Here is a 70,834-nt window from a genome sequence, read left to right as displayed (position 1 = left end):
TGCATGTAGGTTCATCAGTCATTATTAAAAGACTTCTTTATGTAGTGTCTGGAGTGGTGGCTGGTGAGGGGGTGGAAGACGAGGCTCCGCTTGGGAGCTGTCTGCTTAAACTCCTGGAAAATAAGAACATCCTGCAATGAACAAAGTAAACTTCGGGAGAGAACTGCAGTTCTTGATACTTTCTGCAGGATGTCCTGAGTGATGTTTCTCTTGGCAACGGGACTAGCCTGGCATCTGGACATGAAGGAGGTCCTCTCCTTACTGCAGCCTGGGGACCACCCTCATTGCAGTAGGCTGCCAACACCAGCTCCCTTTTCAAAGCCACACTTAAGTACCCTTCTTCCGAGACTCTCCAGATCTCTTCTCCCTCCTGAGAACCAGTATAATTTCCCACCATTCCTGCCTATCCCAAGCTATTAGATAGGAGAGAGATATTGTGTGGGTGCAGGTCATTATGAATATGCAGAAGGATAATGTTTATATTCAGATGAGAAATGAGACAGTATTTGAAACACAGGCAAGCCAGATTTCAGTTTTGAATGCTTAATCAGTAACTTGAGAGAGCCACAGTGCTATCAATTATTGCTGATACCTTTCCACGGGCAGCATCTCATATAATTGCTATTGTCTTCTTGCAAAGCTCCAAGGTTTTGCAGCCTGTTTCATGGCTTCCCCACAGAAAAGGGTAGGCGAAGTAAGGGAGAGTCAACACCATTCATTAAGGACTATTAATGAGTTACAGAACTCTTTTGCAAGATTTACTCAGAAAAAAACATATCTTGCAGGTGAGAGGTTGCTGTGCAGCACCAGCTGGGGAGCCCAGTCTGGCACTTTGTGATGGCCTTGGAGAGGGGGAGGGGAGGGGGAGAGGGGAATGTGTGTATAATGATGGCTGCTTTGCATTGTTGTATGGCAGAAACTGACACAACATTGTAAAAAAATTTAAAAACATATATTTAAATTAAAAAATAGAAAAAAACCATGTCTTAAGTCCTCAGAACTGGCATGTTTGCATCATGATTGCTTTGGCTCATTTTGTAACACTGTAAGAGTCTGAAACATGGGTGACTTACATCCTTTTGAACAAAAGGTAGGAAACAGGATTCCTGATGCAGATTTTTCCATTAGTTGACCAGGTCTCACTGCTTAAAGAGACATCTCTGGGCTTCTGGTTCAAAAGGACAGAGCAGGTAGAGTTTGCTTCTCTTGTTCCTTGTTCCTCTAAAATTAAGATATTGAAGTTTAAAAAAAGGAAGTTCAGAAAAAAAATAAAAAGGAGGGGGAGTCGGGGAAGGAATCGTAAAAGGGAGAGAAATCCACAAATGAGAGATTTCCACACACTTTTGGAAGATGGAAAGCTGATGGTAGAGAGCTGCCAGATGAAACAGGAAGAGAAGTGACAACCTAAGATATGCTGTCGGGGGCTGGCGGGGAAACGGGGGTCGGCCTTCTGACAGATGAGGCTTGGGACTCTTCCTGTGGACAGTGCATCACCCCCAAACCCCTTCGTGTGTGAGGAAAAGGGACCGGGTGGCCGGCGTGGCTCACTCTGCTTTTGTGTGAGGAAGACTCTTTTCCTGCTGAGCTTTTACCTAGAGTGTGGAGCTGTGGGGGGGTGGGGGGGGTGTTTGCTGGTCACTCTAGAGTGGGGCTCCCTCGGGTTCAGGTGCCCACACCTGCCCACTGAACCGTGGTGATGGCTCCTGCGGGAGGACTGTCCTTCCCCGGGGCGGTGGACAGGGCAGGCCCCCTGACTACGTACTTCAGTATCTGCTGGCCTCAGTGTGGCCCGGTCCCCTCTCCTGGCAGAGCCGCCGCCCAGAGGCCACAGGCTGACTCTCCTTTCCATGAACTCATAGTTTTGAGTTGGAGATTTGGAGGCCACTCAAAGCACACTCAGATTCCAGGCTTTGGTAGGGTTATTTATCACCCTGACTCATTGGAAAAGACCCTGATGCTGGGAAAGATTGAAGGCGGGAGGAGAAGGGGACAGCAGAGGATAAGATGGTTAGATGGCATCACTGACTCGATGGACATGAGTCTGAGCAAACTCCTGGTGTTGGTGAGGGATAGGGAGGCCTGGCGTGCTGCAGTCCATGGGGTTGCAAACAGTCAGACACGACTGAGCGACTGAACTGAACTGATCACCCTGAGGAAATTGTGTAGCAGGAAGGGAGGTGGGGAGGGGGCAAGTAAGCCTATGCAAATGTGGTCATTAACATACTCTGCTTATCACAGAAGTCAACCTTTGCAGTACCACTGGCTAAAAGGAGGGTGTAACACGGGACTTCCCTGGTAGTCCAGTGGTTAAGAATTGCCTTGCAATGCAGTGGATGTGGGTTCCATCCCTGCTCGGGGACCTAAGATCCCACATGTGCAGGGCAACCATCTTGTGCTACAACTACTGAGCCCATGCGCCCAACGCAAGACCCCGCATGACACAATGAAGACCCAGTGTGTTGTCACTAGACCTGATGCAGCCAGTAAATCAACACACTTTTTTAAAGGAGTAACATATTTGAAATGTCCCACTTTAAGCTCAAACATTGTCACAAAGAATGGCAATTCCGCAATGTGGAAGTTGTCCTATTTGGATGGTCCATTCTGCACAGAAACAGCCTATGGTCCCAGAGAGGTGGAAAAACATACAGTTCCCCACTTCCCACTGGAGACCTGAGAATGAACTAGTGAGTTAATGAGCTGAAGGGACAGAGGTCTCTGCTTAAAGCTCAGGTTAAACATTAAATCTCTTGACTTTTTTGTTCACAGCTCTTTAACTTGTCAAGTGGAGCTGAAGTCCTAGCCTGCTCATAACTGTTCCTGAGGAACGCTGGTGAGCTGTTTGCACAAGTCCTCCTGCTGGGAAGGCTCTCAGGAACACAACTTCCTCCTCTAGGCCATTGACCGCCTCTTCCTAAGAGGCTGCCCCAGTGCCCTTCCAGGCTGTAACTCACTGAAGGAGCCTCTCAACAGCCTTCTGAGGTCCTCCGTTTTATGGATGCAAAGGTGAGGCTTAGAAGAGTGGGATGCCTAAGTTCTCAAAGCTAGTAAATAGCAGAGCTGGGACTTGAACCCAGGTCTGTCTAGTCCACAAGGTCTTTTCATCATGCTGCTGCTGCTAAGTCACTTCAGTCGTGTCCGACTCTGTGCGACCCCATAGACGGCAGCCCACCAGGCTCCACCGTCCCTGGGATTCTTTCATCATGCTACTATGCCCAAATAAATGAGAAACCTAGCCGAATAGACAAGTTGACCTCTGAGTAGAAGGAACTACTACTCTGGTACCCAGGGCTACCGTGCAGGGAGGGTGACCAACCATTCCTGCTTGCCTGGGTCTGGGGGTATTTCCGGGTCATGGAATTTTCAAGCATATGAATACATCACCCTCCATGTAGGGTTGCACAGGTTGCTCATGGAACAAAAATACCAGACCAAGCAGCAAGTCGAGGCTGCAATCCAGCCATGTTCCATTTGCCAGGCTGTCCCCTGGGAAGCAGAGCTGCATCCCCCTAGACAAGGGCAGCATGGGCTCTACCAAGGCTCCACCAGTTAGTTCTTCTGACACTGTTGACCCAGTAGTGATGAAGGTAAAGACTTCATTTTAAACTAAGCTTTTACCCTATCTTGCCAAAGAATTTCTCCCAATCCCTGTACACACAGGCACACAGCATCAAAACACAAAGTCCCAGTCATGTTCTTACAAACTAGTCCAGTCACGGATGGGAAAGGAAGCTGGAGAAATATAGATCTAGAATGCAGTGTCTGGTGGTCCCCAGTACTGCTCTGCAAACGCTTCCTCCTGGATGTAGGAGTGGGATGACTTCCCCTCATGGGACCGGATGGTCCTGGGACAATCTTGTGTGAAAAAAAGTGAGTGTGTCATTTATGGACTGGAGCAGTCAATTCTGCTGAAATAGCCCCTCAAATTCTCTTTTTCCACCGTGGAGATGGACCATGTTCAAGCTGGTGGCAGCTGTCAGTGAGCGTTCTGGAGCATCCCGCTCATGATGGATGAGCTAAAGAACTCATCTTGAGTTCTAAGAACTAAATCTTGGCTCTCCCGAGCCAGTTCCACTGGGGCTGTTTATTCCTGTGACATAATCCAGGCTACTGACAATGATACTCTAAAGTAAAGACATTGACACTGGGGCTTCCATGGTGGTCCAGTGGCTAAGACTCTGAGCTGCCAGTGCTGAGGGCAGGGGGTTCATTCCCTGATAAGGGACCTAGATCTCACATGCCCCAACTTAAAAGTCCTGCATGCTGCAACAAGATTGAAGATCCCATGTGCCACAACTAAGACCCAGTGCAGCCAAAAAATAAATATATAATTTTAAAATTAAAGAAAAAATTCCCCCAGATATAAAAAGATATTGACACTCAATTCTGTGAATGAGGCAGGCTCCTAGAAAGTAAAAAAGTCAGGCTTGTAGTGGTCACAGACCACTATTTCCTTGGGGACTTAAAACATGAGTATGTTTAATAGTCAAGTTAGTCATATATATATATATATATATATATATATATATATTTAGTAAAAGTTACTTTAATGGTAGTTGTGATGGTTAATCTTATGTGCCAACTTGACAGATCTAAGGGATGCCCAGATAGCTGGCAAAACATTATTTCTGGTTGTGTCTGGGAGGGTGTTTCAAGAAGAGTCAGTGGACTCAATGTAGCCGAGGCCTTCACCAATGCAGCTGAGGGCCCGCAGGGAACAGAAAGTGGGGGAAGGGAAGATTCTCGCTCTCTGCCTGAGCTGGGGCATTGTCTTCTCCTGCTCGTGGACACCAGCTGTCCTCATCCTCAGGCCTTCAGAGTCAGACTCACTGACATCACTGACTTCTCTGGGTCTCTCCAGCTTGCAGACGGCAGGTTGTGGGGCTTCTCATCCTCTATAACCCTGTGAGCCAATTCCTGTACTGTGTCCTCTTATATACATCTCTTTATGTATTCTTTTGGGCTTCCCAGGTGGCTCAGTGGTAAAGAACCTGCCTGGCAATGCAGGAGACACAGGAGACATGGGTTCAGTCTCTGGGTAGGGAAGATCCCCTGGAAGAGAAAATGGCAACCCACTCCAGCATTCTTGCCTGAAAAATTCCACGGACAGAGAAGCCTGGGGGACTACAGTCCATGGGGCCTCAGAGAGTGGGACGTGACTGAGCACAAGTATCCTGATGGTTCTGTTACTCTGAGAGGCCTGACTAATACAGTAAGTCACATAAAATCCCTGAGTAATAAAAGAGGCAGATCTCCTTTCCTGCATGTTCCCCCTCACTTTTTAACATAGCTTTTTATTTTATTAACTAGTGTTTTAAACTACAAAGCATGCATGCTCATGGCAGAGGAAAAAAGGTACAATGAGTGCAGAAAGATAAATGTATAAATAAAGCATGCTCTATACCACAGGCCATCCAGGTCTCCCAAGGTAATCATTGTTAATGGTTTATTGTGTTGGCAACCCACTCCAGTATTCTTGCCTGGAGAATTTTATGGACAGAGGAGCGTGGCAGGCTATACACAGTCCATGGGGTCACAAACAGTTGGACACAATTGAAGTGACTTAGCATGCATGCACATGTATCGTTTTAGTGATTCCTTTCCTGCATTCCTCCCTGGAGGAGGGCATGGCAATCCACTCCAGTATTCTTGCCTAGAAAATTCCATGGACAGAGGAGCCTGGCGGGTTACAGTCGATGCGGTCGCAAAGAGTCGGACACGACTGAGCGGCTAACACTTCCTACGTTTGTCAAAAGGTTAACACCTCTAGTGTATGAAGGTTTGCTTCAAAGACCATTTGTCAAAAAAAAAAAAAAAAAAAAAAGGAGTTCCCTGGTGGGCCAGTGGTTAGGACTCTGTTTTCACTGCAGAGGGCACAGGTTCAAGACTTGTAGATCATTTGTCTAATGAAGCCTGAAATATGTCCATCTGGCCCTTTATACAAACTGCATGAAGCCCTGGTTTAGTTGAAAGCGCTCTGAGTTTCGTCCCAGATTATAGGGTTTATTCATGAAAGAAAAGGAAGTTAATATTAACCACCTACAGTTTTTAGTAACTTATTTCTGCCTTCATACCTAACTCAGCATGCTCACTTGGGGCCCCAGGTGAGATTGTTGAGTTATGAAACCCAAGGGAAAAGGTTCTTGTAGACAAATAAGCCCTCTTAATATTTAAATTCCTTCTTGTGTGTGAACCAGAAACGAGATCTGAAAGTCACCTCTCTTTTTATACTTCTAGATTTTATTTTTTCTCTACAGATAAAATGTTATCAGCATTTCCTTCCTGTCCTTTCTCTTATTTAGATACAAATAAAAAGTCTTTCTGAGTTTTTGCAAGTATCAACCCTAGGAATATATTAAGAGTTATTTTTAATCTACTCAGGAATACTTATCCAAATATGTTTTGATTATTTAAACTGAAAGCAAACTTACACCAAAATGAAATCACCAGAAAAGAAACTCAATCTGTTTCTAGTATATATCTCACAGAAATGCAGTTTGACTCAACTCTATAAGCACTTGTAAAGCTTTTACCATGTGATAAACTTGGGGAATATATAAATAAATGGCTTCAGGAACTCAGAGACCAGTGAGGGAGACAGCCGTGTTCACAAATTAAAATAGATTGTGACATAACAGGTATAAATACTGAGGAAAGACAAGGTAAATGAGTTAATAAGTCTAGGAGAGGTCAATAAAGCATCATGGAGCAAACACTAGAGCTGGGTGTTAAAAGGAGGAGAGTTTCCAAAATGCAGAAGAGAAAGGATCAAGATGTGGAAGGACATATGGATGCTCCCTATGCTGGAGGGTGAGGAGGGAAATGAGAGTTGGTGCCCTCCGGTCCAATGCCCTCCTGGTCCTTAGCTTACTGCTATAGTGGGGAAGGCAGCACCCTAATTTTTTAAAAAGAATCCTGCGTTTGGTACAAAATGAAATCCTAAATGAAATGATGGCTTCTCCAGCCCCAGACCGTCACCCTTTCCCGGGACAGACAGATGTCATTCTGCCACTTGGAGCACGCGGTCCTCCACGTGTGGCAGCCACGGCGAGGAGGAGCACACAGCAAAGGCTGGGGTGTGGGGTCGGCCCTGAGAGAGCCTCGGGTAGGGCTTGCTCAGAACAGAGTCCTGAAGAAGGAAAAGTGGCTCCTGCGGGGTCCCCCGGCAAATATTTCAGAGCTATTGTTTACTGAGAGCTAAGATGCCCTGGGCACTCTGTGAGCTTCTGATGGTTTGACCCTTGGGAGCATCACGGGGTAGATTCTGTGGTCCTCCATTTGATGGATGGGGCACTGAGGCTCAGAAAGCCCAAGACACTTGCCCACAGTCACACAGTCAATCAGTGCTGGAGCCTCCGGTGGTCTTGCTGCAAATCCCTACTGGCCCCCAACACCTGTCCTAACACTGAGCCCAGGTACCTGGGCCCTGGCTGTCCCTCCGTTACCAACAAGCCACCCTAACTAGCAGAGCAGCAGATGGTGACATAAATGGCTTTGGTGACAGTTTTAAAGCATGTGCTCCTGTCCTCTGAGGAGCCTCTTTCCTAGACCAGGGAGAATCAGCATCTTCCAGACCCTGGGGAGATCCCAGTCCATCTTTCAGCTTCGACCTGGCACCTTCATACCCTCTCCAGCGCTGCCCCACCCCCAGGAAAGCTTAATCTGACTGTGCCTGGAGCCGCCACGACCACCACTGTGACATCATGCCTCTCTAGGTCCAAGCAAGAGCTGAACACCAGCTGCTCTGAAAGCAAACTTTGGTTGCCATGGTAACTGGGCCATCAGCCTCTTCCTGACTTCAACAGTGCCAGCAACACCACTGTGTCTCAGCTCCAAAAGGCGCCCGCAGCAGCTCACTGTCTGGCTGGGCACAGTGGGGGCGGTACTCCCGTGGTCAGGGTGAGATGAGGTGAGGGGAGTGAGGAGGGTGGGGACCAAGGGGGAGGTGCAGAAGGGCCTCTCCTTACTGGCTGCCATGTTCTTCAGCCCCAGGGAAAATTTGAGTCAGTGCTTTGATCCTGACCGAGGGGCCCTCCCTTTCCTTAACCATCTGTGTTTTGTTGGTGAAACACAAGGGGTAGGGGGATGTTTCTCTGCCTCTTAGAACCAGCTCTGTGGATCGGAAGTGGCCGTGGTGACCAGGGGGTTTGGTGGTCCTCGGGTGTGAGGTGGGGACCAGGGTGGTGGCCCGGGGAAGGGAGACACCAAGCTTGGGTTGCTCCTCTTTTGGTGGGGGGTGGGCTCCCTGGGTGGTTGACCAGAGCTCCACCCAGGCCCCAGACTCCTGCCCAGACCTGGGGCCCAAGGAGAAAGAACAGAGGTGCCAGGCAACTGCCAAGGAGACAGAGAAAACATCTCGAGTTGAAGGAGAGTAAGGAGATGTGACAGAGAACTCAGGGAGGGACCCTGTATCATCAAAGTGGCAGTACAGTAGGGCACAGGGAACTCTGCTCAGTGTTATGTGGCAGCCTGGGGGGAAAGGGAGTGTGAGGGAGAAGGGATACATGTGTTAGGTTGGTAGAATGGGAAGAAGGAGTACAGAATAGCGGTGGCTAAAAGACAAAGAGAGGGAAAAGCCCCCAAAAATAGAAAAAGGAAGGTCTGAGGACCCAAGTGAGAACCTCAGGTGAAACACACAGCCCTCCTGGCTAGCCCAGTTTACATAGGGCAGGCTCAGGGGAAGGAGAAAAAAACATATAAAAAGAGGAACCAAAATTGAACTGCTCTCTTCTTTGGGGTCGGCCTGCCCTCACGCCTCAAGGACGTATTTTCCTTTGCTTGCCAAATAAAACTGAGCTGTAACGAGCTGTAACACTGGTCTGCCACTTCAAACTTCTGCTGTGGCGAGACAGAACCAAGGAAATTACACACTCCCCTGACACGTGTATATGTACGGCTGAATCCTTTTGCTGTCCGCCTGAAACGATTACAATATTGTTAATCGGCTATCCTCCTATATAAAGTAAAAAGTTAAAAAAAAATGGCAGTGGGGGAAAACTCTGGAAATCCGTGTAAAGTCTGCAGTGTAGTTAGTGGCGTGGCACCCAAGTTGATGTCTTCTTTTTAAACTTTTCTGTGGTTATGCCACATGTTAACAGTAGGGGGAGCTGGCTGCAGTATAGAAACTGTACAGTTCATATCTTCCATAAGCCTGAAATTATTTCAAAATAAAAAGTTTCTAAAATTGTGTATTTTTCTTCATGGAAATAAAAGGAGGTTCTGGCTTCAGTATCTTGGCACGCTGTAAAATAATTTTGTCATACTGCCTATGTGTTTGCCCCTCTAATTCTGGCACAGTCATGCCATCCAGACCACTGGGCAAAGGTCTAGAGAGACCATGGAACAGAGACGAGAACTGGCCTCTTCTTTAAAAAAAAAAATACAACTTTTGATTTTGTCTTGGGGTATAGCCAGTTAACAATGTGACAGTTTCAGGTGGACAGTAAAGGGATTCAGCCAAACATATACACGTATCCATTCTCCCCCAAACTTCCCTCCTCATCTGGGCTGCCACATAACATTGAGCAGGGTTCCCTGTGCTATATAGTAGGTCCTTCTTGGTTGTCCAGTTAAAATATAGCAGTGTGTACATGTCCATCCCAAACTCTCTAACTATCCCTTCCCCCTAGCAACCGTAAGTTCGGAGAACTGGCCTCTTCTTAATGCTACAGCATCATTCTAAAGTCCCTATTATTCCAGTTACTCAGTTACTTGGGGGTCCTCCTTGACTCCTCTTGTCTCACAACCCCCCTTTAAGCCACTAGCAATTCCTTTAGTTCTGCCTTCTGACTCTATATCTAGAATCTGGCCCCTTCTCACCACCTCCATTGCCGTCTCTCACCTCTCTCCAGCCTCCCTGGACTCCTTGCCCATCCTCAGCCATGCCAAACATACACACCTCAGGGCCTTATGCACTGACTGTGTCTGCCTCACCCTTCCAGAAAGTTGTACAGCTCATATCTGTCCATATCTCACCCCTCGCAATGTCCCCTTCCATTTCATTATCACAAGGAAGCTTATTCTAAATTAAATCTCCCCTCCTACACTTCAGACTCTCTTTATTTGGCTCTATTTTCTTTCCATAGCCCATTCTCCTTCTAACATACAATTTGATATACTTATTAATTATGTTGATACTTTGCTTCTGCTTTTCTCCTGCTAGAATACAAGCTCCCAGAGCCAGGATTTTTTCTGTGTTGTCCCTGGTGGTGATCCCAGCATCTAGAATAGTGGTTGGCCCTTGGTAACTATTTGCCGAGTCAGTGATTAGTGGGAGAGAAGTCACTCTTTCTCTCCAGGGACAAGCAGGGGCAAGCTGTTCACAGAACTGTTGTGTTGTAGGTGTTTGTTTCTCCAGAGCAGAAATATGTCACGTGCACGTGGTTCTGCCAAGCCCAACCCAGAAATGGGGTCTGTTCTCAAGTGTCAGCTTTATGGAGCAGTGGCACCTTGGAAGTGGAGACACTCGGGTGTGACTCTGACACCATCTCTGTAGCTTAATCTCATGGTGCCTCAGTCTCTTCCATCAAATGGGGATTAATAGTACTTGCCTCATCAAGCTGCTGTGAGAAGTGAATAAAATTAAATGTGGTCATGCATATCAAGCCATCAGCACAAAACAGTGTCTAGCCCATAACAAGCACTCAAAGAATGTGAGCTCAGATGCATTTGTAAAAGGTGACTGTTTAAAACAGCGTCTAGCCCATAACAAGCACTCAAAGAATGTGAGCTCAGATGCATTTGTAAAAGGTGACTGTTTAAAATCCAAAATACCTTTTCCAAGAGAATGAATAGAAAAAGCTAATTATTCCTTAGAGCTCATGAGAAGAGTTTGGTAATTGAACTGAGGATGTATAATCAGCCTAAGGCTGATCCCAGTTCTGTGAACATTCATTGGGGACACGCTGGCCAGTGCAGCCATGACAGGCAGTTCTTACTTCTTAACCACTGCACAACTTGGTTTTGCCTGCTGGCTCCAGACTCGTTTTATCAATAGGATCAGAAAGCAAAGTAGGGCAGAACTCAAAGAACCTTCAACAATGCATGCATGCATGCTAAGTCATTTCAGTCATGTTCGACTCTTTGTGAACCTCGTGGACTCTAGCCCTCCATGCTCCTCTGTCCACAGGACTCTCCAGGCAAGAATACGGGAGTGGGTTGCCATGCCCTCCTCCAGGGGATCTTCCCTACCCAGGGATCAAACCAGCGTTCCCTATGCCTCCTGCACTGGCAAGCAGGTTCTCTACCCCTAGCACCACCAAGGAAGCTTACCCTTGGCAACGACAGTCTAAAGGCCACCTTTCAGCATGATCAAGCTGAGGCCTGGAGAGGGTGCAAATGCTATGCCCAGGGTCACACAGCTGGCACACGCCTCACACTGCTTCCCTCCTCCAAGCTTCACGTCCTGCTGTAAGGACTGAATGAAGCCCGTAGATGAAGCATCTTAACCAGGTGCCTGTTACACTGAGTACACAGCTTCCCAGCGTCACCAGCTGGCGAGGGAGAGGAATTCAATACAGGTCTGTCTGCTTCCAGAATCATCTCTTTGATGCTCTTGACATGAACCACATTAATAACTGACGAAGAATTGATGCTTTTGAACTGTGATGTTGGAGAAGACTCTTGAGAGTCCCTTGGACGGCAAGGAAATCCAACCAGTCCATTCTGAAGGAGATCAGCCCTGGGATTTCTTTGGAAGGAATGATGCTAAAGCTGAAATTCCAGTACTTTGGCCACCTGATGAGAAGAGCTGACTCATTGGAAAAGACTCTGATGCTGGGAGGGATTGGGGGCAGGAGGAGAAGGGGACGACAGAGGATGAGATGGCTGGATGGTATCACTGACTCGATAGACGTGAGTCTGAGTGAACTCCTGGAGTTGGTGATGGACAGGGAGGCCTGGCGTGCTGCGATGCATGGGGTCGCAAAGAGTCAGACACGACTGAGCGACTGAACTGAAATGATAGTGAAAGTGAAAGTTGCTCAGTCGTGTCCAACTCTTTGCCACCCCACGGACTATACAGTTCATGGAATTCTCCAGGCCAGAATACTAGAGTGGGTAGCCTTTCCCTTCTCCAGGGAATCTTCCCAACCCAGGGATCGAACCCAGGTCTCCTGCATTGTAGACAGATTCTTTACCAGCTGAGCCACCAGGGAAGCCCAACAATACTGCAATGGGTAGCCTATCCCTTCTCCAGAGGATCTTCCCGACCTGGGAATCGAACTGGGGTCTCCTGCATTGCAGAGGGATTCTTTACCAACTGAGCTATCAGGGAAGCCCTTAACTGACTCCATGGATTAAAATGTCTCCTTTGTAACATGTCCTGGTGTCCTCTATACAATGAACGACTATGCCACTTCTCTCGGCCTCGGCACGTGGGGCCTGGGCTTCCTTCTTCCATGTCTTATTCTGTCATGTTTCGCGTCACAGTTGCTCTCACAGCTTCTGGAGAGCAGCAAGGCTGCCTTCCGTTTGGTTCCCAGCCTTGAGCGGAAAAAACTTGTTTGCGTCCCAAAGGCCAAGCACGCCCCCTGCTGACCACTAGTGGGATACTTTCTCCAGGACAAGAATCCCAGTTGGAGCTGTGTAAGGCAAATAGATGGGGAGAAAATGGAAACAGTGGCGGATTTTATTTTGGGGGGCTCCAAAATCACTGCAGACGGTGACTGCAGCCATGAAATTAAAAGATGCTTGCTCCTTGGAAGAAAATTTATGACAAACCTAAACAGCATAATGAAAAGCAGAGACATTACTTTGCCAACAAAGGTCTGTCTAGCCAAAGCTATGGTTTTTCCAATAGTCATGTATGGATGTGAGAGTTGGAATATAAAGAAAGCTGAGCACCGAAGAATTGATGCTTTTGAACTGTGGTTCTGGAGAAGTCTCTTGAGAGTTCCTTGGATAGAAAGGAGATCCAACCAGTCAATCCTACAGGAAATCAACCCTGAATAGTCATTGGAAGGACTGATGCTGAAGTTCCAATACTTTGGCCACCTGATGTGAAGAGCCAACTCATCGGAAAAGACGCTGATGCTGGGAAAGATTGAAGGTGGGAGGAGAAGGGGGCGACAGAGCATGAGATGGTTGGATGGCATCATCGACTCAACGGACATGAGTTTAAGCAAACTCCGAGAGATGGTGATGGACAGGGAAGCCTGGCATGCTGCAGTCCATGGGGTCACAAAGAGTCAGACATGACTTAGAGACTGAAGAGCAACAACAAGGGGGCTCCCAGAACCTCCACATGGGAGAGGTGGAGGGGCTGTCACCTGCCCCAAAATTGAGGGAGTGGGAGTGGCGACGGACCTTGACTGATGCCCTTTGGAAAACCACTGTTTGGAATGAGTTGTATGTTAAATCTCACGAGCCTTGTGGGCCTTGTAAAGACTTGTACTTCTGCTCTGCATGGGATGAGACAGGTGAAGACAAAGGGCATCAGGATCAGCATAGAATGTGGGACCCTGGCATCCTGGACCCTGTCCGCACTCTCTCCATGACCTTATCCTCATCCTTCTACTTCGTGGGACATTTTCTGGCCCCTTTGGGTTATGTCTACCCACCCTAAGTATGATTCTGCAGGTTTCTGAAAATGTGCATCGGTCAGGCCCAGTCACCACCTGTCTAATCTCCCCGCTGCTGCCTGGGGCTGAGCCTAGATAAGTCTCCCATCAGGCGCAGGCAGAGAGAGGAGAGCGACGCCTCCCCGGTCTCCTTGGGCAATGTGGCAGTGGGCCTTTTGGGTGAGGGGTACGGGGCGGGGGCCTTGGAAACTCCTGGAGCAAATTCAAAAGCATAGTAAGAGCTACCATTTTCTGAGGATTGCAGCACGCCAGCCACTGTGTCAGACCTGCTGTGGATCCTCACTTAAGCCTCACAACATCCTACTGCAGTGCGGATACCCATTTCACAGATGAGGAAGGTAAAGCGTGATGGAAAAGCAACTTGTCCAGTTACACAGCCAGGAGGTGACAGGGAGGATCTGCCTTCGGGTGTCTGGCTCCAATGGCCCCTGCCGTTTCTGTGTCCACCTCACATGAATCTGGTCTCTTGTCAACATTTTTCACTGAATGGTGTCATGTGATATGCAACAGATAATAGTATCAATTTTGTTCCAGACTCTACATGGTCCACTTATTAAAATACTCCTATAAAAGTTAATGCTGGAAATGTACATAAAAACCACAACTTTTTAAAAAAATATTTGTCTATTTGTCTGTGATGGGTCTTAGCTGTGACATTCAGGAGGCGGCATGTGGGATCCTATTCTCCAACCAGGGATCTAACTCAAGCCCCCTGTATTGGGAGCTCAGAGTCCCAGCCACTGGACCACCAGGGAAGTCCCTCTTTTTAAAAAAAACGTGAAATAATGTGTTGACAAGGAGATAAAGAAATTGGAACCCTTATGCACTCTTGGTGGGAATATAAAATGATGCAGCCACTGTGGAAAACAATATGGCAGTTCAAAAAATTAGATTATTCTCTTTACTTGAGAACATTTTTTTTTTTTTGGCTGTGTGACACATGGGTTCTCAGTTCCCCTACCAGGGATAGAACGTGTGCCCCTTGCATCAGAAGCTGGGAGTCTTAACCACTGGACTGCCAGGGAAGTCCCCTGAAAGACATTTTTTTTTAAAGAGGAAGAAAAACATGCCACGTCTTCTGATCACAATGCCAAAGAATGTTCAAACTACTGCAGTAAAAACAGAGTGGAAACTAAAAGATATCCCAAACTGAAATCAAACCAACATGGATAATTAACAGCTTTGACCTAAGCAACTCAGATCAACGTGTTCAAATAGGCATGTAGCATTGATGAGACAATGCTACAGGCCGATTAGAACACCTGAAATAAAAAACACTGGTGATACCACGTGCTCGTGAGGAAGGGGAGTGATTGGGGTTCTCATTTGTTGCTGGTGAGGATGCAAATGAGGGCACAACCACCATGCAAGACTGTTTGTCAGTTTCTTGTAAAGTTTAGCATCCCCTCAGCATGTGATGCAGCAGTGATACCTCCGTGTAGTCATCCTAGAGAAATAAAAACGTGTGTTCACACCAAAACCTGTGTGCACACATTCCTAACAGCTTGATCTGTTCTCACCAAAGCCTGGAGAAAACCCCGAGGTCCTGTACCAGGTGGCGCATCTGCACCATGGATACCTCTCAGCAACAAAAAGGAACAAACTTCTGATCCACTCGGCAACCTGGGTCATCTCAAGGGCACTATGCTGAGTGAAAAAACCCTGTCTCAAAGGGTACACACTGGGATTCCATTTATATGATGTTCTCTAAGTGACAGAGTTGTGAGGAAGGAGACCAGACCAGTGGTTGCCAGGAGTCGGGGGTTGGGGAGGGTGTAACTATTAAGGACTAGGTCTTCCCTGGTGGTGCAGTGGATAAGAATCCCAAACTGAAATCAAACCAACATGGATAATTAACATTTTTGACCTTCTAAGTAACTCAGATCAGTGTGTTCAAATAGGCATGTAGCATTGATGAGACAATGCTACAGGCTTATTAGAACAGCTGAAATAATAAAACACTGGTGAGACCACGTGCCAATGCAGGGCACACGGGTCTGATCCCTGGTCCGGGAAGACTCTACGTGCTGTGGAGCAACTGAGCCCCTGTGACACTCCGACTGGGCTCACGGGTTGCGAGTGCTGAAGCCCGCGTGCCCAGAGCCCATGTTCTGCAACAAGAGAAACCACTGCAATGAAAGCCCACATGCCGAAACCAAGAGTAGTCCCCGCTCGCTGCAACTAGGAAAAGCCTGCGGGCAATGAAGACTGAGTGCAACCAAAAAATAAATAAATTATATATGGTTTTAAAAAGACAGCTAGCCCAGGACTAGCCCAGGGAGTTTCCTTCTGGTGACAGAACAGTTCTGCATCCTGGTTTGGTGATGCTTACTCAAATCTACACATGTGATAATATTTCCAAGAATCATGTACATACACACACACACAAATGCACGTAGTAACTGGTAAAATGTGCATGTAGTAACTGGTGAAATTATCAAATAAAGTTAATAATTTACTTAACAGGATTGCACCAGTGCCAGCTTCCTGGTTTTAACAACGCACGATGGTTGTGTAAGGTGTGACGGGAACCTGGGTGAAATATACAAGAACCCTGTTCTAATTTTAATTTAACAACGCACGATGGTTGTGTAAGGTGTGACGGGAACCTGGGTGAAATATACAAGAACCCTGTTCTAATTTTGCAGTTTCTTGTGTGTCTCGAAATCTTTCAAAATAAAAACTTATCATTTAGGAAAAAAAGATGTAAATGAAAAATGATGAAATAAAACTACAACATATATTACAGAAAAAAGAGGTGCCATTCAAAATGTATAGAGCTCCTATAAATCACCATGAAAATAAATAGCTCAATCAACATGTGGACAAATATCAGGAAGTTCAGAGAAGAAATATAAATGTTCATATGTCTACATTCAACCTCACTAATAATCAAATACATTCAGATTAAGACAAGGAAATCTGAGTTTCCATCCATAAAGACTGATGGATACAGAGGAAGAGCCATTCCCAGGCACTGCCGGTGAGAGTAAGGATTGGCCAACGGTCTAACCTGCAACTTGGTGGCACCTATCCAAATTTTAAATGTTTACCTCACTGGATCCAGTAATTCTGCTTCTAGGAAACAGAAAGATACATGTTGCAGCATCATTTATAAAGTAAAAAACTGGAGATGGCTTGCATACTTGTTACAGGGGGCTGGTTAGACAAACTGCAATAATGGCAACTGCTACTCACTTGTTGCTTTCAATGTTCCAGGAACTTTCCTGAGTATTTTACATGTAGTAACTCAGTTTAATCCTCACAACCATCCTATGAGGTAGGTTCTAAACACTGTTATTATGCCTGTTTTACCACTGGGGAGACGGGCCAGTGAGGAGCTGATGACGGAAGCATGACGTCTACTCAAGAAAGACAAAAAAGTTCTTACTCTCCCCACTTTTCCTTTGATTATAAAACTGTAGCGCAGTAAGTTTTTGGGAGTGTGGCATCCCTTTGCCCACCCGACTGTAAACCTTACAAGCATCTTATTCTGATAACACTTCTTATCTATTACTTTGCCTCTCACTGAATTCTTTTCTGCTCTGAGACATAAAGAACTGGGATACAGGAGCTCTTCGGAGCCCCTGAAATGACATCAAATGGTTTCAAAAATCATTCTGCTCCTGGAGTAGGAAATGGCCATCCACTCCAGTCTTCTGCCTGGAAAATCCCTTAGACAGAGGAGCCTGGGGTGGGGGGCTACAGTCCATGGGGGTTTCAAAGAGTTGGACATGACTAAGCACGCACAACTTGGAGATGCTAAGATAGGCAGGATCAGTCTTCCTAACTCCTTGAGATAGAAACCTGAGATCTAGGGAAATTCTGTAACTTTCCCAGGATCACACAGCTGTGGTGTGTCCCCACCAAGCCTGACTCTAGAGTCTATGCTGTTTTTTTATATCAGCATTTCCTAAATTATGTTTTGTTCCATGAAATACATGTTTTCGTAAGCAAAAAAAAAAAAAAAAACAACAGAATTCATTGTGCTGTACACATACACAGCGCTGTATGTCAACTTTATCTCAATGAAACTGGAAGAAAAAAGCATACATAGGAACTGCACAGCCTGGGGCACCGCCCTTAGCCCCCACACCCCAGCCAGGCCACGTGTGTCTTGCAAAGCTCTTCCTCTGGCTGGGGCTCCTTTGTCCCTCGAGGTGAAGGTGAAGCTTCCAGGAGGATGCAGAAGGTGCTGACTTATGTAGGGGGACCACCCTCTCCAGAGCGCTCCAAGGCCGGCTCTACCTGGGGAGCTGATACCCTTCCCAGGCGAACAAAGTAAACTAACTTCAAAAGAAAAACAATAAACTGGATTACGTGCACGTACCTGCTCAGTCATGTCCAACTCTTTGCAACCCAATAGACAGTAGCCCGCCAGGCTGTTCTGTCCATGGGATTTCCCAGGCAAGAATACTGGAGCCAGTTGTCATTTCCTTCTCCAGGGGATCTTGCCAGCCCAGGGATCAAACCAGATCTCCTGCATCTACTGCCATTGGCAGGCAATTCTTTACCACTGAGCCACCTGGAATGGAAGTCATACCATCAACACTGGAGATTAGAAGGAAAAGATCAAGAATTTAAACATAAGCCTACAAAAATCTGTGGATTTGGGATTTTAAGAAACACATTATTTTTGAGATGCTAATATTTGTGCCACATGGTGGAAATGACATCCCCTGCAACCACTTTAACTTACCATGAAGATGTTTAAAGATCAACTTACATGGGTACAAAGGAGCATGCTACTTTTCAATGTCAGTTTTTAGGGGCTACCCCAGCAAAAAGAAAAGCCCTGGTCTCAGCCCTGCGCTGTGCTGGCTGCCTGATTCTACCTGGATGACTGATGCCCTGAATCTGCTTGTCTGGAATTTACGGTTCCACCAGGCTGTGCGGGCAAGAACTGCCTAAATTCTTCTCCCATCTTTGGTGTGGTTGAGGCCCACATCAAAGGCTCCAACTGCTTGTGGCAAGGAGGGGTGGGGCTCTTCCTGTTTAACCATTTCCTGCCCAATTCTGGTGAGCTGTACATAAATTAATTTCAAAATTTTAACTAAAAGGTAGGCCAGGGCTTCCCAAGTGGTCCAGTGGTTAAGAATTTGCCAGCCAATGCAGGGGACATGGGTTCGATCCCTGGTCCGGGAAGATCCCACATGCCATGAGAATAACTAACCCTCGAGCCACAACTACTGAAGCTGTTGCCCTAGAACCTGTGCTCTGTAAGGAGAGAAGCCACTGCCCCAAGAAGCCTGCCTGCCACAGCTAGAGAGTAGCCCCTGCTGGACGCAACTAGAGAAAAGCTGTGGGCAGCATTTCTTCCAAGAAGAGACATTCTCTTTAGCAAATGCTAGTTCTCTTCGAACAGTGAAAAGGTGAATTTCAAAGATGTCCTCCTTCTCATTAAATAGGAGAAAATTTGGGCTTTTGAGTGGGCTTTCCAGGTGGTACTTGTGGGAAAGAATCCACCTGCCAATGCAGGAGACTCAAGATACATGGGTTCAGTCCTTGGGTGGGGAAGATCCCTTGGAGCAGGAAACAGCAACCCACTCCAGTATTCTTACCTGGGAAATTCCATGGACAGAGGAGTCTGGCAGGCTACAGTCCATGGGGCTGCAAAGAGTTATACACGAAGGAGCACAAAATTTTTCCTGGGCTTTTGACCCAAGCCGCCCCATGTATCTCTTTGTTCTTTGGCATCAAGGCTGTGCTTGAATTTGGTCCAGTGCAAGGTTCTTGCAGGCTGGAAGTGCTTCTCGGTGCAGCTGGGATGCACAGTCTAGGTTCAAGATCTCTATGCCATGATGCCTCTTCTTTTCATTCAACCATTGTGTGCCCACTCATGGGCACTGCCTTCTTCATCCCCATCCCCATGCTCAATGTGACGACCTAAGAGGGCACAGCAGACAATGACAAGCTGAGGAGTGATGGGGCAGCCCCATAACACAGACATCAGGCCTGCAGAGAGCAGTCAAGTTGCTGCCCAGACCAGGCACACACTGTAGCTGGGGTGTCCAGAGGTGACACCCTTTAGCATGGATGTCATCAGACCTGGCTAGTTAGGACAGGCCTCAGGTCAGAATGTCTGGAGATGGATGCTTTCACAAGAGTAAGAATTGGGAGAGGAGGCATAGGGGCTTTGTGGAGTTGAGACACTTGGGCCTGTTTCCCTCTTCCTAATGAGTTACCCCTTTGTTTCCTTGGAGGAAACCTGGCCCCCACTTGTGATGGCCGGCAGGTGCAGCAGGGCCCTCTGGCTTGGGTGACAGGGGCTGCTTCTGCTTCTCTCATCGGCATGAGGAATACTGTGGTGGTGACGGGGAGGAGACAAAAAAGATGGGGACAGAGGAGCTGGAATAGCAAATCCAGGGCTGTGGTTACCCAACGACCCAGAGATGCACTGAGCTAGGAACCTAAGAAAAACACCCTGGAGTTATTTGAGTTTTGTGTTCCAAGGAGCTAAGAGTGGTCAGCGAGACTGGCTAAATGGCAAGGATTGAACTAAATATCTTACCCCATTTAGTCCTTAGGCTCACCCTGTGGTGTAGAAATCATCACACCCACTTTATCAGTAGAGCAGCAGGCTCAGAAATGTCAAGTGATTGGCCCAAGGTCATCGAATAAATAAGAAGTGACACAAATTCAGACCTGAATCCAGTGCTGGGCCCTTTATTCCACTATACTGATCTGGTCTAAAAGCACCTGAACTTCCAGGAAGTCAATCGTCAGGGTTTTGCTGGGTGGATTCTCCTGAGCTTTTCTTCTCTCCCTCTTGAAGTTGTTATTTAGCTAAGATGGTGGGTGGTGGCCTAGGATATTTTATCTCTTTGCTGGAGCTGACCCTGCTTTCCCCCCTCCCCTCCCCAGCCCCTTTATTGTTTACTCCCTAAGTCATGTCTGACTCTTTTGCAACCCCATGGACTGTAGCCCACCAGGCTCCTCTGTCCACAGGATTTTCTAGGCAAAAATAGTGGAGTGGGTTGCCATTTTCATCTTCAGGGGATATTCCCAACCCAGGGATTGAACTGAGTCTTCTGTATTGGCAGGAGGATTCTTCACCACTGAGCCATCAGGGAAGCAAACCCCCAGCCCCCTACACGCTCACTAAAAGCAGGAATTGCATCCTATTTGCTTAGGTTGCTCTCAGTCGACCAGTTCAGAGTAACATTAAGCTGGCTGCACCCCCATCCTCCCAAACACACACACATACACACACCCACACCATTGTACTTAGAAAAAAGTCAATATGATGGCCTCTTTATCCAGGGAAGAAGGCTATTAGAGAAGAAATTATTCAGTAATAAGCTGACAGTAAGCTGAATTGGGGAGAGAAATAAACTAACCTTAGACCTGCACAATCATGGTCTAACATTCTTATTTTTCTTTCTTTTTCAAGTCAGTATTTCAGACATAGCCTGGAAGGGGCAAACCCACAGCCTTTGGGAGAGGGGCTTGACCTGGGCCCAGGAAGACCAGAGCAGGGCTCTGGAGACAGGAGAGCAAGGAAAGGCCCAGCCTGGAGGAGGGAGGGTAATATGGGGTCCCCCTGGCGTAAGATAGGGGGGTGCATTTTCAAAGGAGATAGATATATGGAGGGGGACATCCCTTGGCAAGTTTTCTGGCATTAGGCAGAGAGACTGGAGGGCAGAGGGAGGTGGACCCAACCCCATCCCTCAGCCCACTGTCTTGCTCTCGAAATTCCACAGCCCACAGTCATGCCTGGAATGGAATATTCCATCTTCCTGCTTCCCAACGATGTGTTTTCAACAGAGCAGTCTGAGCATCCATAAGGTCTGAAGTGGGCGGTGCCAAGTTCAGGAAGAGGAAGGAGGTGCTATAGAGTCACATATGTAGCTCGGCTTAGAGGAGGGTTGACTTGCTTCCTAGCAGTTGGGAAACAAAAGAACTCCATGGAGGGCAGGGCCCGATGGACTGCAGAAAGGAAGTCTTATCAACAAACTGTGGGATACCCACACAGGGGAATATTGTCCAGCCTTAAAAAGGAATGAAAGTCTGACACAGGCTATAACATGGCTGAATGCTGAAGACATTATGCTACAAGTCATAGGGTGTAATGCATATCTAGTTAATAATACTGTATTGCATATTTGAATATTGCTAAGAGAGTAGATCCTAAAAGTCCTCAACCCAAGAAAAAAAATTGTAACTATGTAGGGAAATAGATGGGGAAACAATGGAAACACTGACAGACTTTATTTTGGGGGGCTCCAAAATCACTGCAGATGGTGGCTGCAGCCATGAAATTAAAAGACACTTGCTCCTTGGAAGAAAAGTTATGACCAACCTAGACAGCATATTAAAAAGCAGAGACATTACTTTGCCAACAAAGGTCCATCTAGTCAAAGCTATGGTTTTTCCAGTAGTCATATATAGATGTGAGAGTTGGACCATAAAGAAAGCTGAGTGCCGAAGAATTGATGCTTTTGAACTGTAGTGTTGGAGAAGACTCTTGAGAGTCCCTTGGATTGCAAGGAGATCCAACCAGTCCGTCCTAAAGGAAATCAGTCCTCAATATTCATTGGAAGGACTGCTGTTGAAGCTGAAACTCCAATACTTTGGCCACCTGATGCGAAGAACTGACTCATTTGAAAAGACCCTGATGCTGGGAAAGATTGAAGGCAGGAGGAGAAGGGGACGACAGAGGATGAGATGGTTGGATAGCATCACTGACTCGATGGACATGAGTCTGACTGAGCTCTGGGAGTTGGTGATGGACAGGGAGGCCTGGTGTGCTCTGGTCCATGGGGTTGCAGAGTTGGACACGACTGAGCAACTGAACTGAACTGAATGATGGTGACAGACGTTAACTAGCTTACTGTGGAGATCATTTTGCAATGCACACAAATACTAAATCATCATGTTGTGCACCTGAAACTAATATAACATTATATGTTAACTGTACCTCAATTTTAAAAAGCTGTAAAATATGGCAATACCTAAGACTATTTTCTCTCATTAAAAAAAAGAATAAAGAAGACATTACACTAAATTAAAAAAGCTAGACACAAAAGGACAAATATCGTAAGAATGCATTCACATGAGGCACTTATATTCATATAGAAAGTAGAATTTTTTTTTAATAATTTAATTTATATTTGCTGCACTGGGTCTTTGTTGCTTTGTGAGGGCTTTCTCTAATTGCAGCAATTGTGGTGAGTGGGTTTCTCATTGCAGCGGCTTCTCTTGTTGGGAAACAAGAGCTCTAGGGTGCACAGGGCTTCAGCAGTTGTGGGGCATGGGCTTAGTTGCTCTGTGGCATGTGGGATCTTCTTGAACCAGGGATTGAACCCGTGGCTCCTGCACTGGCAGGCAGACTTCCATCCACCACGCCACCAGGGAAGTCCAGAAAGTAGAATGGTTTTTTACAAGAGATTGCTGGGAGGGAGGAATGGGGAGCTAGTGTTTAATGAGATGATAAAAAGTTCTGGAGATGGATGGTGACAATGTTTGCATAATGCTGTAAATGTGCACTTCAAAATGGTTCAAATAGTGAATTTTAGCTTATATATATTTTACCACATGCAAAAAAAGATAAATTAATCTAATAAAACCTTTAGATCTTTCAGTTTAAATACAGGGATTAGCAGAACAAGTTAAATGGTAATGTGAAGACACATGAGAGAAATGCAGAATGTGGGACAGTCTACAAGAAAAGTAGCCTGGACTTTGAAAAGTTTGCGTCATGGGGGAAAAAGGTGGAGGAGTTCTTCAAATCAAAAGAGACTAATAAGACACAATAACCAACTGTAATGCATGTGTTTAATAGGATCCTGCACCAAAAATGAACAAACCAAATTAAGAGACTTACGGACTAGATAGGAAGCAATATACAGAATTGATGTTAGTTTTCTTACGTCTGAATATGGTATTGTGGTTATGTTAGAAAATGTGGATACTTTTAGGAGCTACATGCTGCAGTATGCTGAAATATCTAGGCATGAAGTGTCATATCTACAACACACATCAAATGATCCAGAAAAAAACAAAGTGTCACATACCTGTAGACCAGGATGGAGCAAATAGGCAAAAGGGAAACAACTGTTGAACCCTAGATGATGGGTGAACACTGTAGACTTCTTCCCATTCTTCTGTATGTTGAAAACATTAAAAAAAAAAAAAATATATATATATATATATATATATATTTATCTGGCTGTGTGGGGTCTTAGATGCGGCATGTGGTATCTACTTCCCTGACCAGGGATTGAACCCAGGACCTCTACATTGGGAGCCTGGAGTCTTAGCCACTGGACTATGAGGGAAGTCCCTGTAGAATACATTCCTTAAATAAAATAAAAAAATCATTTATTATTATTTTATGTTTTGGCTGTACTAGGTCTTGGTTGCTGTGCGGGGGCTTTCTCTAGTTGCTGGGAGCAGGGGCTTCTCATTGCCACTGCTTCTCTTGTTCTGGAGCTCTGGGTTCCAGGGTACGTGTCCTCTGTAGCTGTGGCCCGAAGGCTCTGTTGTTCCAAGGCATGTGGGATCTTCCTGGACCAGGGATGGAACCCGAGTCCCCTGCATTGGCAGGCAGATTCTTATCCACTGGGCCACCACCAGGGAAGTCCCTGTTGAAAATACTGTTAATAAAAAATTGGGAGAGAAAAGCTGCAGCTGTGCAGTGAAAGGAGCTGTGTGACCTTGGGCAGTCTCCTTGCCTCTCGGGCCTTAGTCTCAACCTAAGAACAGGGCTGAAAACACCTACTTTCCCACTGTCTCTGGATTAAAGTGTAAATCGCCTGGTCCAGCGGCTATAGGGTCATCGTCATTAGTATTATTATGACAGTCTCCAGCACGATGTCAGGTATTTATGGAGGCATGAGCGGCATCGGGAAACTCGAGCTCCCTGAAACTCAACTGAGCTCCATAGGTGAGCCGACGCTTAGTGATGCTGCCTAGGGGTGGAGCGAGCGAGGGGCCGGGTAGATGTCACTACGCCGCATCTCACTCGCCTCCAGGCGGTAAAAAAGAGCGACTTCTGGGCGGGCGTGGCCACTGGGGGGCGGACGGCGGAAGCGGGCTGAGGCTTCCGGTGGCCACTGTGGCATCGCAAAGCTATGAATGAGCGGCCTCCCGGAAGTTAGGGGCGGAGCTTCCGTGTGCTGACCAGTCGCAGAGTAGCTGTCAAAACGGGCGCGGAAGGGAAAAGCGGGAAGATCCCAGGCGGATCTCAGAGCTTGGCGGCTGCCGGGAGCATCCTCTCTTCCGGGGACTGGGCCTGACCTGGTCCCGCCGGGGCCCTTTGCATCTACAGTACGCAGGCAAAGAGACGGACAGGGCCACTGCAGACCAGAACCTTGACCCGGCTGTGTGACCCCTCGGAGGGGCCATGTAGCCTTCGGCCCTTGCTTCCTCCTTTGTAAAGTGAGAGCAGTAAAAACCCGATGTAGGGGGAAGTCGGGACAAGCCGGAATGACTCAGAGGTGGGAGGAGGGGACGGTGAGGAAGGCGGCTTACCGCCCCCCACCCCCACCACCACTGCCTCGTGGCTGTTCAACCGAAAATGAAGTCACAGCTTCTGGCTCTCAGAGTGATCCTTTATGGTACCCGTGCACAGACTATATAGCAGGAGCTTATAAAAAAGCACATGGTGCCTGGGGCAGCAACCAAAAGGTGCAGGTCGGATATGGATTACCCGAAATCGGAATGTGAGTCAAGTATCAGAGGATACCAAGGACTCCTCGATAGTTTTGTTAGTTTTATGGCTGATAAAGCTATGATCACATCTGTCAATAAAAAATACCCATTTTCTGGAGGTACATGCCGATGGGGAAATTGACAATGTCGGCTAGTTGCTTTCAAACACATGATTGGGACCAAAGTTTTAGTTTTTGCTTTGTCTAAGAGATGTGATGGTCGCTGATCTTCTCAGGCTTAGAGAATACTTTAAACACAGTATACAGTATTCTAAGAAATAGACCTCTGTGGGGAGGGTATCTTCCCTACCCCCCTCTTTAAAGTATTATACCTAGAAAAGACATTGTACAAAGTTCAAGCCTCACTCAGTGACAGCCCTGAGTGTGTGCGCTGTTAGAACTTATCCTGGTTAATCATTTATTTCCTGGCGTTTTGCCACATGCAGGGCAAAAATCTATGGCAAATTTGAAAGGCCAAGTGTAAAGTAAAATTAAAATGTTACTAAGTTTATGTCTCCACCATCACCCCAATGGAGGTTCTCAACCTCCTCTTCAAGCTTTTTGAGGCCCAATAAGCAGTAAATGGGCTTATTTGGACTTCCCTGGTGGCTCAGACGTAAAACGTCTGCCTGCAGTGCGGGAGACCGGGGTTCGATCGGGAGACCGGGGTTCGATCCCTGGGTTGGGAATATCCCCTGGAGAAGGAAATGGCAACCCACTCCAGTACTTTTGCCTGGAAAATCCCATGGACAGAGGAGCCTGGTGGGCTACAGTCCATGGGGTCGCAAAGAGTCGGACACGACTGAGCGACTTCACTTTTAAAGCAGTAAATGAAGTCATAGTTATTCAATCATTCTCTGAACTTCTTCTCTGAATCTTCGCTCAGTTTGCAATTTTTAAAACACTGTCTAAAAAACAAACAAACAAAACAACAACAACAACAACAACAAACACTGTCTACGTTGAGGACGAGATTTCAGGGGGAAACTTCACCAAAGACCCTCTCTCTCTGTTATCAGCTTGAAGGTTTACAATGGACTTCGTATTGCTCATGAATTACCTCATTTAGTCTTCTCATTTTATTAAAAAGTCCACAGCCTAGATATGGCTGCAAGCCCATTTCACCAGGGAGGGGACAACAGATGACGTGTCCAAAGGACACAGCCATTGCACCCCGGGGACCCTGTAGTTCCGCGGCCCTAACCATTAGGCGGTCACCACCGCCAAGCCCCCTCCTTTGCCGGACCTCAGGGACCTGGCACCCCCACCCGGGTACACACATGTATCCAGATCGCCACAGCCACATCTCCCTCGCAGCCAGGGGCGTTTTACGGGCCTCCGTACCAAGCTCATCTGCAAAAACCATTTACGCGGAACCGAGAGCCCGCGTAACCGAGAGCCTGGGTTCCAGAGAGGTCTTCAGAGAGGTGGGGCTCCGCGGGGGTGGGGAATTCGCTCCCGCTCACGGGCTGGCGGGCTCCAATCGCATTGCTTCATTCAATCCCAAACCGTCCTGGGGACAAGCGAGAGAGCCTGCGCGCCTGCTCAGGCGCACGGAGCGCGCAGGGGCTGCAGCCTTTGTGCGATGAGGCCCTCGGGGAGGCGGGCGGAGGCGCCCGCGGCCCCCCAGAGGCCTGGGAGAGGCAGGTGCCGGGGGGTCCCGCTAGGGCAGGGACTAGGGGCCAGCCTGTGCTCCCGCGCTGCGCTTGAATCTCTGTAGGGTGGGCGGGGCCATCCGGGATCCAGCCAATGGGGAAGTGGCCCCGCCCACCTGGCCGGCTCCCGGAGCTTTAAATATTCCCCTGCGGGGCAGTGCAGGGGCTCTCGGGACTTGCGTGCAGCCCCATCTCCCTGACTATTTCACCACCATGCTCTCCGTCCGCGTCCCGCTCGCCACCATCGCTGACCCGCAGCAGCAGCAGCTCTCGCCCCTGAAGGGGCTTAGCCTAGCGGACAAGGAGAACACTGTGAGCGCCACGAGGGGCGGGGGGCGGGGGTCGGGGGCAGGGTGGCGGGGTCCTGTGGGTGGCTGGGGGCGCGGGCAGGCTTCTGACCACGCGCCTCCCCACAGCCCCCTTCCCTCAGCGGGACCCGCGTGCTGGCCAGCAAGACCGCGAGGAGGATCTTCCAGGAGCCCTCCGAGCCGGTAAGTAGGTGGGCTGCGGCGGGGGCGCCAGGCGAGGGGGCGCTGCAGGCAAGGCGGTGCGGGCGGAGCCTGCTTGGCGCCAAAGCCTTATTGTCTGCTCTCAAACCCTACCCACCTCTCCCGGGCCCGCGCTGCTTTCCCGCCAAAGTCTGTTCCCTCCCCAGCACCACTTCCCATCTGGACATTTCCTATTTCTCTATACTCCTATAGAATCCAAGTATGACAACCGACTTACATTCAGCCCCATGAAATTTCTGATCATTGGAGGTATTCTGCTTGAAAAAAGAAAATGACAGTTTCATGGTTCGCCCTGTACTTAACATTTTTTTTTTCCTTACTTTTTCTCTCCCAACAGAATCCTAAGCTATCTGCCCCCAGTGTGGGGGACGAACCACTTCTGAGAGAAAACCCCCGCCGCTTTGTCGTCTTTCCTATCGAATACCATGATATTTGGCAGATGTATAAGAAAGCTGAGGCTTCCTTTTGGACAGCTGAGGAGGTAATCAGACGCAGCAACTAGGAGACTTAAAAGACCCTTTGCCCATTGCCTCTCTAGAGGAAGACCCCAGCCGGGCCGGCTATAACATGTTTGAAATATGCTTTGCTGTCCTCCCTGTCCCTCTTTGGAATGGTTGTTCACTCAGGACGTGAAATGTTCAAATTGGCAGAATATGTGAGGAGTATATAAATCAGGTGGTGCTAGTAGACTTATTAAAGTTGAACAATTAGGCGTATGTGTGAGGGTCCTGCCGGCTTGAACCCTTTGTGAACTTCTGTATTTCAGGTGGACCTTTCCAAGGACATTCAGCACTGGGAAGCCCTGAAGCCTGAGGAGAGATATTTTATTTCCCATGTGCTGGCTTTCTTTGCAGCAAGTGATGGCATAGTAAATGAAAACTTGGTGAGTTCCCCCCGTCCCCCCCCCCTAGAAAAAGTACCTTTATTCAAGATTTACGAGAGAACTAACAATTCTCTTTTTTGTCTTTTAAAATTTTGCACACTGAATGGGTATCTCTCTCTCTCTCTCTCTGTAAACCAGAGTTTATATTCTATGGCATTTTCTGTTCTATAGCGTACTTTGCAGTTATTTCTTCCTTATGGTATTTTTTCCCCCCAACTGTAGAGAAACAATGTTAAGACAATATTAAGTGATAGTAATAGATCCAGAACCCTAGTAACTATCTATTTGCTCTTCTTTTTGTGGCTTTGCTGTTTTTTTTAATAACTGGTTGCATATATGTCTTGAGTGCATCCTCCTTGCAATGAATGAAAATGAATTACTATGTCTAGCTTATAATGATACAAAAAAGGAAGTGTGAGGCAACCAGTGTTCATTGACTGAATTGCTGCTGGTAGATTTTCCTTAAACTGATCTTTGTGTTTTACCACTAGGTGGAGCGGTTTAGCCAAGAAGTTCAGATTACCGAGGCCCGTTGTTTCTATGGCTTCCAAATTGCCATGGAAAACATACATTCTGAAATGTATAGTCTCCTCATTGACACTTACATTAAAGATTCCAAAGAAAGGTGAGTATTTGGGTGGTGATATGCCAACATATTTAAGATTACTAGTTGTTACTTTTTGAAATCATATAGGGATAGAAAAATGACTCTAAAATGAGCAAGTCAAAGAAATTCCTAGCACCCATGGTCATGTCTGCTCTTAAGAACAGGCCTAAATGCACTTTACTAGTCAATTGCTAAAAACAGTTATAAGGTTACTCCATCCTTTTAGAGCTGGAAACATACTAATGAACATCCAGTCTAATGCCTTCTGAAAAAACATTCCAAGAGTCTGTCTGATGAGCTAAAACTTAGGTTTGATAGTTTTCACGTCTGGCAAATCTGTCAACCTACAGTGTAAGGCTGGCTCAGGGTGGAGTGGGTGGAGGATGCAAACTTGAAGATAAAACCAGCCTCTTAAGGGGCTTGCAACATAATATAAGTGGAATATAAGTGGAGGAATTACATACTAAATAGCACCATGAACCATGAAATTAATTCAGGCACACAGCAATTTGCCTGAAATGATAGTATATATTGGGGGATAACAGAGAAGAAATGTAAGTAGCTTAGGGCCTATTTTACATTGTTAGGATTGACTGGAGAGGAGGGGAGCACTAGAAATAGGCATTTGAGTAGTCTAGATACTAAGGTCAGCTTCAGGACAAGAGCCTGTGTAGAACAGAAGTGGTGAAGCTGAGGAGTAGCCTTTTGTAGATGATGTGGAAGAAAGTGAAGAGGGAAAATGAGTGGTGACTTGAAAGGCCAGCAGGATGGAGGAAACTCTTTGCAGGGGTGGGGGATGGGGTTGTAAAACGATTTGAACATGTTTGCAGATGGAAATGAAAAAAGAAAGTAAAGGTAGGGCATGATTGGAATAGATTACCAGAAGGGAGGGATCAGAAAGGCCTGATGGTTGAGCTTTGAAAGCTAGGGAGAGGCAAGACCCAGGTTGACAAGCAAAGAGAATAAAAGGAGCCCAAGGTCTGATGAAAACAAGCTCACTGGGACAGGCTGGGGAATCTCCGGACTCCCAAAGTAGGCACAGGAGGAAGAGGGTATGACCTGAACTTGAAATAATGAAACCAATCAATGCTCTTGATCTAACAGACTGAGGTTGTGGGGCTCAGTATGAACTAATGAATACCTAAATTTTATTAACATAAACCAAATGGATTTTTGATATTTTTTCTAAAACATTGGAGGAAAAAGCAAGCTAGTAAAAAGAAAACATTTCAGTTTGAATCCCAAATTGGTCTTGGTCCCAGTGCTCTTACCTAGAAGCTGATACTAGAAGTCTTTGCTAGAATGACTGATCATCTGTGTGTGCCTACCAGGGAATTTCTCTTCAACGCCATTGAGACGATGCCTTGTGTGAAGAAGAAGGCAGATTGGGCCTTGCGCTGGATTGGGGACAAAGAAGCTACATATGGTAAGGGACCTTGGCCCTACTTACCCCTGAGCTTCATTTTCTAAGTGATGTTACTGGTTTGTTCCTATGAACACAGGCAAATACTCACAGAAATATTTTGTTTTTAACTGTAGGAGAACGTGTGGTAGCCTTTGCTGCAGTGGAAGGCATCTTCTTTTCCGGTTCTTTTGCGTCGATATTCTGGCTCAAGAAACGAGGACTGATGCCTGGCCTCACGTTTTCCAATGAACTTATTAGCAGAGACGAGGTGGGTCTAATTCAGATAATAGGCTGACCTGCACCCCAAACACCTACAACCCCATGTTCACTGAAGGGAACCCAAGATGTGAGATTGCCTTAAATGCACATTTAACATGTGGGTTCAACCATAGGCATCTTGGAAGAGAATGAAATAATTTGCTGAAATTATTTTACTCATATTCTCAGTATACATAGGTATTTCCCTATGTATGGAATTTTTTCCTAGGGGAAGTAATATTATTTCTACCTGTGTGTGATCCTTCTGTACTTCAGAATTAGTTGGCGAACATCTCTGAATCCATTCAGGTCCAGTATGTCTTTGAACGCACTTGGATTAAAATGCCAAAGCGGAAAGTTTAGTGCCCAGATGTTCTGTTTAACTCCCATCAGCGTTGTCTGGGTGTGTGTGTTCTCAGTCATATCTGACTCTGTGACCCTGTGGACTGTGTAGCCCGCCAGGCTTCTCCATGAAATTTTGCAGGCAAGAGATACTAGAGTTGCCATTCCCTTCTCCAGGGGATCTCCCTAACCCAGGATCGAACCTGCATCTCCTGCATTGGCAGGTGAATTCTTTACCATTGAGCTTACCAGGGAAACCACTTCCATCAACATTACTTGGGATTTAATGCACTAAGACTTGCAGACTTGATTCACTTGAAATTGCATTACTATTACTGATTTCCCAGACATTAGGTTATAAATCTAAAAACTAACCAGCCTATTCAGAGTTTTGCCTTTTCTGCTGGAAGTAGTGGTGGTGAATGTTAAAGCTCAGGGCTGTAGGAAGGAAAAATGCTGAGAAAAAGTTCCTCCCACTCCTTGGCAACCACAGAGTGAGGACCAGACCTGTCTCGCTGTCCTCTAGGGGCAGCACTGGGGCCCAGCGTGGGGCCTGAGCCTGCCTAGGTGACACAGCAGTTGAGTCATCTTCCCCTTGACATTTGAAATGCTTTAGTCTGACCACACAGGATGTCTAACAAGAACGCCAGCCTAACACAGCTTCCTCTTCCACGTTAATGATAGAAGTCTACTGCTCTGTTGCTGCTGCTACTGCTGCTAAGTCGCTTCAGTCGTGTCCTATGGACAGCAGCCCACCAGGCTCCCCTGTCCCTGGATTCTCCAGGCAAGAACACTGGAGTGGATTGCCATTTCCTTCTCCAATGCGTGAAAGTGAAGTCGCTGAGTCAGGTCCGACTCTTAGCGACCCCATAGACGGCAGCCCACCAGGCTTCTTGGTCCATGGGATTTTCCAGGCAAGAGTACTGGAGTGGGGTGCCACTGCTCTGTTGGTGACTTTAAACCTTTTTCTTCTAGGGTTTGCATTGTGACTTTGCCTGCCTGATGTTCAAACACCTGTTGCACAAACCTTCGGAACAGAGAGTAAAAGAAATAATCGTCAATGCAGTTAGGATAGAACAGGTAGGTAACACAGGGAGGCCTTGTGCTTGCTAGAAGACCTCTTAATGCTTCTGTTTTATTGAGAAGCTGTGCTCTGGCCCCTAGGAGTTCCTCACGGAGGCCCTGCCTGTGAAGCTCATTGGGATGAATTGCACTTTGATGAAGCAGTACATTGAGTTCGTGGCAGATAGACTTATGCTGGAGCTGGGCTTTAGCAAGGTAAAGTATTTTGTGGGTAGCCCTCTGGTTCTTTCTGAAACCGGTGTTCTGTGCTTATGTTTTGCTATGAACCTTTTCAGGTTTTCAGAGTAGAAAATCCATTTGACTTTATGGAAAATATTTCACTGGAGGGGAAGACTAACTTCTTTGAGAAGAGAGTAGGCGAGTATCAGAGGATGGGAGTGATGTCAAGTCCGACAGAGAATTCCTTTACCTTGGATGCCGACTTCTAAGTGACCTGAAGACGTGCTCTTACCTTGCTGATTTTTTTTTTTTTCCTTCTCATCAAAAAAGAAAAAAATCAGCTACTTGAACCATATCAACGAGCTACACCATGAACTGTCCATCATGTTCACTAATGGCATCTTTAGCACTGTGTAGCTACCTCAAAATCAATCCTGTTAATGCTAGTGGGGTCACCTAGATGGAAAGTAGTCAACAGCTACTCGGGTTCTTGAACGATCTTGTCCGTGTTTGGCTTTTGCAAGCAGGCTAGCTGAACAGGACTTACTTTGGGTCTTAACAGCTGCTTTCTTGGCCTCCAAGTGTAGGGACTCCAGCGAGTTTGATCCGGAAAGATTAAAGAGTAACCACCACAAGGAATACATCAGACTCACTGCTTCTGAGCAGATTTTAAAGTTTACTTATGATTTGTATATAAAACTGGCACTTTACATACAAATAAACAAAGTTTGAACTGTCAGGGTAAAGGCTTGATTTTACCTAAATTTGTTGGTTTCTGCACCAAATATAAAAGTATTCTATTTACCAGTAGTGGCAGCCAATTCAAGATTTACTAGGTGACCAGAGTAGGTTAAGCCTATGTAAACTAAGCATGTTATTTTTCTTCTTTTCTTGAATGAATTGAATTGAAGCGCTTTTTGACTCAATCCTGTGCACGCCTAGGTATTAATATCAGCCAGGTAGTGCCCTCTATTTTTTTTTTTAATTTTTAAAAAAATTTTTTTTTATCTTTTTATTTATTTTTTTTTAAATTTTATTTTATTTTTAAACTTTACATAATTGTATTAGTTTTGCCAAATATCAAAATGAATCCGCCACAGGTATACCTGTGTTCCCCATCCTGAACCCTCCTCCCTCCTCCCTCCCCATTCCATCCCTCTGGGTTGTCCCAGTGCACCAGCCCCAAGCATCCAGTATCGTGCATCGAACCTGGATTGGCAACTCGTTTCATACATGATATTTTACATGTTTCAATGCCATTCTCCCAAATCTTCCCACCCTCTCCCTCTCTCACAGAGTCCATAAGACTGATCTATACATCAGCGTCTCTTTTGCTGTCTCGTACACAGGGTTATTGTTACCATCTTTCTAAATTCCATATATATGCGTTAGTACAGGTGGTGCCCTCTAGAACACAGATTGGTGTCCTGTTCTAGAGCCCAGGTTGAGTATCTCAGGATAAGAGATGAGAGATCTCTAGGAACTAAAGTTCAGATCCAGGCTCACTGTAGGTAACCTGGGTGTGCGGGAGGGGCTGTATCATTTATTTAGTTTCTCAAATTGTATGTTCCTCAACTTCAAGTTAGTATGAAAGATCCTTGAAGAGTCTTCTTAGCAGGGATCCAAGATATAATATTAACATTGTAAGTTGGTTTTGAAATCACCCTTGAACGAAAGGACCCACCTGTATGAGATCTTCTATTAAGTGGTAAAGGCAGGACTGAAATGGCCCCTCTTAAAAGTTGAGTGTTTATTCTGATTTTGTGAAATTTGTAAGTAGGTACTGTTGACTTAACCATTTATACTTTTAAGTTAGAGAAGTTTTCTACTATCTATGTTTTTTTAATATTATATCTGTAGTTTGTACTTTGAAATAATTACCCAGTATTATTTTCCAGTTCATAATTGAGTAGTTAACCATTCAGTGCAATGACTTCTAGGATTTGCTTAAACCTTAGCATCATCTGCTGGATTCTTAAACTGCAGTAGAAAGCTAGTGTTATGTGAATAATTAATACATGTTCCACTCAAATATTAATTTCAGAAAAGAAAGTATAAACTTAATTGGTATATTTAATAGGTTTGAATCAATCTGCCTTTTTATTCCTTCCTCCCTCCAAAAAAGGCAAGATGTAACATGGAAGGAAATAAGTGATGCCCATCAGTCTTTTGGCTGTTTGTTAACACATTGTGTTGCGTGTTGGCTGACCACTGGCCTGTCCCATTGTCAGTTTTCTTCATTGTATAAATGGTAAAATAGTCGATTTAAAATTTTCTGTAATATGGGATCCTTCTCTATCTTTTAAATTATTGTTGTAAAGTTAATCCAGATTATATGGTCCTTAAACTTAGGCAACACAAAAATAGACGCTCTAGCTGGCATGGTCAGGTACGGGTGGAAGTTGGAAGCAAATTTTAGAATTCTACCTCCCATTAGCTGTGTGATACAAGCATTAACTTCCACCAACTAGGATCCGGTTTCTTCATCCGTTTAAAGGGAAACAGATTTTTGTCTAAAACATCTCAAAATCCTGATATTGAGTACTGCACAAGTGTTCAGTGATTTCAATAAAACTGTTCTTGTGTCAGTTCCTTGGTAACATTTGTGTTTCAATCCAGGAAGAAAAAACTAGAAAGTATTTCATAAATATTGTGTAGGGGTTCATGTGCTTTCTGCAGTTCTGGGGCTTTGTCGTGGCTATTCTAGCACAAGGTGTGGGAAACCGGTTCACTTGAAAGGTGATGCCCCAAAGCATCTGCTGAACTGCACACGGGTTTGTCAAACCAGGAGCAAGGGAGTTGAGCTTGGCTCACAGCCTCAGGCGAGCCACCTCTTGGGGGCTGAGTCTCCTGGCCCCTGTCAGACTGTCCTTGTTTTACAGACATTTACTGTCTGTAAATGCTCTTTCCTGGGGCAATCCCACTTCCCTTCACCTGTGCGTCCTTAAACTAACGAATTACTCATTGTGTCCCCACTGGTGATATAGTCATTCATTGAGCAAACTGCAGGCTCCCTGCCGGGCACTGTTCGGATGTCAGAGGCGGGGCAGAGGACAAAGCCGCCCCTGTGAGGTTTAGGTTTACCCCTCAGGAGGAAGCTGGGTGCCTAAGTAAAGCCCAGTTAGATGAGAATGCAGTTCTGGAGCCAAACCAGGGGAGACAGCCGTGGGGATGCTGGTGGAGGGGAGCATTTAGGAGTGTGGAGACACTGCTTTCCCTGGTGGAGGCGGGTTGGGATGAGTCTTCCCAACTGCTTTTTTTCTGCTTCATTGCACTGAGATTCCTTCCCTGTACTCCTATGAAGAATGTTCACTTAGAAGGCACAGATTTTAGCCACTTCCTGTCTTGGAGCTTGGGCGTCCCTCGAAGCTAGGTGGTAAAGAATCTGCCTGTCAATGCGGAAGACATAGATTCAGTCCCTGGGTGGGGAATCCCATGGACAGAGGAGCCTTGTGAGATATAGACCACAAAGTCACAAGAGACAACTATCTTATCACACAGCCTCCAAGGATTATGCCCTTGGAGTGGCTGGTGGATGCCATTGAATTTGTGCTGGCATTTGGAGTGGGTAGAAGTGTGTTCTATGTCCTGGAGAGGTCTCAGTGGAGAGCTTTGCTTTTTATCCCCAAAACACCATCAGATACTTCCAGGCAGCTGTGCTCTAAGGACCATCAACTATTAGCCTCCAAGCAGGCAGCCCAAGGTCATGTTTTCTCTTGTGATCCATCTATGCTGGCTGCCCCAGCCCTCAGATACACCCCCCATTGAGTTTACCTTGGGAGAATCTGAAACATTTGACATTGGGATGGACTTTATATGGTTCAAACCAGTGGTTTTCAACGCTGGTGGGCATTATAATAATCCATGGGCTTTAAAAAACCTGGTAACCTGGATCCCACTTTTCAGTTTCACTGCATGTGCTTTCTGATTGGGGTCCAGATGTACTGAGCCCCAGCACTTATGTAGGAGGCACATTTAATCACTCCTGATATCTGGGGTTCTGCTCCCTTGGTGTGGCCCAGCCTGGCTGCCATAACAGTGGTGGGAGCCTCCGCTTGCCTGCCAGGCATTGCCTGGGCTTAATCCAGCCTGAGGACTGGCTTCTTGCAGAGATGGTATTTATAAGCGCCCTTTGGCCAGGGAGGGGCTTCCCTGATAGCTCAGTTGTAAAGAATCTGCCTGCAATGTGGGAGACCTGGGTTTGATTTCTGGGTCAGGAAGATAGGCTGGAGAAGGGGTAGGGTACCCACTCCAGTATTCTTGGGTTTCCCTGGTGGCTCAGCTGGTAAAGAATCCACCTGCAATGCGGGAGACCTGGGTTCGATCCCTGGGTCAGGAAGATCCCCTGGAGAAGGGAAAGGCTACCCACTCCAGTATTCTGGCCTGCAGAATTCCATGGACTGTACAGGCCATGGGGTTGCAGAGAGTCGGACACGACTGAGCGACTTTCACTTTCCCTTTCTGGCCAGGGAGCTGTTCAGTAGGATTAAGATCCTGATAATGTCTTAACTGCAGAGCAAGATAATCCCAGCTCCTCAGTGAGTGACCACAGCTTTGAGGCACACAATTGCATGGCTTGGCCCGTTCAGACCAGCAAAGGCTTTGCTTGGACCCTATCCACCCCATCCCCTTCTGTAGAGGGGACTCCCCCTGCTGGTGTACTCTCGGCACAGCCATTCCCTGGAGTGGATTCAGTGACTACAACCAGCTTGTTCAGTTGTGTCTGATCCCATGGACTGCAGCACACTGGGCTTCCCTGGCCTTCACTAGCTCTCGGAGTTTGCTCAAAATTCATGTCCATGAATTTTAGGTCGATGATGCCTTCCAACCATCTCATCCTCTGTCACCCTCTTCTGCCTTCAGTCTTTCCCAGCATCAGTGTCTTTTCCAGTGAGTTGGCTCTTTGCATCAGGTGGCCATAGTATTGGAACTTCAGCTTCAGCATCAGACTTTCCAATGAATATTCAAGGTTGATTTCCTTTAGGATCGACTGGTTTGATCTTGCCGTCCAAGGGACTCTTAAGAGTTTCCTCCAACACTGTAGTTCGAAAGCAACAATTCCTCAGCGCACAGCCTTTATGGTCCAGCAATCACATCTGTACGTGACTACTGGACAAACCATAGTTTGGCTCTAAAGATTAAAGTGTGGCTCCAGCATGATGGCACCTGAAAACCTTCCTGCTTCAGACACCTCCCAGTGATAAACAAAAGTTAAATGGCTGCGGACTTCCTAAGAAAGGGAGATTCTCAGATGCTGGGAACAAAACAGTGACCCTGGGAGACTGCTTGGAAGAGCCCCATTGGTTTCTTTAAGGAACCAACAATTTCTCTTGTTGGTTCCTTACAGAAATCAGAGTAAAGGACCAAACACCCTTGGGTTAGCTGAGAGGGGTTGATCGGCACTAGGGGAGGAGTTAGAACCAAAACATCTGCACAAAGCAGGATGTTGAAATAGAAATAGAGTCTAATAATCCCACTAGCCCTGGGGAGAGGATGAGGGTGTTGATCTTTCTGGACTTTGAAAAAGGCAAAACCCTAGGTAGGCCTGCACCTCTCGGATTTGTGGTCTAGAAACTTGTGGGAGATGCATACCCTCAACCCAGCTGTGCATGGTTCCCACATAATAGAACATACAAGGAAGGGCTTCCCTGGCGGTCCAGTGGTTAAGAGTCCACCTTCCAATACAGGGGATGTGAGTTCGGTCCCTGGTCTGGGGAACTAAGATCCCATATGTGTCAGGGCAACTAAGCCTGTGTGCCATAGCTAGAGCGAAACTGGGGTACTGCAATTAAGACCCGATGCAGTCAAATAAAATAAAGTTAAATAAAATACTATTTAAAAAAAAAACATTCAAAGGAACAAGCCACATGACTGTAGGAACAATGGGTATAAAAATCTCAAGAATGTGGATTAATAAGATAATAAGTACTCTTGCCTGGAGAATCCCTTGTACAGAGGAGCCTGGTGAGCTACAGTCCATGGGGTTGCAGAGTTGGAACTGAGTGACTGACACACACATGTGATCAAAGGAAAAAGTGAATCAAACTGCAAAGAACAGAACTATAAAGAAATAACAGGCCAATTTTTAAAGAACCAGCTAGAATTTCTAAGAATACAACACTACTGGGATTCAAGCTCTTAGAGCTTTAAAAAATAGCCTGTTTAGAATGATTAGACATGGCTGATGAATTAGGATGTAGCTGTAAGGAATTACCTGAAAGCAGGTGGGAAGTTGGGAGGGACAGGAGACGTGGAGGGCAGGATGGAAGGACACCTTATTTCAAAAGGGAGTTCATACAGTGGGCAATGTCGAGGTAGTCATGTAACTTCCCGGAGTTGACTTGTCCTCATAATCAGAGTCCAAGGATGCCCATCCTCCCACATCCAGATGGTACCATCAGAGCAGGGTTCTGGGGCCAGTGTAGGCTGGCCAGGTGTGACCCATCACTGCTCGTGATGTGAGCAGGGCAAGTTTTGCAATTTGGCTGCACTCACCTGGGGACAAGCCAGGTGAGGGGTTGAGGCCAGGCGTGTAGCAGGGGAAGAGACATAGGGGACTGTTCCTGCACACAGGCCGGTGTGGAGACAGCAGGGCCCTCCAAGTTAGGGGGCTGGGGCTGAGTCTTCCTGGGTGTGGCCCTTGACCTGAGAGTTCAAGCTCTGCCTGAGGCTTCCTGTGACCCAGAGAAGGCCTCTAACTCTGCACCCTCTGAATCGGGTTGTGATGTGGCGGGCGGTGCTGCTATCCCTCCTGGCTCTGCAAGATGGAATCTGCTTTAGGAGTGGGTAGAGCCTTGGAAGGCTGGTTACCCCCTCCTCCCAACAGAGGCCACTGACGACCCTTGTTGCTCACAGTCAAAGTCCCATGACCACAGTCACCGTGGTCAGATGGCGTGAAAGGAGGATCTGGTTACTGCCAGCCAGAGCCAGGCTTAGGGCTTGCGTTTGGTTTGGGCAACGGAGGCCCTGCTTTTCCCCCAGGCCTTGGGGCTTAGGGTACAGAGGGTTTGGGGCTGCTGCAGCCACCTTTCAACCAGGAAGCAGGCCTGAATTGACAGTGCATCGCACACACGGGAAAAGAGAGCTGATTTTCAGAGAAACAGAGTGCTCATGACTTCATTTTCTGGATCCAGCCACGCCTGAAGTCCACACCCAAACTATTCCCTCAAGTAAGCCAATGTGTTCACAACAGCCCTGAGTTCCTGTGATCCACAATCACTCTGGGGCAGGGAGAATTAGATCCATTTTACAGATATAGCCTTGAGGCACAGGGAGGTCACCTGTCTTGCTGGGAACCACATAGATAAACAGTGGCTGACCAGGACTGGAACTCATGTGTCCTGGCCCCATGGCCACACTCCGTCCCTTTACCCCTTGGGAGTGATTGTTCTCCTTTATGAAGGACAGGCACCCAGGCCACCATGCTGGTCCCAAGAAGCACTTCTGGAGCCGTTCCTGCTGCTCAGGGACCTTGTCCAGCGGCCCGTGTCCTCGTCCTGCCTTCCCTGTGTACCTGGTGCGGTGAGCAGGCTGCACTCTGCCACTGTGGGCCTGTGGCCCGCCCCCCTGTTTGTAAGTCAGAGAAAGTCATCACCGGCCCAGGCTTTGGAGCCACTCTTGGCTGCCTTCTGCCTGAGTCCCGCAAATAAGCTCGCAGTGAAGCACCAGGAAGGTTGAATCCCAGGTTTGGTAATGGGAGCAGTGACCGCCCTCAAGGGGTGGAAAATGGGAAGTTTCCAGTTGCTTCCAGAAGGTGCCTAGAAGCCTGGCTGCCTGTGTGGGGTCTCGCTGTGCCTCCCCTTGGGGTGGAGAGCTTCTCCTGTGGGACCCCAGGGAGCCCCCCCAACGATGCGCTCCTGCTTGGGAAGGCCTGCAGGTGGGCGCCGGGGGGCCTCCCTCCTGCCAAGCCCGCTTCTGTCACGGCAGGGACAGCAGCAGCAAAGACTAGATTTAGAAACTGTCACCGTGAGAATTAGGCAACTCTGGTCCTGGTGTGTTTTTCAAACAGCTTTATGGAGATACAATTTCAGTGGTTTTCAGGATAGTCACAGAGTTGGGTAACATAACCCACTTTAGAAAGAGACCTCGTCCCCCATCAGCAGCCCCTCTCCACTTCCCCTCCGCCCCAGCCCCCCGGGAACCAGTGATCAGCAGTTCTGTCTCCTTAGGTTTGATGTGACATGGTTTTGAGACGCTCGGTAAACAGACGTTATTAATGGAAGAGTTACTGGATTTTATTTCTAAGACACATCACTTAGAATGTTAGAGGCAGCAAGGAGGGGATGGGTCTGCCTTGCAGAGAGAGATTTGATTTATATTTCAGAAAGCTCTTTTTCCCTTGGCACATTAGAAAAACATTTTGCATTAAAAAAAGATTCCTGACATTGTCGGGAAGGGGCCTTGGCTCACTGAAATGCCGGGTAGGCTGGCAGACCTTCATTCCATCCCTTCCTGGTTCATCAAACAATAACCGAGCCCTCCTCCCTCTACTGAGGGAGGGACGTACTGAAGGTCAGGGGTCAGAACACCAGGTCCTGGGGCCAAATCTGGTCCAATGCCTATTTTTTACAGACTCTGAGCTAAAAATGTTTAAAAATGTATCAAAGGAATAAAATTTCAGGATACATGGAAATGATGAAATCTCACCCACTGGATGTTTCCTCCAGCACACGGCCACGTGGCTTGTTTATGTGCCGCGACAGAGGTTGTGCTGTGTGTGGAGCTGAGATGTTTTCTCTCTGGCCCTTTCTAAAAAGTGTTTGATGACCTCTGAGTGAGGCAGGACCTTGCTCTTGAGGGATCCACGATCAAGTCAGGAAACGGGAAAGTGGTAGATGGTCAGTAGTGGTCAGCTTGAGCCAGCAAGTACCCACTTGGGAGTCGGTTAGTACATTTTCAGGAATTTTTTGAGTGTATTCACTTGCTAGGGCCACCACAACAAAGCACCCTGGACTGGATGGCTTGCACACAGATGTTTGCTTTCTCACAGTTTTGGAGGCTGGAAGTCCAAGATCTGGTTCTTGGCAGGTTTGGTTTCTCCTGAGGTCTCTCTCCTTAGCTGGCAAATGACTACCTTCTGACCGTGTGGTCCCATGGTTGTCCCTCAATCTGTGCGTGCGTTATTCTCTTCTTAAAAGGACACCAGTCAGATTGGGTCAGGGTCCACCCTTATGATCTCATGTAGCCTTCATTACTTCTGAGGTAATGGGGATTGGGACTTCAGCATACGAATTTTGGGCGAGGGGGCTCAATTCAACCCATAGCACTGAGTGTTGTTAATTACAGCCATTATTAAAAATTATTGTCGTTGTTCTGTTGCTAAGTCACGGCCAACTCTTTGCAACCCCAAGGACTGCAGCATGCCAGGTTTCCCTGTCTTCCACTATCTGCTGGAGTTTGCTCAAACTCATGTCCATTGAGTTGGTGATGCCATCCAACCATCTCATCCTCTGTCACCCCCTTCTCCTTCTGCCTTCAATCTTTTCCAGCATCAGGGTCTTTTCCAATGAGTCAGCTCTTCACATCAGGTAGCCAAAGTATTGGAGCTTCAGCTTCAGCATCAGTCTATCCAATGAATATTTAAGGTTGATTTCCTTTAGGATTGACTGGTTTGCTCTCCTTGCTGTCCAATGGATTCTCAAGAATCTCCTCCAGCATCACAGTTCGACCTTTGTTGGCAAAGTAATGTCTCTACTTTTTAACGTACTGTCTAGGTCTGTCATAGCTTTTCTTCCAAGGAGAAAGCATCTTTTAATTTCATGGCTGCAGTCACCATCTGCAATGATTTTGGAGCCCAAGAAAATAAAATCTGCCACTGTTTCCACTTTTTCTCCATCTATTTGCCATGAAGGGATGGGACCAGATGATATGATTTTAGTTTTTTTAATGTTGAGTTTTCAGCCAGCTTTGTCACTCTCCTCTTTCACCTTCGTCAAGAGGCTCTTTAGTTTCTCTTTGCTTTCTGGCATTAGAGTGGTATCATCTGCATATCTGAGGTTGTTGATATTTCTCCCGGCAATCTTGATTCCATTGTGATTCATCCAGCCCAGCATTTCGAATGATACACTCTGCGTATGGGGGCTTCCCAGGAGGTGCTAGTGATAAAGACCCCGCCTGCCAGTGCAGGAGGCATACGAGACTCAGGTTCAATCCCAGGGTCAGGAAGATCCCCTGGAGGAGGTCATGGCAACCACTCCAGTATTCTTGCCTGGAGCATCCTGTGGACAGAGGAGCCTGGTGGGCTACAGTCCACAGGGTTGCAGAGTTGGTACAATTGAAGTGACTTAGCATGTACTCACGCTCTCTGCACATAACTAAGCAGGGTGACAATATACAGCCTTGACATACTTTTTTCTCAATTTTGAACCAGTCCATTGTTCCATGTTTGGTTCTAACTGTTGCTTCTTAATATGCATACAGGTTTCTCAGGAGGCAGGTAAGGTGGTCTGGTATTCCCATCTCTTTAAGAATTTTCCACAGTTGGTTTTGATTCACATAGTCAAAGGCTTTAGCATAGTCAGTGAAGCAGAAGTATGTGTTTTTCTGGAATTTCCTTGTCTTTTCTATGATCCAGTGGATGATTACAATTTGGTTTCTGGTCCCTCTGCCCTTTCTAAATCCAGCTTGAACATCTGGAAGTTCATGGTTCACGTACTATTGAAGCCTAGCTTGAAGGATTTTGAGCATTACCTTGCTAGTTTGTGAAATGAGCACAATTGTGCGGTAGTTTGAGCATTCTTTGGAATTGCCTTTCAGATTGGAATGAAAACAGACCTTTTCCAGTCCTGTGGCCACTGCTGAGTTTTCCCAATTTGCTGGCATATTGAGTGCAGCACTTTAACAGTATCATCCTTTAGATTTTGAAATAGCTCAGCTGGAATTCCATCACCTCTACTAGCTTTGTTTGTAGTGATGCTGACTAAGTCCCACTTGACTTCACGCTCCAGGATGTCTGACTCTAGATGAGTGACCACACCATTGTGATTATCTGGGTCATTAAGACCTTTTTTGTACAGTTCTTCTGTGTATTCTTGCCACCTTTTCTTAATTTCTTCTGCTTCTGTTAGGTCCTTGCTATTTCTGTCCTTTATTGTGCCCATCTTTACAAAAAAGTTTCCCTTAGTATCTGCAATTTTCTTGAAGGGATCTCTCGTCTTTCCCACCCTATTGTTTTCTCTATTTCTTTGCATTGTTCCCTTAAGAAGGCTTTCTTATCTCTCCTTGCAATTCTTTGGAACTCTGCATTCAAATGGGTATATCTTTCCCTTTCTCCTTTGCCTTTTGTGTCTCTTCTTTTCTCAGCTATTTGTAAGGCCTCCTCAGACAACTACTTTGCTCTCTTGCCTTTCTACTAAAAGTTAGATTACATAAGCTTGCAATTAAATAAATTATATTAAAGAGAAGCATGATCAATATTCAAGAGTCTATCTTAATACATGTTACTATCATTTTCCATACGTCTCGGGCTCTCTACTTTTGTTGCATATTACTGGGCATCTCTTTCCAATTCCATGACCAGTGACATCACTTTGGTAGCTCAGAATCAGCTTTTGGTATTTACACCATGGAAACTGATACATGCTGCAATTCAGGGTCCCCTCCCATAGAGCCAGCTGTGACCTCTTCTGGCACAGCAATGACAAAGGGCACTAGGCACCGAGGCAGCGGTCACCCCAGGCCTTGTGTGGGTCTGGGGATCGGGGGTGATGGCAGAGGTGGTGCGTGAGCCACCTGGTGGGAGAGAAGAGAGGAGTCTGAAGGGGTGGGGCAGGCCCTGGAGCGCCAGGCTAAGGGGGGGTCTACTTGCCCCAGCGGTCAGGTCACGGGGAGCCATGGAAAGATATGGAGCCAGCCGGAGGGGGACAGACTAGGGTGGCGAGGGGGTTGCTGTCTGTCGGTGGGTTTGTGGTAGTGCCTGTGGGTGAAGTGTGGACACAGGGCTCCGTGACTTGCTTCCTCCGTGTCCTCTGCAGGTGGAAGGCCTCCACGACGCCAGCTGACAGGCTACATCCTCCCATTAGTTCCGAAATCTCTTAACAGGAGACTCAGCCTTCCATCTCCAAGTCGAGCTGGGGCTGGAAATTGCCTAAATGTCAAGCAGAAGGGGAATGGTTAAAATAAATCACGGGGTATGGACCCAGTGGAGTACTAACTAGTCATTACACATGGTAAATATGAAGGCTGTGTTGCAATGCGGGAAGCTGGTTCCAGAGTAATGGGAGATGAAAGAGCTGAACAGAAAATTATATGTGCCTGGTGGTTACAGTGACATAAGTGATCTAGAAATATGGGTCCATCTGGATAAAGACAGGGTATCACAAATGGAGAAGTGAAATCAGAGTGGTGGGAGGGAGAGCCGTTTGGCTTTCTGTTCTGCGTTTCTGCTTTAGTTTTCGATTGAAGAGCAGTTGCAGCAAGGAAGGGCCACATCTACCAGGTGGATGGCCGTTTTGGCCCCCAAGGAGCTTAGGGCAGAGGGCCCAGCCCCGGAGCTGTGGCGGGAAGTGCTGGCCATGTGGAGGCTGAGGACCCCAGGTTGCCGCTTGCTGGGCTGCATTGGTGACTCCTGTGTGTACCCTCTCCTCTGCTTGGGCCTCTCGATGCTGCTCAGAAGGTTCTGGATCTGGCTGGGACCCGGGAGCCTGCTGCTTCTGTCACAAGGGCTGGCTGGGGGAGGATTGGGGATGCTCTGAAGCCTCTTTCAGTTGAGAGAACTGAGCCCGGCTAAGTCCCACTCCGCTGTGTGCAGACTGAGCTCACAGGAGTTCAGTCTGCAGATGGCAGAGCCTGACTTAAGGCAGCACCCTCTGTCCCCACCACCCCTACTGGGTCCCCCTCAGGGCTTCAGACAGCTGGTGCCAGCCAGCCATGCTCTGCGATGCCCTTTGTGGGCTGTGCTAGGATGGCGTCCCTTTGCTCGTAGGGTCTCTCCGGGGTCACTGCCAGCCCCTTCTGGGCAGGACCCATCTCCTTCACATCCCTGGTTGCTGCCAGCAGAGGCAGCTAGAAGATAGATTGTGACGAGACTGAATGGGGGGAGACTGGGGTCCGGGAGCACTGAGTTAGGGTCCTGTGTTCCAAGGTCACAGAGACCGAGTGTGATCGTCTCCGGAAGTGGGGAGTAGGGGGCCGGGGAGGAGCCCCCTCCATGCACCTGGGAAGGATAGAGCAGGAGGGAGTTGGGGAGCTAGTCCAGGGTCAGAAACACTAAGCCCAGGCGAGGCAGACCTAGCCGTCCAGAGGAGGGGTGAGGCCTGGGGCTGGGAGGCCATTAATCCCAGCCCTGCTGTGTACCCTTGCTGGTCCAGGCACCGGGGACACTGGGCCCTGGCGCAGAGCGTGTGCTGGTGGGGAGACAGAAAGCCCGCCTATCCGGGACTCACTGCCCTGCCGTACGTCAGGCAGTGGTTGCACTCTGGACAAGACCAGGTCAGGAGCGGGGCGCCAGGAAGGCAATGTGCTCTTTGCAGTGTGTGGTCAGCGAAGGGCACGCTCCCAGGAACAGGAGGAGGAGTTGGGGGACACAGAACGTGCTTAAAGGAAGGAAGCACGTTTCTGGTGGCCGCCAGACAAGTGCCAAGGCCCTGTGGCAGGAACCTCCGTTGTCTTTGCGCGGTCAGAGCACAACGAGGGGTGGGAGACGGGGCCAGGTCAGTGGGCGGAGTGGGAGGGGGTGTCTGTGCGTGGAGGGTTGCGTGGGGCCTTGCAAGCCCGGGGAAAGAGTTTGGGTTTTGTTCTCTGTTATGGGATGAGGAGCGTGGGGAGTTTGGGATCAGTCTTCCATTGTCAAAGAAGCACTCTTGTTTCTCTGTGTCAGCCATCAGCCGGGATGTCCTGGTGGAGGCCAGAGACCCGTTCAGAGGCAGTTGCAGGTGCCCAGGTGACGCGATGTGACCTGCTCGGGTGGGGAGGGCAGCAGAGGGGTGGCGGGCGTGGCCACATCCTGTCTGAATTTTGAAGACAAAGCAGATGGGATTAGCTCCAGGGCCATCTGGTGTGGTGTGAGCTGGGAGTCAGAGGAAGTAGCCAGAGCAGGGCGCCCAGAGGGACACACGAGAGGCCTGTTCTGGGCAGGTTACCTTTGAGGTGCCTACTAGGTCACAAGCAGGTGGGCTTCCCCCGTGGCTTAGTGGTAAAAAGTCTGCCTGCAATGCAGGAGAGACAGGTTCAATCCCTGGGTCAGGAAGATCCCCCGGAGGAGGAAATGGCAATCCACTCCAGTATTCTTGCCTGGAGAATCCCCATGGACAGAGGAGCCTGGTGGGCTAGAGTCCATGGGATTGCAAGTGACTTAGCACACGCGCAAGCAGGAGCTGGACAGGCAGGTGAGAAGGTGGGGCCGGAGCTCAGGGAAGAGGCCTGACTAAGCTGGAGACAGCCCTTTGGGGGGCTTTGATGGGTAGGTAGGATCTGAAGTCAGGAAGCAGGTATAGACAAGGGGAGAGGAGGCTGAGGGCTGCCCCATGAGGCTGGAAAAGGGGCCGAAGGAGGAGGGCAGCCGGGGCGGCCAGGGGAGGCTGGGGGAGGGGTTGCAGGAGGCAGGTTGCAGGAGGAGGGGTGTGGCTTGCAGAGGGCGAGGGGGACACGCCAGGTCCCCAGGGCGGAGGGGCAGGCGGCTGCAGGCCCTGAAGGCCTGCACCTGCTCCCTGGGGTGCTTTCCTGCTCCCCCCTCTCTGTGGGTGCCCCTGGCTATTGCTGGGAGCAGCAGTGAGTCTGTCCCCCCACAGGGCACCTCTGCCCCGACTTGACCCAGGCCCAGCCCTCCGGGTCCCACCAGCCTCTGCTATTCGATGTGTGGTCAGCAGGGCTGCATGGCTCGTGGACACCGTGGATCTCCACGCGTTTTCCCCTTGCCCAGTGGGCCCCTGCTTGTCTGGAGACTCAAGAATCCGCATTCCTAGGAAGCGAGCTGTTTGGGCCCGAGTGGTCTCACCTGGGGCGGGAGGGCTGCGGGGAGGACAGGGTGGGTGGGCAGGGTTGGCCTTCATGACCCGTCAGCCAGCGCTGCCAGGGCACCAGGCAGGGGTTGGGTCGGGGCTTGGGTCCCCAGGAAGTTTCCCAGGCCCTGGGCTGGGTTTCTTTGTCCTTCCTGGATCTTGTCCTTGGAAGGGCGACATCCCTTCCTGTCCACCGGCTCACTTCTCCCTGCTCTGTCCATCTGGCCCTCTGCAGTTTCCACCAACTTCCCCACCCCACCATCCCTGCCTCAGTTTTCCCCGCAGTCTGGCTTCTTCCCCACCTCACCCCCGACACTATGTCCCCTAGACACTGGGCCTTTGCTTTCTTTTCCCTAACGTTGATACGTCGTGTCGCTCAGCTGGTGAAGAATCCGCCCACAATGCAGGAGACCTGGGTTCAATTCCTGGGTCAGCAAGATATACTGGAGAAGGGATAGGCCACTCACTCCAGTATTCTTGGGCTTCCCTAGTAGGCTCAGCTGGTAAAGAATCTGCCTGCAATGCAGGAGACCTGGCTTCAATCCCTGGGTTGGGAAGATCCCCTGGAGAAGGGAACGGCTCCCCACGCCGGTATTCCGGCCTGGAGAATTCCATGGACTGTATAGTCCATGGGGTCTCAAAGAGTTGGACACGACTGAGCGACTTTCACGCACTATTCCAAGCACTTTTTATATACTGACTCACTCGCTCCTCACAACATCCCTTTACAAGTGAGGGAATGGAGGCCCAGAAAGGTTAAGTCACTTCCCAAAGATCAGTTCAGTCAGTCATAACTTTCTTTCCAAGGAGTAAGCGTCTTTTAATTTTATGGGTGCAGTCACCATCTGCAGTGGCTTTGGAGCCCCCAGAAATAAAGTCTGCCACTGTTTCCACTGTTTCCCCATCTATTTGCCATAAAGGGATGGGACCGGATGCTAAGATCCTAGTTTTCTGAATGCTGAGCTTCAAGCCAGCTTTTTCCTGAAGGTCGCACAGCCAGTAAGGGGAGGAGCTGGCATTTGAGCCGGGGGCAGCCCAGCTCCATGGCTCTGAACTTTCAAGTCTGTTGTGTGCTGCCCGCTTGTGGCCCCTTCAATTCTAACCTGTGTCCTCTGGGCTCTGCTCTGGGGGTCCCTCCTCGGTGCCCTTTGCCTCCCCCACCCCACCCCTCCCCGTGCCCTCTCCTGTCTCTTGCAGGGTTTTTCCCCAGGCCGTCTGCACGCCTGTCTGTGGAGTCGAAACTCTCACCTCAACGCAGGTTCTCGAGTTCCAGACCTAACATGCAAGTAGACATCTCTGCTTGGGTGTTCCACTGCCACTCCCCAAGTTACATCCCTAGGATGCTCACCATCTGCAGCTTCCTCACTCGACGAACTCCCAACTCTCCAGGTCAGAGATCCAAGCTGCTGGAGCGGCTCTTCCTGCTGTGGCCAGGAGGGGGAGCCTTCCCCGCCACCGTCTCCCTCATCTGCACCCTCGTCCGCACAGCACCATCCTGGGCAATCAGTCCCAGAGGCTCCCAGGCAGCCCCTCCTAGTGGAGATCCCAGCCATCCCTCCTGGGTTATGGCTGCACTCATGCTCACGGTTCCCCCACTCTCAGTTCATTTCAGTTCAGTCACTCAGTTGTGTCCGACACTTTGCGACCCCGTGAACTCCAGGCCTCCTTGTCCATCCACCAACTCCTGGGGTCTACCCAAACCCATGCCCATTGAGTTGGTGATGCCATCCAACCATCTCATCCTCTGTCGTCCCCTTCTCCTCCCGCCTTCAATCTTTCCCAGCATCAGGGTCTTTTCAAATGAGTCAGTTCTTCGCATCAGGTGGCCAGAGTACTGGAGCTTCAGCTTTAACATCAGTCCTTCCAATGAATATTTAGAACTGATTTACTTTAGGATGGGCTGGTTTGATCTCCTTGCAGTCCAAGGGACTCTCAAGAGTCTTATCCAACACTACAGTTCAGAAGCATCAATTCTTTGGCGCTCAGCTTTCTTTATAGTCCAAATATCACATCCATCCATGACTACTGGAAAAACCAGACCTTTGTTGGCAAAGTAACGTCTCTGCTTTTTAATACGCTGTCTAGGTTGGTCATAACTTCTCTTCCAAGGAGTAAGCATCTTTTTATTTCATGGCTGCAGTCACCATCTGGAGTGATTTTGGAGCCGCCCAAAAAATAGTCTTCCCCTGCTGTGCCCTCCTCCAGTCCGTTTTCCACGTAGCCTCCAGGTGATCTGTTAGAAAGCTGATGAAAGGATGGGCCTCCCTTGCCCTCGAACTGCCGGAGTCCAGGCACCTGCTGGCTTCACCCCATCTGACCAGACTGAGGCTCAGGGCTTCTGGACCTCAGCACCTGTCCAGCAGGTCACTTTCCCATGGTGCTACTCAGACACCGTGGGGCTGGGCTTGGGGTTGCCTCTGTGTGCCTCTGTGTGCCTGTGGCTCTGAGTGTTTATAATACAGAATGGTACCTGTCTGTCCCTTTCTTGACCCCCCCTCCAATCCCTCGGGTAGTGAGTACCCTGAGGGCAGGGATGGGGGCCATGTGCCCTGGTACCACCAGATATCATCGGGCACAGGTCTGGCGTTCTGGATTCTCTTGAATGTTTGTTGAATGAATGAATGAGAGAGTGAGTGACTGACCTGGGGGAACTGCTGTCTGTGACTCAGTAGCGAGTTGGGGAGCACACACACGGTAGGGGTTAAGTGAGATAATGGTTGGGTCTCTTTCTCCGCACCGTCCCTCCTCATGAACGCTGAGTGCTAAGTCACTTCAGTCGTGTCCAACTCTGTGCGACCCCTTGGACTGTAGCCCGCCAGGCTCCTCGGTCCATGGGATTCTGCAGGCCAGAATACTGGAGTGGGTTGCCAGACCCTCTTCCAGGGGATCTTCCCCACCCGGGGATCGAACCTACATCTCTTATGTCTCTTGCATTGGCAGGTGGGTTCTGTACCACTAGCGCCACTTGGGAAGCCCGTCTCCCCGCTTACCCTCGGGGCTAACCTGCATCCTCAGATGCTGTAGATGTCTCTGCCTTCCCTCCCCTGCACTCACAGGGCCTTTTGGAGACTGTCCTGTGAGCAGAGCTTCAAGCCTTTAAAGCCAGGGACCTGAACTTCCTTCCGCAGGTGTCTTCAAGCTCCTTGGCCGTGCACCCTTCTGAGGACTCAGAATGCAGACCAGCCAGCGCTCGAGACCTCGGGTTCAGGGGTCAGTGGTCAGTGGCTAACGTTCAATTTCTTTTTTAGAATAAATGTATTTATTGTTAGTTGTGCTGGTCTTCGTTGCTGTGGGGGCTTTTCTCTAGGACTGGTGAGCAGGGACTACTCTCTAGTTGCCGTGCAGGGGCTTCTCATCGAGGTGGCTTCTTTCGTGGAGCTGGGGGGCGGTAGGATGCGCGGGCTTCAGTAGTTGCAAAACGCAGGTGGGTTCAGTCGTTGCGGTTCCCGGGCTCTGGAGCGCAGGCTCAGTAGCGCACTGTTGCTCCGTGGCATGTGGGATCTTCCCAGACCAGGTATCCAACCTGCATCCCCTGTGTCGGCAGACGGATTCCTGTCCACTGTACCACCAGGGAAGTCCTCAGTTTATTTCTTTTTCAGTTTCTCTTGGAACTTGGGCTTGTCCAGATGTTCACGTGATATGGTGGCAACTGGGCTTTAGGAAGCTGCTGGCAGAGTAGCATTTGGCATCCCTCTGGTTCTAGAGGTTTCCAGAGCCTTGGGGCAGGGCTCCAGCTGCAGAGAGCTGCCTGCCTTCCTGTTTTTAATATCCAGTGAAGTGGAAGGCACTCAGTCGTGTCCAACTCTTTGTGACCCCTGGACCATACAGTCCATGGAATTCTCCAGGCCAGAATACTGGAGTGGGTAGCCTATCCCTTCTCCAGGGGATCTTCCCAACCCAGAGATCGAACCCAGGTCTCCCACATTGCAGGCAGATTCTTTACTAGCTGAGCCACAAGAGAAGCCCTTTTAATAGCCAGTTCTGGAGAAGGAAATGGCAATCCACTCCAGTATTCTTGCCTGAAGAATCCCATGGACGGAGGAGCCTGGTGGGCTACAGTCCACAGGGTCGCAAAGAGTAGGACACAACTGAGCAACTTCACTTCACTTCACTTTCAGTTCAGTTCAGTCGCTCAGTTGTGTCCGACTCTTTGCGACCCCATGAATTGCAGCACCCCAGGCCTCCCTGTCCATCACCAACTCCTGGAGTTCACTCAAACTCACGTCCATCAAGTCAGTGATGCCACCCAGCCATCTCATCCTCTGTCATCCCCTTCTCCTCCTGCCCCCAATCCCTCCCAGCATCAGAGTCTTTTCCAATGAGTCAACTCTTCACATGAAGTGGCCAATGTACTGGAGTTTCAGCTTTAGTATCATTCTTTCCAAAGAATACCCAGGACTGACCTCCTTCAGAATGGACTGGTTGGATCTCCTTGCAGTCCAAGGGACTCTCAAGAGTCTTCTCCAACACCGCAGTTCAAAAGCATCAATTCTTGGGCGCTCAGCCTTCTTCACAGTCCAACTCTCACATCCATACATGACCACAGGAAAAACCATAGCCTTGACTAGACAGACCTTTGTTGGCAAAGTAATGTCTCTGCTTTTCAATATGCTATCTAGGTTGGTCATAACTTTCCTTCCAAGGAGTAAGTGTCTTTTAATTTCATGGCTGCAATCACCATCTGCAGTGATTTTGGAGCCCAAAAAAACAAAGTCTGACAATGTTTGCACTGTTTCCCCATCTATTTCCCATGAAGTGATGGGACCAGATGCCATGATCTCATCTCACACGCTAGTAAAGTAATGCTCAAAATTCTCCAAGCCAGGCTTCAGCAATACGTGAACCGTGAACTTCCAGATGTTCAAGCTGGTTTTAGAAAAGGTGGAGGAACCAGAGATCAAATTGCCAACATCCGCCGGATCATCGAAAAAACAAGAGAGTTCCAGAAAAACATCTATTTCTGCTTTATTGACTATGCCAAAGCCTTTGACTGTGTGGATCACAATAAACTGTGGAAAATTCTTCAAGAGATGGGAATCCCAGACCACCTGACCTGCCTCTTGAGAACTTTGTATGCAGGTCAGGAAGCAACAATTAGAATTGGACATGGAACAACAGACTGGTTCCAAATAGGAAAAGGAGTACGTCAAGGCTGTATATTGTCACTCTGCTTATTTAACTTCTATGCAGAGTACATCATGAGAAACGCTGGGCTGGAAGAAGCACAAGCTGGAATCAAGATTGCCAGGAGAAATATCAATAACCTCAGATATGCAGGTGACACCACCCCTATGGCAGAAAGTGAAGAGAAACTAAAAAGCCTCTTGCTGAAAGTGAAAGAGGAGAGTAAAAAAGTTGGCTTAAAGCTAACATTCAGAAAACTAAGATCATGGCATCTGGTCCTATCACTTCAAGTCATGGAGAAATTTTAAGGTCTCTACTTCTTTTGGGGAGCTTCCCTGGTGGCTCAATGGTAAGAAATCTGCCTGCAATGCAGGAGACCCAGGTTTGATCCCTGGGTCGGGAAGATCCCCTGGAGGAGGAAATGGCAACCCACTCTAGTATTCTTACCTGGGAAATCCCATGGACGGAGGAGCCTGGTGGGCTACAGTCCATGAGGTTGTAAAAGTTGGACATGACTTAGTGACTAAACCATTGCCACCATCACCACTTTGTTTTGAATAGAAGCTTCCAGAAATATTCATATCTTTGCTTCTATAGAATCCAGAAAGTGGTCTTAGCCCAGAGGAGGTCAGCTGGTGGACTGGGATCACCTAGGAGATGACTTCCGACGTTATGCCCTGCTCACTAGATCCTGCCCTTGAGTCCTCTGGGGGTGAGGGCTGGGCAGCCTGGATACCCCTGCTCTCTAGTGGGGATGGGGGTGGGATGAGGGTCTCGGGGGGCTTGTGATGTCATCCTGAGGAATCTGAACTCTGTCCCTAAACCCTGGGGAGTGACACGCTCAGGTGTGCATTTCAGAAAGTTCAAGGGTCATGGACAAGAGCTGCATCTTTCAGTCTTCTGCTCATTTCACAGAGGCCTGGTGTCCACCCCACAGGCAGGGTGTCCTGGCATCAGCCATCACTCTTGCCACACCCGATATATTCCAGTGTTTTCTATCCTATTCTCTCTGATCTGTTTTTCTGACAGTGCTGTTTGCAACCCTCCCCATTGATTTCCTGTCTCCCTGGAAGTTTTTAATCTGCAGTTTGAACAGCGATGGATTGGAGAGAGGGAGATGGGGGTAGGAGGCAGGGTGGAGGCTGCTGTCATGGTCTAGCCTGCGGGGACATGGGTCCGGGCCCTGATCAAACAGAGCGAAGGTTCCGCGCTGCAGGCTTTGGCCCCCCCAGGGCGTTCTCAGCTCGCTCGGGTGACGTGGGGCAGCTCCTGAAGCAACAAGAAGGGCCTTGTGATTGGGCTGAGTACGGGATCCAGAAGATGTGGTTTCATAACTCAGACAGGCTGCGTGGTGTCTGAAAGTCATTTCATTAAATGTCGAGTGGAATCAAAATAGAAATTACATCTTTGGGACAAAGCCCATTGAGCCAGGAGCCAGGCATTCTGAATTGGAACCAGAATAGTCTACTGGAGGCTGGGACTGGGGGTCCATAGCAGCCGTATCTGAAGGCCAGCATCTCCCCCGGGGGCTTCTGTGACTCCCCAGCTGTGGCAGGTGGTCCTGGAGCCCAGCTGCCTTGCAGTAATTGGAGGCTGCCTGGGGGGGCCAATGATGCCAGCTTGCCTTGTCATACTCTCTTTTTTTTTTTTTTTTTTTGTCATACGCTCTTAAGGCACCTGTGCTGAGCTAAACAGTTACCTGTGTTATTGCTGATCCCCTCCCATCATCTGGGATGCTTCTTCCATTTGAGAACACTGAGGCTCAGGGAGGGCAAGGTATTGGCCTGAGGTCACACAGCTCATAAAGGCAGAAGGGGTTTGAACTCCAGGGTGGCTCCCACGCCCACCTTCCTTTCTGTGTCCTGGGCTGCCTCTCTCCACTTGCTCCTGGCTTTTGCAACTGGGCTTCCCTTGTGGCTGGTAAAGAATCTGCCTGTAAGACGGGAGACCTGGGTTCGATCCATGGGTTCAGAAGATCCCCTGGAGGAGGGATAGGCTATCCACTCCAGTATTCTGGCCTGGAGAATTCCATGGACGAGTCCATGGGGCTGCAAAGAGTTGACAGGACTGAGCGACTTCTTTCATTTTGCAACTAGATGAAATCCGAGCTTCTGGGGAAGGACTTGGGCATGTTTAAAGCTCCCTGGCAGACCTGGTGTGCGGTAAGGGTTGGGGCCACTGCTCTAGAGGGTGGGGAGGGGAGTGAGTGGACTCTGTGTCTACTCTCTGTTGGGTGGTCCATTCAGCCAGTGCACGGGATGGATCCTCTGCTGGGGGCCTGGCAGCCCAGACCCTGCCGCCCCGTGAGCTCCTGCCCCCATCCTCCCATGCCCACTCCCAGGTGTGTGTTCATCCCCTCCCGCTCAGGTGGGCCAGCTTTGGAGGGCTGGAGAGCTGGGGTGGCAGAGGGGTGGAGCAGGCCCTGAGGTGCCTGGTGAGCCCAGAGGGGAGGGCAGAGGGGAGGGCAGAGCTTTGTGCCCACTGGTGCAGGAAGGACATTCCTGGGCCTTGCTTTTCTAACCCCGTTATGTTCACTTTGGTTTGTATTCTTTCCTTCCACATAGGTTGATTTTGTTCTTTTTCTTACTTCCAGCTTTGGATTTATAATTTATTTCCTTTTTTGTTGTTGTTGTTCTGCTAATTTAAATATAAGTTTTTAAGAGCATGGGTTTTCCTATGAGGACTGTTTTAGCTGAATTCCTGTAGGGTCTGGTTTCAGGTGTTTTATTATTATCTCTACGTATTCTGCAGTTTGAGTGTGGGCATCTTCTTCGACTCATGAGTTAGCAGAATTTTTCTCCTTCAAGATGGTAGCTCCCCTGCTCCTCGTCCTCCCACCCAGGTTTTGTCGTAAACTTTTATTGCACTGCGATTAGAGAATGTTTTATGTTATTTCTGCTTTTTGGAATTTGAGATGTTCTCCTTGTTAGTTTGGAGTGGTTTTCTTTTTTCTGTTTTTCCTTGGCTTTACTAAGTACTATTGACATACAATAAGCTGGACATATTTAATGTGTACTGTATATTAAGTTTGGGCATATGTAACACCCAGGAGGGCTTCCCATGTGGTGCTAGTGGTAAAGAACCCAAAAGCCAATGCAGGAGACACAAGAGACAGGCCTTCAATCCCTGGATTGGGAAGATCCCCTGGAGAAGGAAATGTCAATCCACTTTAGTATTCTCCATGAACTGACTCATTTGAAAAGCCCCTCATGCTGGGGAAGATTGAAGGCAGGAGGAGAAGGGGACGACAGAGGATGAGATAGTTGGATGGCATCACCGACTCAATGGACATGAGTTTGAGCAAGCTCCAGGAGTTGGTGACGGACAGGGAAGCCTGGTGTGCTGCAGTCCATGGGTTGAAAAGAGTCAGACATGACTGAGTGACTGAACTGAACTAATTCTCCATGGGAGAATCCCATGGACAGAGGAGTCGAGCGGGCTACAGCCCATGGTGTAGTAAAGAGTCGGACACGACTGAAGGGACTTTGCACGCACTCGCACACGCACACACACACACCCCCAGGAAACCATCCCCACAGCCCAGCTAGTTACCATCTCCATCTCCCAGCCCCAGTTTCCTCTCGCCCTTTGGTAATTTCCCCCTCAGGCTCCTTCTTACCCTCACCTCACCCTGTCCCCAGGCAGTCACTGATCTGCTTTCTGTCACTATAGGTTAGTTTGCATTTTCTAGAAATGTATTCAAGTAGAACATGATCGTGATTTCTTTTTAAACTGGCTTCTCTCACTTACCATAATTATTTTGACATTTACCCAGCTGTGTACAATGAGGGTTCATTCTTTTTTATTGCTGTGTGGTATTCCACTGTGTGGCTACACCACATGTATTTATTTATCCGCCTCTTGATGGATTTTTGCGTTTCCGTTTTGGGGCTGTTATGACGAAAGCTGCTACAAGCATTCATGTAGAAGTTTTCCATGAAGGTACGCTTTCACTCCTCTCGGGCAGATAACTCAGATGCAGAAGTGGCTGGTGATCTGGTAGGTGTGTTGCTAAATTTCAAGAAATGGCCAAGCTGTTTTCCAAATTGACTGTCCCTTTTCCCTGTCAATGAGCACAGGGAGCAATGTGAGAACTCTAGTTGACAACTGGAGCTAGTAGCTAGTCTTTAATTTTAACATCCTAAGTGGGGGTCAAGTGTATCTGCCATAGTTTTAATGTATGTTTCACTAATGACTGACAACTTTGCACATCTTTGCTAACTGTCTATTCAAATGCCTTGTCTTACTAAGTTTTAAAGGTTCTTTACATTCTAGACACCAGTCCTTTCTTAGATATATAGTTTGCGGATTTTTTTCCTCCAATCTGTGCCTCCCCTTTTCATTAAACAGTGTCTTAAAAATCAAAGATTTTAAATTTTGGTGATGTTGAACTTCTTTTTTTCTTTTATAGTTTGTATTTTGTGTCTTGTTTAAAAAGTGCTTCCCAGCTCTAAGATTGTGAGGATGTTCTGTTTTCTTCCAGAAACTTTATCTTTACATATAGGCTTATGATCCATTTTTTAGTTAAATTTGAATATGGTATAAAATAGGGTTTTTTGTTTTTCGTTTTTGCATATGGCTATCTTTGAGATGGGGCTTCCCAGGTGGCACCATGGTAAAGAATATGCCTGCCAAAGGAGGAGACACAGGAGATGTGTGTTCGATTCCTGGGTTGGTAAGATCCCCTGGAGAAGGGAATGGCAACCCACTCCAGTATTCTTGCCTGGAGAATCCCATGGACAGAGGAGCCTGGCAGGCTACAGTCCACGGGGTCACAAAGAGTTGGACATGACTGAACATACATACACTCATCTTTGAGACAGTTTTTGAAAGGATATTCCTGTTCCTCTGCCATATTTGAGCTGCAAGACCCCATTCCGCTGGGGTTTCTTTAATTGGTAAGTTTACATTCTCCAAATGGGTGGAATTTGGTGAAAATGGTTAGATAAACTGCAGAGAAATAAATAAGCTAAATATTTGGCATATCTGAGTGTCATGTGTTAAATTGCAACCTGGCCATGTGAGACTTCCTGGGCTGGGTTTTCTTTTCTCGGAATCTTTGTTCTGCAGCAGAAGGAACTCAGTCCCTCGGTCGTTCCATCCATCCAGCCGGTCAGCTATGAGTCAGCGCAGAGGAGTGGAGGGACACGGGCTGGAACTGGGCTGAGCTGGGTGTGTCTCCAGCTCATGTCCTTATTCCCTGGCCTCAGTTTCCTTACTGAAAAGCGAGAGTCATGCAGAGTATCTTGTCTCCCACCCTGTGCTGTGGTTGGCTTCTGGAGTTTTCCTCCACTTTTTCTGATTCCCTCCCCTCTTTTGTTTTAGCCCAAGGTGTTTTCTTTCTGCCTCAATGCCTCTGACTTTCAGTTGACTGGCAGCAGCCTGGGAAACAGGAGCCACTGGGCTTTCCCTGGGTGACGCCTCCTTCTTTCCAGTCCTCCCCAGTGCGTGGGATTCCTCTAGGACACCGAAAAGAGTCCTCCCAGAGTCAGAGTGCCCCCGGCTGGGGGAGTGACGCTGAGCCAGGGTTACATGACCCTCCACTCTGCCCCCACTGTTGTTTAGTCACTAAGTCATGTCCAAGTTTTTGAGGTCCCATGGACTGTAGCCCTCCAGGCGCCTCTGCTCATGGAATTTCCCAGGCAAGAATACTGGGATGGGTTGCCATTTCCAGGGAATCTTCCCAACCCAGGGATTGAACCCATGTCTCCTGCGTTGGCAGGCGGGTTCTTTCCTGCTGGGCCACCAGGGAAGTGTACTGTGCCCCCAGGGAGGTGTAATTACGCCATCACATTTTCACTGGCCCTGCTTTAAGAATGAGAAGGCTTCAGTCTAGAGAGGTTGTTCAACTTGTAGAAAGTCACACAGGTCATCTTCTAAACCAGACCATCTGAATCCAAAGTCCCTGTCCCACTTCGCTGTCCAAGGACTGGATTCCACTGGCTAAGGTCTGCCTGGGAAGAGCCCTGAGGGCACCCTAAGGAGCTCATCTAAACCTTGGAAGTATAGCTACTCTCAAAGCTAAATTCAAGTCAGTCTGTTATGGGACAGACTTCACAATCTTAGAGGGGAACAGCTCGCAGGCCTGGAAGACCTAAAGGAAGCTGAGTGAGCGCTGTGAGCGAAGAAAGCGGCAGGCTCTGCTGCACGCTCCTTGGCGGTGGGCGTCCAGCTGTGCTTCTTCAGATGAGGCACATCTGGGTCGTCTGGAGGGCTGGCAGACAGCCCCCATCCCCCCACCCCAGGTCTGTTTGACTCCTGAGAAATGCTCACCTCCTGGAAAAGAGAAAGGAACCTCACCAGTTCATTCATCCACTCATTCAGTCGTGTTTACTGAGCCTTGACTGTTCTGGGTTCTGGACATAAGGATGGAATGAAAGGAGGGCAGTTGCTGAGCTCAGCCCATTGCTTGGGCTAGGACTTTCTCCCCCAAAGCCCCAGGGCGAGGAGCTACAATGAAAAAGAAACACAGTGGTCTCAGCAGAAAGTGGAACCAGAGCTTCAGCAACTTAGAGGCCCCAGAAGCCCTCTCCATTTCAGGGAGCAGGAGAGGAGAGCAGAGCAGGGGCCAGGTGAAGGCGCTGTGCCTGGTGCCCTGGGATCTCCCAGGCCCTGAGACCCTATCCAGAAAGAGGACAAGGAGGACTGCATCTCTGGGAGAAAGTAGCCCAATCCTTGTCACACCTCAGTTGTTCATCGTCCGTTAAAAAACAAAACAAAACAAAACATGGCTTCTGGTTCATACATCAGTTACGTGAGTCTGGCCAATTCTGATTCTGGCACAGCAGTGAGTAGGGTCGGTCGAGGGGTAAGTGCCATCTTGAGAGACTCCTGAAGGACAGCCAACCCATTTCAGCCACCAGTGACTTAGCAAGCAAGAGGTCATGGCCTGGTTCAAGCACAGAGACTGAAGCCCAGTAGTGAAAAGCCAAATGAATTCCTGTCACCCCAGGCTCTTGGTCAGCTTTTCCCCAACCTTTGCAGCCTGGAGTAGGGCCAGGGTCCTGATGTGAGCTGGAGAGAGACCCCACGTTATCTCATCTGCCCTCCTGTGGACTAAAAATTGTGCTGCTGGGCACTGGGCCCTTCCTTCCTCCATTCCCAGGCTGCTCTTCCACTGCTTTGGGAGCACGGACATGCTGTATGCAGGGTGTTTCCCTGAGCCCGGAGAGGAGCAGAGGGGAGACTCCCACCCAGTTCTTGCCCTTGAGGCCCTTGGGGTCTAGAGGAAGTGGAGGGGGTCTCATGTGGGAGGCGGGAGAATTTGTTAGCCTTGCCCTGGGCTCACCTGTCTGACTGCTGTCTTTGGGTTTCCTCACTCCAGAGAATGGTCACTGCAGGCAGATTTCCATGAAGTCCATAAATTTGATATTCAGTCTGTTCTGCAACAAGGTTCTGGGTTATGTGATTTTTGGAGGTTTTGACAGAATGCGTAAGGAGCTGGATTAAATTAAAACAAAATTGCCATCGCTGAGTTAATGACTGTGACAATACGATTCACCACCAAATTAATGCATTATTAGGTCTCATCATTATACTAATAATCCTCGCACAGCAGTACAAAAACAACAATTGTTTGGGGAGGGGTGACTCATAACATGGGAGAACAGTTTTGGACAAGTCTCAGAACTTCCTTCTGTGATCTGAGGAGGGAGAGAGGCACTAAGATTTCTGAAGTGCCTGCTGTGCGCTAGGATCGGGAGGATCAAAGAGACAGTCCTGCTCTGAGGGAGCACCCAGCTCCCATGGTGGGGACAGCCATGAGTGACTGTAAAGTGGTGTGGCCTTGAAATGGAAGGCTTCCTGGAGGCGGCAGCATTGAGGTGAGCCTGGGAAGACAGTAGCATCCGTCTCGTCCCCTCCTCCCCTCCTTTTTCTCTGCAGCGGGCTGCAGTCTGGCTTTTGTCCCCTCTTCACCTCTGAAATGCTCTCATCAGGTGACCTTCGCATTGTGAGACCCACACACGGGCCCTCAGTCCGTCCCCATCTTCCCTGACTCCCAGAGCAAGTGCTCCGAGGGGTCTCCACTGCCTCCGAGGTTTCCACCAGCATCGCTGGCCCCCTTCTCTGTCTCCTCTGCTGGGTCCTCTGACCTCTGAACACCTGCAGGCCTCAGACTGAGCCTTTTTCTCCTCTGTCTCCTGCCTCCCAGCTCCCCTGATGTCCTGGACACTCACTGTCCAGTCCTGACCCCTCTGATCATCACACACAGGCATCTCACAGTCTACAACAGCGACACCCTGCGGTGTCTAATACACGTTTTTAAAACCAGGTTTCACGTTACAGAAAAACGCACCTGCATAATTGCCTTTCCACAAAGTGAATGTGTTGAGATGTCAGCTCCAGAACTAGGAAAGAGCTTGAGGAAGCCCCTCTCAGGCCCTGTGGCCCCACCACACAGGCGTGGCCAGGTTCCAACTCTTGTCACCTGAGGTGGGTCTCACCTGGCCTGGTGCTGAACATGAGCGGAATCATAAGACATCTGCTCTGGCATCTGGCTTTTTCGGCTCAGTGTCACATGTGTGGGACTCATCCACATTTCCATGTGGCTGTGGTCCATCCTTTTTGTTGCTGTAGGGAGTATCCCACCATATGAATGCACCACAATTTATTCATTCTACTTTTGATTGGCATTTTTGTTGTTTCCATTTTTAGAATTATGAATAATCCTAGAAGAGGAATTGATGCTCAGTCTTACTCCTTACTCTGCAGGAGTAAGGACTAGCTTGATGTGGTGGGGTGGGGTGAAGGGGACATGCGCACATGCTAATGGAGCTCGTGATGCCCTTGCCTTACGGAGGGCCTGCTGTCGGCATCTCAGCACCATTGCTGGCCCTTTTATTTTAAATAAGAGGTTGCATGAATTAGTAAAGAGGTAAATGAATGAACACATGAATGCATTTCAAAAAATAACATTCCTCCTCCTTCTCCTCCTAAGTCGCTTCAGTCGTGTCCGACTCTGTGCGACCCCATAGACGGCAGCCCCCCAGGCTCCCCCGTCCCTGGGATTCTCCAGGCAAGAACACTGGAGTGGGTTGCCATTTCCTTCTCCAATGCATGAAAGTGGAAAGTGAAAGTGAAGTCGCTCAGTCGTGTCTGACTCTTTTCGACCCCATGGACTGCAGCCTACCAGGCTCCTCTGTCCATGGGATTTTCCAGGCAAGAGTACTGGAGTGGGGTGCCATTGCCTTCTCCAAAAAGAACATTATTGCGTGTCAAATATGGTGCTGGCCATTTTTGTAAATATTATTGTATTTAAGCCTTGGAGATGGGGTGACTCCCTTGACTTTATAGAAGGAAAAAAGGTTCAAGGACCAGGACATCCAGATCATTTAACTTCTGGACTCAGTTTCCGCATCTGTGAAATGGCAACAGTACGTCTCAGTGGGTGGTTGGGAGAACAGTTGCATGATCTACATAAAGCAGTCAGCACAATCCTGGCACAGACAAGCCCTTAAGAAACTCTGGCTCATCCTCTTTATGTTTCAAGGTCATGTAGCTTGTAAGTGGCTGACCCAGGATTTGAACCTGTGAACCCGACATCATCTCACTACATCATTTCTACCCCTGGGGATACGGGAGTGTCAAGGAGGGGTCATGGCTGTATCTTTCCAGCCCCAGCCTGTCCTTTTCTCTCTTGAACTCTGGAAAGTGAGGGGGGCTTGTGCCTGAGACACCTCTGTGTCTCCCCCCACCCTCCTCACTGCACATAATCAGGCAATGATTAAGCAGATTGGTTTAGACTCTGCCCTGGGATCTGACGCCTTCCCACCTCCAAACTTCCTTATCCGGAGAATGAAAATAGCATGCAATCGTGGGCTGTGCTCACTAATTTTCTGTGTCCGGAGTAATAGGGCCTCTTGAACTCTCAGGCTGATTTAAATTCGAATAACAACTAGCCTAGCGTGTGACCGGAGCTCTGAGCTCTCTGCCCTGAGCTTGGCCAACTGCTCCCAGCAGAGGGCGTGGCAGGTTCTTCTGGCCTCCCAAGCTGAGGCCACGTGGACCCACCCTGGGCACGCCCTGCTCCTTCACCTCTGGAGGACCTGCTCATGATTAGAACAGTGCCCCATAAAAAGTGGTGCCCCTGGGGCTGGCAGGGCCTTAGCCCTCTGGATGGAACTCTCTTGGCTTCTTCCATTAATTTGTCATTTATATTGCACTCTTTGGCCGAGAGACAGATGTCAGTTTCAAATGGGGATCAAGTCTGGTCCTGCTTTTAGTCACAGCTGGTGCTAAGAGGTGAGAGGGGGCGGGTGACATTTTCAAAGGGGTCTGTAACTCCGAATAAGATGGCACGGCTTCTCCGGTGAGTGGAGATGACCTTGGTTCAAGCTTGAGTGGTAGAAGAGCTATGAACAGTGGTCACCACATGCTCCCTGGGTGTCTCTTGCTTAGCCCTGAAGGACCCCGGGGGGGGAGGGCTACAGCAACTCCCAAGGGACCCAAGGGGCCACAGCAATACCCAAGGGACCTCAGGGGGTCCCTGCAAACTCCCAAGGGACCCCGGGGCGGGGGGGGGGGGCCACTGCAACTCCCAAGGGACCCCAAGGGGCCACTGCAACTCCCTAGGGACCCCAAGGGGCCACTACAACTCCCAAGGGGCCCTGGGGCGGGGGGGGCGGGGCAAGCAACTCCCAAGGGACCACTGCAACTCCCAAGGGAGCCCAGGGGGCCACAGTGACACCCAGGGGACCCCAGGGGCCACGGCATCTCCATCCTTCCTGCCCTTCGGCATCAGGGATGCACTCCGAGTTCCTTGTTTTTTCCTTCCCCTTGGCCGGCAGTGTTTGTGCAGGGTCCACTCCTCTGATTCTCACAAGATAGGGGCTACCCTCCTTGAGGCTCTTCTCCCTTTCAGTCCCACTCACAACCCTGTGTCCTCTGTGCTGGGGATCCTGAAATGGGATGCAGGGTCTTTTCATGAGGCCCTCACAGACAGGTGGGCACGCAATGATGTTTTCCAAATCAGGATTCTACTTCTGCAGGCAGGTAAAAAGGAAAAAACAGCTCCAGGAGGCATGAGATTTAGGGATCACTGGACTGAAACAGTTTATCAGGCTTCCTTCCTGCAGGACTGCTCAGAGCCTTCACTGCTTTAGGAGAAGAATACGATGTGGTATTTCCCAAACACATGAGGGCATGACACTCCCTGCACACACGCAGGGGTGTGAAGAGGTGAGGGACTCGCCCAGGTACACAGTTCAGTGAGGAGCTGAGTGACCGCCAGGGGTCCCTCGCCTGTACTGGTCTCTCCCAAGCTCCAGAGTCTCCAAAGCTGTTGGTTAGTGAGACGGTCTGGAACCACCTGTCAATTGCATGGGCTCTCCGAGTCACTCAAGATGCTGTCTCATTAGGACAGCAGGTACAGTGTTGGGAGTTTGCAGTGTCGGATAGCTGATGGGAGCCCTGGTCCAGGGAGCAGGGGATGCAGGAGCAGTCTTGGCTCTGCCGTTTATTGGCTGAGTTGAACCAGTTCCTTCTGGATCTTGGTTTCTCCACATGGAGATAAAGGACCCACTCTCTGTCCCCATGCAAAGTACTGGAGTTTCCTCGGCCTGTCGACAATCTGAGGCATGTGCCAGTCTGATGGGAAAAATGATTTTCTTTAGTTGGCTGGAAGCTTTTGCTTTTTTCTGGCCAAGATGACTGCGCATCTCAAACCAGCTGTATGGTCAGCGTGAGGCGGGCACACCTGCAGGGAGATTGGGTTCCGAGTGGGGGCTTGGCCTGGACTGGCCTCATGACCTTGGGCAGGACGTCTCTCCTCTCTGACCCTGGGTCCTCCATCATGACAATGAGGCGCCTGGCATTGCAGCTCCAGCATTGCATGACTGGGTTTATCCAAAAGTGAAAGTCGCTCGGTTGTGTCCGACTCTTTGCGACCCCATAGACTGTACAGTCCATGGAATTCTCCAGGCCAGAATACTGGAGTGGGTAGCTTTTCCCTTCTCCAGCGGATCTTCCCGACCCAGGAATCGAACCTCCTGCATTGGTATCTCCTGCATAGCAGGCGGATTCTTTACCAACTGAGCTATCAGGGGTTTTCCAGGCCCTGACTAATGGCCTGTGGCCGCAGCTGGCCAGGCTGACCAGGGAGGGGGCCCTGAGGGCACCGCCATCCCCATGGCACATCCCAGAGGCAGGTGCGCTCGGCCGGCTGCTCCCAGGAACAGCTGCTGATGGAGCGGGCAAGAGACGGGGTCTTGGTGGGGGCGGGCTAGCGGGCCCTGCTCTGCTGCAAGCGTGGCTCTGGGGTCCAGTGCTCATCAGCTAAGCAGGTAATTATGCGTGCTCTTTGTTCCTTGCACAAAGGAGCTCTCAGAGAACTTCCGAGAGGCCCCGCTTCCTGGCTGATTTTATTTTATTTTTTTTCAGAGTTGGAGTGTGAAAGCCAGGCTGAACCTGCCTAATTGTGCCTGCGAAGGCTATTCAGAGAGACCGTTCTTGGAAGGAAATCAGGACGATTAGCTCTTGGCTGCGGCAAGAGGGGAAGCGAGCTAATCATGGTGAATGACAGCCTGTTCCCATGAGAACCAAAGGGCACAGAACTGGGAGAAAAGACAGCAAAAAAAAGCGGGGCGTCTGCTGGGCCTGCCTTTGGGGGGTGGGTGGCTGGGTTCAGCCATTAGGCGGGAGCAGAGAGCTCTGGGCTGGACCAGGGAAGGCTGTGCACACTCAGGCTGCAGGGGTGGGTGGTGTGACCTTGGGCCAGTAACCGAGGGTCTCAGTGGGGTCTCGGTTTCCCTGAGTCTGAAGAATGAAGGCTGTGCGAAAGGACCGGCTGGAGCCATCCATCACAGAAATGACAGGTGGGAGCCGAGGGGTCCAGAGCAGATGGTGCTGGAAGGGCCGGAGGAGAGGGCTCCTGTAGCCAGGCACGGCCCCGGTCCTCTGGCCATTTCTCGGCCATGGCTGCACCCTCCTCCTCCCCCTCCCAGTTTTCTGCCTGGACTGGAAGAATGTTTTTAATTTTTTTTTTCCCCCAATAGTTACTTATTTGGCTAAGTCTTAGTTGCAGCATTCAGGATCTTTAGTTTCAGCATGTGGGATCTAGTTCCCTGACCAGGGATCAAACCCCCAGGCCCCCTGTGTTGGGAGCGGAGAGTCTTAGCAACTGGACCACCAGGGAAGTCCTGAAAATTTCTAATTCTAATCCTAATTCGAGTGCCTTGTTGGGCTTCCAGTTCAGAAAGGTGGCAGTTCAAATCTCAGCTGTGCCTCCTCTTAGCTCTGTGGCATTAGGGATGCTCCCTAACCTCTCCCAAGCCTTTTCTTAGCTAGGTACATTGTGGTACACAGTGGCCTGGCTCCCGGTGGGTCATGAATGCTTGTTATCACTGCTACAGCATCTGGAAACTAAGGTCCATGCAAGCTCATTCTCCGCATGATGGAAGCTTGGGTGAGTGTGTGGCTGTTTAGATAGCATTTTCAAAATAGAGGATGTGCCTTCCTACCTTTTTTGAATGGAGTCCAGGGTGCATATTTCATTTTTTATTTTCTTTTAAAGAGAAGCAGGGACTTCCCTGGTGGTCCAGTGGCTAAGACTCCGTGCTCCCAATGCAGGGGGCCTGGGTTCAATTCCTAGTCAGGGAACTAGATTCCACATGCCTCAACTAAGACCCTGCCAATACAGCCAATACAGAAATAAATATTAAAAATAAATAAAGAGAAGCAAACAAGTGTTAGGGCCTCAGGCTTGAGGTTGTTGCCTGAGCCTGCATCAGGGCTCCACCTCTCAGCGGCTGTGTGATCATCACTTTGATCCCCAGTTTCTTTATTTCTCACCCGATATAATGATCACATCCACTTCATAGGTAAGTGATGGGAACTACTATACTCAGCGCAGGGACTGGCACTTTGTAAGTGCTCAACAGAGTTTAACGTCGTCATCCTTATTATGTGATGGCTCAGGGTCACGCCGAGCCACACGTGTGCCAGCAGGCGACAGGGGGATGACTCTGTTCTCACACGGCTGAATGAGAGAGTCAGGGCTCAGGTTCAACCAGTGCTCACAGCAAGGCTGCCAGGCTGACATCTGTGCTATTGGTCTGTGCTGGACCATGTCAGTTGTTAACTATTGTGAATACCTACACCTGGATAGAAGAGACAGACCCTCTTCTTCCAGTGCAGAAACTGGGGATAGGTGTGTGTGTGGCTAGCAAACCGGCCCTAGAGGTGACCCAGGTCTGCTGTGAGGAGCCCAGGGCCCTGCAGGAGTCTCCCAGCCCCCATAGCCCCTCCCATGGTCCCCAGGGGTGAGAATGCAGCTGCTACACCAGCCTCGGCTTTTTCAGCACACACTTGGGAACAGGCTACCCGGGCCATGAGAGGGATCTTCCTTGTCTTATTCCTTTATCCTTTGGCTGTTCCTCGAACTAAAGGCTTTGCATTCTCCTCATTCAGAAGACAGTCACTCTATTCTTTTGGTTATCTTTACATATATTTATTTATTTGCCTGCATCTGGTCTTAGCTGTGGCACTTGGGGTCTTATCGTCACTGCAGCATGTGAGATTCAGTTCCCCGATCAGGGATCGAACCCCAATTCCCTGCAATGGGAGCCCGGAGTCTTAGCCACCAGACTCCCAGGGAAGTCTCATCTTTTGGTTATCTTAATCTCGACATTGGGCTTCCCTAGTGGCTCAGATGGTAAAGAGTTTGTCTGCAATGCTGCAGACCTAGGTTCAATTCTAGGTCTTCCCTGGGTCGGGAGGATCCCCTGGAGAAGGAAATAGCAACCCACTCTGGTATTCTTGCCTGGAAAATTCCACATACGGAGGCTTCTGGTGGGCTTTAGTCCATGGGGTCATAAAGAGTCAGACACGACTGAGCAGCAAACTTCAACTTTTTAATCTTGACACTTAAGGAAATTCTGGAGCCGCCACACGTGTTTCCCACTGAGCACCTTCGTGGAATCCTGAGCGATGAAGTTTCCAGAGGATGGCATGGCTGAGAGCAGCGGTGGCCGCTGAGGACACGTGGCCAGGTAGCTGATGTCCCCAGGACCCCTCTCCGTGCAGGGAGGAGGCTGGGCAAAGCTAACTGGGCTGCCAGCACCACAGGGGACCCACTGTTCCTGACCCCAGCCGCTCCTTTTGGACATGAGAGAGTAGAGTAACGCCTACATGATATAAAATGGTTTGAAACAAGCTCTGTAAATAGCATCGTGCCAACAGGCGCTCAGGGTTATATGACTAGCATCCCCTCATGAGTGACCTGCGGTAGGAGTGGAGCCAAAACACGATGGATGAAGGAGGTGAAGAGGTCAGGGAGGATTCTCCCCCCGAAGAGACTGGAAAGGACACGTGACTGATTGGACTCGGGGTTCGGCTGGGTCCCTGTTCACTGCGGGTGTGTGTCGTGTGCCTTGTGGCTCCCTGGGGCTTCTCTGTCCACTTTACTGAGCTTGAGTACAGCGGCCCTCCCACAGCCACGGTGTCTGAAGGTGGAAAGGGCGGTGGGAGGCGCAGAGGGAGTTTGCCGGTGGGCTGGCTGGCCTGGCGGTCCGTCTGCCCGTGGGGCCGAGTAGGAGGGTGGCCTGGGGCAGATGGAGCCCCGCTGGGGGAACTCTGTCCATCGGCCTCCCCCTGGCCCTCTCCGCTGCCTACCTGCTGGGAACACAAAATTCCATCCTAACCTAGACAGCATATTAAAAAGCAGAGACATCACTTGGCCAATAAAGTGATGGCAAGTCAAGGCTATGGTTTTTCCAGTGATCATGTATGGATGTGAGAGTTGGACTGTGAAGAAAGCTAATTGCTGAAGAATTGATGCTTTTGAACTGTGGTGTTGGAGAAGACTCTTGCGAGTCCCTTGGACTGCAAGGAGATCCAACCGGTCCATCCTAAAGGAGATCAGTTCTGGGTGTTCATTGGAAGGACTGATGTTGAAGCTGAAACTCCAGTGCTACCTGATGCAAAGAGCTGACTCATTTCAAAAGACCCTGATCCCGGGAAAGATTGAGGGCAGGAGGAGAAGGGGATGACAGAGGATGAGGTGGTTGGATGGCATCACCGACTTGATGGACATGGGTTTGGGTGAACTGGAGTTGGTGATGGACAGGGAGGTCTGGTGTGCTGCAGTTCATGGGGTCACAAAGAGTTGGACACGACTGAGTGACTGAACTGAACTGAGTGCCTTTTCAATAAAGCCTTAAAGATGACAAGCCCCATTTCCTGAGTAGAGCAGAGAGCAGTTATTTTACACTTCATCTAATTGATTAGAATGACTCTGAATTAACCAGGCCTTGCAGAGCCGAGGGCGGGGTAAAGAGCCATGGGGAAGGAGTGGCTCGCCCAGGGGGTGGGGGCGACGGTGGCGGGGGACGGGGCTGGGAGGCTCCTTGGATCCCCGCAGTGCGGGTTGCGGTCCATCTCCTAGATCCTGCACTCCTTCCCTCGGATCAACCGCCCCCATACCCCAGCCTCCTGCCAACCTGGCGATGTATGTCAGCCGCTGGCTCCTAACAGCCTCTGTCCTCCCTGGACCCCCACAGCCTGTGACCAGGGCCTCTGTCTTGGGGTAGGCAAGGGTCAAGGGCACCCTGTGTGGCAAGTGGGTGAAATGTTTGGTCTCCGCTAATCCTCCAATCTGCTCCAAGAGGAAAACGATTATTTATGATCCCGTTTTACAGCTGGAGAAACTGAAGCCTGCTGGGCGGTGCTGGGCCCTCAGGCTGGCTTTGTTGACTCTGGAGCCCAAGCATGTTCCCCGCCCTATGGGGCCAGGAAAGGCACCCCCAAGCCCCGGAGCCGTGTGTGCTGCACCCCGCAGTGTTTGAGCATTCCACCAGGGGGACTCGGTCAGGAGGAGCCGGTGCGCCCACCATCTCTCCTGGGGCAAGCCTTCCCCACCTGTGAGGCCTGGAGGGGTCCACTCGCCCTGTAAAGACTCAAGTGTGTCTCTCACAGAGCGCCCCTCCCTTTGCTGGGGTGGATGTCAGCGGGAATGAGAGCTTGTGCCTTCAAGAGCTAGATGTACAATTCTGTCCGAGGCACGTGGGTTGACACCTGTCAGAGGCCTGCCCCAGACTCTCTCGAGCCGGGCTCAGATGCCACCTCCCCCATGAGGTGTCTGTGCTCTCTGGCCTTGTCTTCAGCTCCCCTGGAACATCTCTCAGCTGTGAACTTGGTTGCCAGGACGTCCCTCCACTATGCCCTTCGCCGCTGAGTCTTATTTGCCTCAGTTTCCCCAGATCTGCCGCCTGGTAGACATCCGGCAAATGGTTGTTAGAGGAAGCAGTGGGCAGATTAAGGCATGAATTAGCAAGTGGGTGAGAAAGGAATGAGAGTCTGTGAGGGGATCCCCTACGTGGGTTGGGAGGAGGCGTCCCTAGGCATCGCACCCTCCCCTCGCTCCTGGACCTCACTGCTCAGCTCCCAGAGACACCTTTTGGCCCTGCAGGCTATGAGGATGGACAGATACCTCCTCTGTACCCAGGCCTAGAAAGGAAGTGCCCATGTCCTACACAGGTGAGAGCAAGCCTGGGCAGGCCAGGGTCTGGAGTTCCTCCCAAGGTGGGCACCCTCCTGGGCAGTGCAAGGTGGGTGTATGTCTGTGGGCTTGCTTTCAGCGGACCCTCGGGGCTCGAAGGTGATGATCCCGTCTTGCCGATCTTCTCCACTGATGGGCTGTGCCTTGTCCTGGGCTGGTGCAGGCCCAAAACACAGCAGTCATGAAGGTCCTCTTTCCCTTGGGTCTCCTGCCTCTGTCTCTGCCCCTCTCCTCTCTGGGCCAGGAGGAACTGGAGGCAAAACAGGAGCTGAGCACCTGGGTAGGACGACTGGGGATCGAGGCAGGGTGTCCATGGAGTCAAGGCTGCAGCCAGAGTCTTCCTGCATGGATCAGAGACCTGGTCCCCAGACCAGAGCAGCTGGAGCCTGGTTATCCATTACAGGGGACGGCAAGGGACAGGAGAAACCAGGCTGGCTGGACAGAGATGGGAGAGATGGGCTCGGGGCCAGTGTCCCCGGCTCCAGGGGCAGTGTGCTCCCAGTGTAGTTCATGGCCCTTGTTTATGGCCTGCCCAGTCCCATTTTCCAAATTGAACATGACTGCGGCTGTTCTGATTTTTCTTCCCACGCAAGGCCCTGTCTCTGTCTCCTTGCATTTGCTAAGCCCTTTGGCCAAACGTCTGCTTGCCCAGAGGAACTGTCTCCAGGGCTTTCTTGGAGACAGTGACACATCAAATTGTTAGGAGGAAAAACTTTCATTCTTTAGATCTGGCTTCAGAGGAGGGGGCCCTGTGACTTTAACTGACAAGGGGACAGATGAACAAGAGAAAAGATTCACATACAGATGCGAGCACAAAAGAAGCAGCTTAATAACTGGAGACGAGGTTGTACACCTAACAGTAGGGGGAGGGGAGGGACAGAAAGAAAAAATGAGTTTATTTAGGGAAGACCTACAGGCTTTAAGAGATAAGACAGCTTGATGCCTTACCACTTTGTTTATACAAGTGGTCCTGTGTCTTCTCCTGGAGGGAATCCCCACCCCGCCAGGGAGGAGATTTATGGCAGCTCCCCTCCCAGAAGCATCTGTCTTTAGTCTGATGATGGAAACTCCCAAAAGTCTTCTTTCTTTATCTGTTTATTTATCTATTTCATTCATCAGTAAGCAGTCAGCCTTTTATGCCCTGG

The 70,834-nt window shown here is 49.1% G+C and overlaps 1 protein-coding gene and 1 long non-coding RNA gene across 2 annotated transcripts; both read left to right on the top strand.

Annotated features, from left to right (window-relative positions):
* Positions 1–27,027: 27,027 nt before the first annotated feature.
* On the top strand, positions 27,028–32,874 carry RRM2 (ribonucleotide reductase regulatory subunit M2). Its single transcript, XM_055540948.1, has 10 exons — positions 27,028–27,201; positions 27,306–27,380; positions 27,736–27,879; positions 28,165–28,281; positions 28,773–28,906; positions 30,220–30,314; positions 30,428–30,561; positions 31,869–31,973; positions 32,058–32,171; positions 32,252–32,874. The coding sequence occupies exons 1-10, from the start codon at positions 27,103–27,105 to the stop codon at positions 32,402–32,404; spliced, it is 1,170 nt and encodes a 389-aa protein (XP_055396923.1). The 5' UTR covers positions 27,028–27,102; the 3' UTR covers positions 32,405–32,874.
* A 23,104-nt stretch (positions 32,875–55,978) lies between these two features.
* On the top strand, positions 55,979–68,358 carry LOC129622546 (uncharacterized). Its single transcript, XR_008700050.1, has 5 exons — positions 55,979–56,137; positions 64,574–64,704; positions 65,476–65,597; positions 67,063–67,182; positions 67,910–68,358. It is a non-coding gene; the product is annotated as an uncharacterized LOC129622546 (long non-coding RNA).
* The last annotated feature ends 2,476 nt before the right edge of the window (positions 68,359–70,834 follow it).

The sequence above is a fragment of the Bubalus kerabau genome, chromosome 11 (genome assembly GCF_029407905.1).
Source record: "Bubalus kerabau isolate K-KA32 ecotype Philippines breed swamp buffalo chromosome 11, PCC_UOA_SB_1v2, whole genome shotgun sequence".
Taxonomy (NCBI): domain Eukaryota; kingdom Metazoa; phylum Chordata; class Mammalia; order Artiodactyla; family Bovidae; genus Bubalus; species Bubalus kerabau.
Note: the sequence above shows the minus strand (reverse complement) of the source record. Positions and strands in the feature narration are given on the sequence as shown.

Coding starts and splice junctions, on each gene's coding strand:
- RRM2 (XM_055540948.1), top strand. CDS start 27,103: ATGCTCTCCGTCCGCGTCCCGCTCGCCACCATCGCTGACCCGCAGCAG. Junction 28,907..30,219: donor ATTAAAGATTCCAAAGAAAG/GTGAGTATTTGG, acceptor TGTGCCTACCAG/GGAATTTCTCTTCAACGCCA. Junction 31,974..32,057: donor ATGCAGTTAGGATAGAACAG/GTAGGTAACACA, acceptor TCTGGCCCCTAG/GAGTTCCTCACGGAGGCCCT.